Below are 72,089 nucleotides of genomic sequence, written 5' to 3'. Positions count from 1 at the left end.
CTGGTGAGTGTAGTGGCCAGGGGAGATGCGACAATTCATTCTCATCCTCATTAAACCAATCGTGGACGATGCGAGGTGTGTGAAAAAGGTCCCTGTCGTATTGGAACACAGCATGGCCAATTGGAAGAAAAATATTGTAACATGGGGTAGGCCTGACCACCCAAATGGACACAAAATCTTTGGCAGTAATGGTACCTTGCAGAGTAATCATGAGCCCGTGGAATACCACCAAATCGCTGCCCAAACCGTCCACAAACCTCCGCCATACTTGACGTCAAGTCGGCCAGAAGTTCGAAGCAGTGTTATAGAGATCTAATCCGACCAAATGACATTCTTCTGTTGCTCCAAAGCCAAGATTTTATGGCTTGTGCAGCACGTTTTCCTGGTAAAGAGATTAGCATTACCGATGAACGCTTTTGTAGTAACAGCTCGCCCTGAAATTCCCTGCTTATGGAGCCCCGTTGTGTTGTTTTGGTGCTGGCTGGGTTCGGGAGTGCAGTACTTAGTTCCGCAGTGGCCTTTTTAGATTTCGCTCTCTTATTTTTCGTCACAATCCTCTTCAATGACGATCTGTCACAATCACCGAACACACATTTTCGTCCATGTTGTGAATTAGGGAAAGATGTTTTGCCACTATCCCTGTATGAGGTCTAAATCTGCGATAGGGTACTTGTTGAAACACTACGTACTTTCCAGAATGAGATTTTCACTCTGCAGCGGAGTGTGCGCTGATATGAAACTTCCTGGCAGATTAAAACTGTGTGCCCGACCGAGACTCGAACTCGGGACATTTGCCTTTCGCGGGCAAGTGCTCTACCATCTGAGCTACCGAAGCACGACTCACGCCCGGTCTCACAGCTTTACTTCTGCCAGTATCTCGTCTCCTACCTTCCAAACTTTACAGAAGGTCTCCTGCGAACCTTGCAGAACTAGCACTCCTGAAAGAAAGGATATTGCGGAGACATGGCTTAGCCACAACCTGGGGGATGTTTCCAGAATGAGATTTTCACTCTGCAGCGGAGTGTGCGCTGATATGAAACTTCCTGGCAGATTAAAACTGTGTGTCCGACCGAGACTCGAACTCGGGACCTTTGCCTTTCGCGGGCAAGTGCTCTACCATCTGAGCTACCGAAGCACGACTCACGCCCGGTCTCACAGCTTTACTTCTTCCAGTATCTCGTCTCCTACCTTCCAAACTTTACAGAAGCTCTCCTGCGAACCTTGCAGAACTAGCACTCCTGAAAGAATGGATATTGCGGAGACATGGCTTAGCCACAACCTGGGGGATGTTTCCAGAATGAGATTTTCACTCTGCAGCGGAGTGTGCGCTGATATGAAACTTCCTGGCAGATTAAAACTGTGTGTCCGACCGAGACTCGAACTCGGGACCTTTGCCTTTCGCGGGCAAGTGCTCTACTATCTGAGCTACCGAAGCACGACTCATGCCCGTCTCACAGCTTTACTTCTTCCAGTATCTCGTCTCCTACCTTCCAAACTTTACAGAAGCTCTCCTGCGAACCTTGCAGAACTAGCACTCCTGAAAGAAAGGATATTGCGGAGACATGGCTTAGCCACAGCCTGGGGGAGCTTCTGTAAAGTTTGGAAGGTAGGAGACGAGGTACTGGCAGAAGTAAAGCTGTGAGACCGGGCGTGAGTCGTGCTTCGGTAGCTCAGATGGTAGAGCACTTGCCCGCGAAAGGCAAAAGTCCCGAGTTCGAGTCTCGGTCGGGCACACAGTTTTAATCTGCCAGGAAGTTTCACTATGTACTTTGGCTATCTTGATAACGGAAGCGTCCATCACACTTAGCTGCGACATAACACGAGGGTTGGAACTTAAATAGTGGCAACTATTTATTGACAACCGATACAAAAGAGTTTAATGTTTGCACCTGTTACTGTCCTTCAAAGTAGTCACCAGCGTTGTGTAGAACCCGTTGCCAGCGATGTGGAAGGCGTAGTATACCGTTAGCAGAGCCTGTTCCGTTGATTATGCGAATGGAGCGGTCTACTGCCTGTCAGATCTCTGGAACAGTTCTGAAGCGAATGCCACGAAGTGGTTCCTTAATCTTCGGAATCAAATCAAAGTCACAAGGACTTAAGTCCGGGGAGTATGGTGGATGGTACAGTACTTCCCAGTCCTATCGACCGAACGGAGCAGCCACAGCTTGCGCTGTATGCACCCGCGCAATGTCGTGCAAAGTGATGGGTGGGTTGTTCAGAAAGTGTCGCCGCTTCTTTCGCAAAGCTGGTCGCAGGTGATGCTCCAAACACGACAATGCATTGACGGTCTGCCGTGGAGGATCCTAATGCCTTAGGATAAAACCATCACAGCCGTACACGAGGCCGGCCGGGGTGGCCGAGAGGTTCTAGGCGCTACAGTCTGGAACCGCGAGACCGCTACGGTCGCAGGTTCGAATCCTGCCTTGGGCATGGATGTGTGTGATGTCCATAGGTTAGTTAGGTTTAAGTAGATCTAAGTTCTAGGGGACTGATGACCTCAGAAGTTAAGTCCCATAGTGCTCAGAGCCATTTGAACCATTTTCGTACACGAGAATCACCATAACTTTCACTATACTAGGGCTCTGACGCACTTTCGACTTTCGCGGCGACCCACAATGACGCCATTCGTTGGATTGGCGTTTCAGTTTTGACTCGTACAATGGGGCCCATGTCTCATCCAGTGTTACGATACTGCGTAAGAAAGCCCCTCCTTCGCGCTTATGGCGCTCCAAGTGCGTCCGAGCAGCGTCGTAACGCATCCATTTCTGCATTTCAGTCAAGTCATGCGGAACCCATCGTGATGCAATTTTTTGCCTGCCCAGGCGTTCCTTCAGGTTGCGAAACACAGTCGTATGCGCTAATCCGGTTTCGTGGGTGAGCTCACGAATCGTATCGCGTCGATCACTGTCCACTAAAGCGACAACAGAATGCATTTTTTTCAGAGACGCTAGTACGACCTGCCCGATGCATGTCTGCCATAGTTTTCTGACCTTCGTTGAAGGCTTTTACCCAACGAGCCAATGTTCTGTACGGAAATGCCTATTCCCCGAACGCCTCTTGATGACTCTATCGTGCTGTACGACCTCTGGCACATTCAATCTTGATCCAACTCCGTTGCTCCTATTTCGAAAACATAGTGACACCGTTACGTTAGACCACTCGCTCACAACTGACTGTGTTTCCCTCGATTGTGCGCACTGCGATGACGTGGGGCGGGCGAGTCCATTTGCTCGGAGGTAAGGTAGGTATGTCAACAACGTGTGCTATCAGCGACAGTAGCAGATTCCGTTGCACAGTGTCTCCACATCAGTGTTGCCACTATTTAAGTTCCTACCTACGTACATTTGCAGCTACACAGAACACTGTGCTGATGGCGGCTGATATTTGCAATGTATTGAGGACGTTGCACAGGTGCTGTTCGTGGTCAAATACAACAGCGCAACCTGCAGGCTTGGCCTGCATCGGCAGTAATGTTCAGTCATGCTTTTCTCGAGGTGTTTCCATGTTTCTGTCCAACCACTGCATCTACGACCGACGCGAGTGCCTTTTGCTAACAGCACGACACCGCCTGCAGTGGATCTCCTGCGCTCCTGATATATCGGTTAGACCCTAGACGACTGGAAGACAGTGACCTGGTCAGAGGAGTCCTGATTTGAAATTGCAAGGGCTGATGGTAGGGCTCGAGTGTGGCTCACGCCCCACGGATCATGAGCCTAAGTTGTGAAACTGGCTCTCTGAAAGTTTATGATGGCTCCATAATACTGTGGGGATGTGTTTACATGGAATGAACTGAATCCTGTGGTCCAACAGAACCAATCATTTACTGGAAATGGTTATATTCGGTACTTGTTCTCTGACAACAGCGAAATTTTTATGGATGACAATGCGCCATGTCACCAGGCCATAGTTGTTCGCGATTGGTTTGAGGATCATTCTGGCCAATTCGAGCGAATGATTTGGCCACCCAGAATGTACGGACACGAATCCCATCGAACATTTATGGGCTCGTGCACAAAATCCTGCACCGGGAACTCATTCGCAATTTTGAACGGCTATTGAGGCAACGTGGGTCAGTGTTTCTGCAGTTGACTTCAGATGACTTCTTGAGTGGATGTCCGACACAATGTTAGGAGGTCTCCCATGACTTCTGTCACCTCTGTGCTGTGAGACTGGCGTGAGGCGTCATCTGCAGTGTGTGGCTATTGGAGCGTGGAAAACTTTGCATTATTCGACGTGTCCCTCAAGGATCAGCTTTACTACCATTATCAGTTTTCCCGTGTGAAACGACTGTTTTCCCATGTTCAGCCATTGCTATCATAAATATGCGGGACTGCTGTAACCGTATGTGAACGCTAGTTGAGAATGCTGTCGGAAAGTTCAGAGTTTTTAGAAACCAAGCCTGCAATTCACAGACTTCAGATGAAACCTCTTGACCGCAAAGACTCACGATAGTTCAAGAAACTCTTGCATTTTCTATTTTCTCAATCGTATTCCACTCTCTTTCCCCTCTTATTCTGTACTACTCTTCACACTCATTTTTTCCGCTTTCCCTTCCTCTTTCTGTCCATCTTCGATTCCCTCTTTTCGCCGGCCTGGGTGACCGAGCGGTTCTAGGCACTACAGTCTAGAACCGCGCTACCGGTACTGTCACAGGTTCGAATCCTGCCTCGGGCATGGATGTGTGTGATGTCCTTAGGTTAGTTAGGTTTAAGTAGTTCTAAGTTCTAGGGGACTGATGACCTCAGAAGTTAAGTCCCATAGTGCTCAGAGCCATTTTGGTACCTCTTTTTCGCTCCTCTTACTGTTGCTCTCAGTTTTCCTTAGTGTTTCATTTTTCCTTCTTTCACTCCACCACCTTGTTAATCTATTCCTCCGTGTTGGTCTTTCTTTTAGTCTTCCATCCTTTCTTTCGCTGTCTGCCATCCGTTTTCCTGTCTCTTTCATCCTTTTTTACTCTCTCATCGTCCTTTCTTCAAGTTACCCTTCTCCCTCTAGTCTTCTTTTGCCCTTCCTCAAAATCCCGTACATAGTAAGAAAGGATGCAAAGGTTAGTAAGTTAGAAATTTTGGAAATTAAGAAAGAGATGAGTTCATTCCCACATTTATTATCGAATTGTCGTTCGCTGTTGCCTGTTCTCGTATGTCCGTTCAGGAGTAATCGAAAGTGTGGAAGAAAAACTAAGAACGGTTTTCAAATGAATGATAAAAAATAGTCAAGAACTTATCATATAAAATTAAAAGGATGGTCAGCGTTGGTCGTAATATTGATGTTTTATTAATAGCAGAATCGAATTTCGATCATATAGTGATCATCTTCGGTGCTGTACACATTAAAATCAGAGACTTGTTTAATGTGTACAGCACCGATGATGATCACTATGTGATCGAAAATCGATTCTGCTATTAATAAAACATCAATATTACGACCAACGCTGAACTTCCTTTTAATTTAACTTACATGGTCGTTGTGCACACAGCACTTCATGAAGACGCCAATCAATAACTTATCATATTTATGTTCGATTATCTAACATCATGCAGATTGGCCTCTTCATCTGGGAGAGACGACACAGCACTATTATAGTTTTCTTTTTGTAGACAGCGTCACGGTCGCCATCGAGCAGCTGAAGTCAGTTCGCATGGCGAGCGCGAGCGAAGGGCACTGTCTGCGGCAGTTACTCGCATCCAGCACACCCCCGGCGTCAATCGAGAGATTCCACCTGCCCCGGCGGAGAATGGCCAAGCACGACTTTACTCGAACGGCAGAGGGAAGCGAGCGGCGATCGCGCCGAATGAGATTTACGAGCGCCGCTGCGCGAAATGGGGCGAGCGCTCACACACACACACACACACACACACACACACACACACACACACACACAGCGATGTGAGGACAACAGGCGAACGTCTATACGACGCGCATTCACCACCGGTCGTGATCGCTCGCCTGCCTCCTGGCGAACAGGAGTCATGGGGGGAGGGGATGGGGGAGGGGGTGAGGGAAGGAGGTAGGGATGCAAAAAGGGAAGCGGCGGGACGGCTGTGCGCCTGGGGGAAATTTAATCAGACGTCCAGGGCGCAAGAAAAGGTGGGACCCGGAGCCCAGTGCCCGGCGCCCGTGTGTATATATTGAAATAGCGCGTCCGTGTTTAACACCGGCAGCGGCAGCAATTCACGTGTTTTCCGTTAGCAGGACCCCGCCTGCCTTCCTTCCTTCCGACCCGATATTGGAAACTCGGGCTCGTCTTTGTCTTTCGTCCGTGTCGCCCCGCCCCCTCGCAGCGCACTCCGGTAAGCGGCAGTAAGGGGGTGGGGGGGTTGGCAGCACTGGTTCCGATCGGCGATGCGTGTTTCCGGCGTACCTTCCCGGCGGCAGCGGAAGATGGGTGGGGGGGGGGGGGAGGTGCTTTTGTTCTAATCTGTCGTCCCTGACATAAATCGCACTGCCGCGACGAAGGGATTGTCGGGCGCGCCGATGCGCTGTTCTGATGTTTCTCTACTGTGTGAGGAGGGTTCCGGCACGCGCAGGTATTTCAATGGCGGAGCGGAATGAGTGGAAAGGGGCGGTATTGGGAGGGTGAGAACGGGCTTCGCGAAAGGCTGCAGCTGTAAACGGACCATTGTAGCAGAGACATTCACCAGAGTACCTCCGTGTGTAGAGAACTTATTCTGCTGGCACCTCGATTACAGAAGGAAACTTTCACACCTGGTTTCCTTGCTCGTGGAGTGTACAGTCCATCAGTTGCTCATTCAAGAAAGTCAGCGACAATCTCACAAAAAAAAGTTAGTGAGGGGAGTGTAGGACAGTGTGGGAAAGAGGCAGAAGGACATAAGAATTAAAGAAGAGAAGAGTAAGACTGTGTGGAGAAATGGGTAAGAATAAAATCAGAAAGGCGAACTCATGCATGCAAAGGAGAGCAGGCACGTGTAAGGCACATGGAGAGACAAAAAGCAGCGGACAAAGTGGGAAGAGATTGGAAAATGTAGGGATAATAGAGGAAGAAAGTGAATGAGTAGTACAAAGAGAGAATGAGGTAAAAGAAGCGGAAAAGGTCGAAAAATGTAAGATAAGGAGAGAGGAAAGAGGAGGTCAGCAGTGTAGGGGACAAATGGTATGTATATTAATGGCAAACCGAGATTTGTGGAGAGGACAGTGATGTTATTATAACAGTTTATGGGCTTTTTCAGCAACTTTAGGTGTAAACTGACCTTCGAAGCAGAGACATTCGCTTGAATGCCAGGACATGCATTATGGAAGGAAACGATATTAATTTGGGTTTGGAGATGTTTTTAAACTAGGGGACACGATGTTGGTATGGAGTGTGCTGTAAATCAGTGGCTCCTTCGAGATAGTAACCAAGGATCACTCTCAAAAGACAAACAAAGGATAGTAGAGTGAGAAGCAGATACGAACGGAAAGAAAGAGGAAAAGGAGAATAGTGGGAGAAGGGTAACATGAAGAGAGGACAGTGAGAGAGTAAAAACAAGGAAGAAAGACAGGAAAACGGATGGCAGATAGAGAAAGAAAGGAAGACAGATAAAAATGAAGAACAACAAGGACGAATAGGTTAATAACGGGATGGTGTGAAAGGGGAATAGAATAAGATACTAAGGAAGACAGAGAGCAACAATAAAAGAATGGAGAAGAGAGAATCAGAAATGGAGACAAAGAGGATGGGATAGAGATAAAAACATTAGTGTAAGAGAGTAGTACAGAGTAAGAGAAGACAGAGAGTGGAGCACCAGCGACAGATAAAGTAGAAAATGACTAGAGTTGGTTGATCTATCACTATTATTTGCGATTCAGGAGGTTTCATCTGAAGTCTGTGGATTGTGGGTTTCGTTTCTAAAAGCTCAAAACTTTCTGACTGTACAGTTGTGCTCACGTATTCCCACCTAGAGCTCAGACAGAGTTAAAAAAGACCCACATATCTGTAATGATAGCAGTGATAGAAGGTGGGAAAATGTCGTTTACATGGGAAAAAATGAGAGTGGTACTAAAACTGATCCTTGAGGGACACTTCGAGTAATGCAACGTATTCCGCACTCCAATCGCCACACACCGTATGCGCAGATGTGGCCTCACACCAGTCTTTCATTCTTGTATGTTAATGAGTATCATGAATTATATAAGAAGTACTTTGCAACTACTCGTGTCGTGGATGGCGTGACGCCTCCTTTGGCCTGCCCTACAGTCACTGGTAGCTACTCTGTGCTACGCTGGGAAAATCATTTTGATAAAAGCGCCGGTGACGGGATATGAGGTGCACTTATTTACACCCAGCACTCGAGGATTGGCCGACTTCGAGATAGTGAGGTGGAGGGGGAGGATGGTCAATCCCTGTATCACATCCCATTAAACTTCCCAAGAGCTAAATATCTGTTGAAACCTGTACTTCGGGAATCCACTTTCTAAAGAGATGTGAGTGTGAGAATTTCAAAACACCCATTATGGGAAGCCCAGATTGTACTTCACGGAAGATGCAGCCTAGCGCCATTTGCACGGGTAACCAGTTCGTTACTAAACATTGCCAAGAAAATGTTACTTGCATCCACAGTCCTGCAACGTTTTCAGCATGGACAGTTATTAAATATATTTATCGACGATCACGTTTTTAGCATGTCATGGCATTCTCGAGTGATAGATCACGACAAAGTACTTCAGCGCATATTCGATCAAGGTAAGTCGTCAGTGTCCCTGTGTCAACAACGTTTACATATTTCATATGCATAATACAACAGGAGTCTCCGTCATTTATACCACCTGACAAAAAAAAGCACCCAGAATGGTCTGATGTCGGATGTGAATGTAACTTCGTAAATGATTAAGAGTTGATATTAACTTTGACTGGTAGAAGTTCCACCAGAGTGCATGAGTGCTGCTCGTATCTGGCTGGCTTCTCTAGTCGTACATTATGCAAATTAGTGGGGCATTCATATGTGACAGAGGCCCAAGTTTGGACAAATGGCACTGAGCACTATGGGACTTAACATCTGAGGTCACCAGTCCCCTAGAACTTAGAACTACTTAAGCCTAACTAACCTAAGGACATCACACACATCCATGCCCCAGGCAGGATTCGAACCTACGACCGTAGCAGCAGGGCTGTTCCGGACTGAAGCGGCTAGAACCGCACGGCCACAACGATTTTGGACCACAGGAGAACGTGAGGGCAGGCATGCTCGTCATGAAGGTTCCGGCTGACCACATCTGACCACCACCATGGAGGGTCGCCACATTGTCCAAAAAACATCTGAAACTGCCTTCTGAAAACAAGTAATGCACTGCCTTCGACGTTTGCATCATCCCATACCGCTGGTCGGTGTCTAGCAGCAGTCAGGTTAGGCATTTGGCATTCGATGTGTAGGCTGCCATTAGCACTGCAACACAGACGACTGCATTTAGAGTGCACTGCAACCAGGAAGCATGGACTGCTGATATGATCATCGTTGGTGAGTATGGCAGTGACCCATGGAAGAGTTCAGTTCTTCCAGCGTCTTGGAAAGGCGCAGGCAGCGTTACTCCCGCTGTTATGTTATGGAGAGCCATGCAGTGTGACTTCAGGTCATGGCCGGTAGTGATTGATGGAAGTGAGACAGTACATTGGTGCATCAGACGTTATGCGTGCTCTAGTGTTACCTGTCCAGCAACAGTACCACGAGGCCATTTTTCGACAGAAGGGCGCTCATCCACATGTACATTGATCTATCTGTGTGATATTGAGGCACTGCCATGACCAAAAAGATCCCCATATGTATTCCGCATAGGCCATGTGTGGGAACAATTCAGACATTGTCCCAGAGCCAATTTCCAAAATATTAAATATTTGGCTCGGGGAAAAACACAACAGCTTTATGATCCCCTTTCCAATCGATTCAGTGCATGCATCCATTCCAGGAGGGTGCAACATAATACTAGTAACTTGGCTTGTCCTGCCAAATTCTTCATGAATTTGACCCAGCATTGTAATCAATGGCCAATGCCCTTGCCGTAGTGGTAACACCGGTTCCCGTCAGATCACCGAAGTTAAGCGCTGTCGGGCTGGGCTAGCTCTTGGATAGGTGACTATCCGGTCTGCCGAGCACTGTTGGCAAGTGCGATGCACTCAGCCCTTGTGAGGCAAACTGAGGAGCTGCTTGATTGAGAAGTAGAGCTATGGTCTTGAAAATTGACAAATGGCCGGGAGAGTGGTATGCTGACCACATGCCCCTCCATATCCGCATCCAGTGACGCCTGTGGGCTGAGAATGACATGGCGGCCGGTCGGCACCGTTGGGCCTTCATGGCCTGTTCGGGAGGAGTTTAGTTTTTATTGTAATCAATGAAATAACATCACATCCTCTGTCAGCCTGTGAACTTTCATTTTGCTTCATCATCTTCTTCAGGGTGGGTCACATTTTTGGCGCTACTGTAGTTCCATTTCATTGCATTTTACAGTCTGAAGAACAGACTGACTGTCTCCAATAGATATACAGGGTGAGTCACCTAACGTTACCGCTGGATATATTTCGTAAACCACATCAAATACTGACGAACCGATTCCACAGGCCGAACGTGAGGAGAGGGGCTAGTGTAATTGGTTAATACAAACCATACAAAAATGCACGGAAGTATGTTTTTTAACACAAACCTACGGTTTTTAAATGGAACCACGTTAGTTTTGTTAACACATCTGAACATATAAACAAATACGTAATCAGTGCCGTTTGTTGCATTTTAAAATGTTAATTACATCCGGAGATATTTTAATCTAAAGTTAACGCTTTGATTACCACTCCTCCGCTGTTCGATCGTGTGTATCGGAGAGCACTGCAACATACATCGCGTTTCTACAGAATTATCTGCCAACGTTGCTCGAAAATGTCCCACTGGAAACGCGTCGACGTATGTGGTATCAGCATGATGGTGCACCTGCACATTCCGCAATTAACACTAGGCTGACCCTTGACAGGATGTTCGACGGGCGTTTCATAGGACGTGGAGGACGCATAAATTGGCCAGCCCGTTCTCCTTATCTTACACCTCTGGACTTCTTTCTGTGGGGTACGTTAAAGGAGAATGTGTACCGTGATGTGCCTACAACCCCAGAGGATATGAAACAACGTATTGTGGCAGCCTGTGGCGACATTACATCAGATGTACTGCGGCGTGTACGACATTCATTACGCCGGAGATTGCAATTGTGTGCTGCAAATGATGGCCACCACATTGATCATCTATTGGCCTGACATGTCGGGACACACACTATTCCACTCCGTAATTGGAAACCACGTGTGTACATGTACCTCACCCCAATGGTAATGTACATGTGCGTCAGTGAAAAAGACCAATAAAAAGGTGTTAGCATGTGGACGTAATGTGCTGTTCCAGTCTCTTCTGTACCTAAGGACCATTACCGTTCCCTTTGGATCCCTACGTAATTTGGTGCTCTCCGATACACACGATCGAATAGCGGAGGAGTGATATTCAAGCGTCAACTTTAGGTTACAATATCTCCGGATGTAATTAACATTTTACAATGCAACAAACGGCACTGATTACGTATTTGTTTATATGTTCAGATGTGCTAACAAAACTAACGGGGTTCCATTTAAAAAAAACGTAAGTTTGTGTTAAAAAATATACTTCCGTGCATTTTTTATGGTTTCTATTAAACAATTACACTAGCCCCTCTCCTCACGTTCGGTCTATGCAATCGGTTCGTCAGTATTTGATGTGCTTAACGAAATATATCCAGCGGTAACGTTAGGTGACTCACCCTGTATGCATGCAGTGCATTTTCAACGTATGTGAGGTAGTAATCAGCATATCAAATTTGTACAAGTATTGTTTCAGTTAAGGATAAGAACACTTTGTGTTTAATATGTTTAATCCATACTTCCACACTACTTTAATAGCATGATGCATAGATGCACACTCCTGCACATGTCCCTCTGTATGAAGGTGGGGGAGCCGGAGGCACATTACGAGCTATGCTTACCCAAACAGGCAGACTTGTGAGGGCAGCAGACGTTAGGGCACTTGCAGTATCTTGCTTACGCGCCGTCACTCATCATAACAAAACGATTGATATGTGAGCGCAGATGCTGCTAACAGCTAGTTATCTACACTGATAATAAATCTGTAAAACCATCAAGTCTGTCTGTCTGCCTATGGACATGCCAATCGCCAAAACTACTAAACAGATGTTCATGGGGTTTTGCAGGTAACTTGAGTACAGCTTCGGGCACCATTGTTGTTTGTTGTTGTTGTGGTCTCCAGTCCTGAGACTGGTTTGATGCAGCTCTCCATGCTACTCTATCCTCTGCAAGCTTCATCATCTCCAAGTACCTACTGCAACCTACATCCTTCAGGATCTGCTTAGTGTATTCATCTCTTGGCCTCCCTCTACGATTTTTACCCTCCATGCTGCCCTCCAACACTAAATTGGTGATCCCTTGGTGCCTCAGAACATGTCCTACCAACCGATCCCTTCTTCTAGTCAAGTTGTGCCACAAACTCCTCTTCTCCCAAATTCTATTCAATACCTCCTCATTACTTATGCGATCTACCCATCTAATCTTCAGCATTCTTCTGTAGCACCACATTTCGAAAGCTTCTATTCTCTTATTGTCCAAACTATTTATTGTCCATGTTTCACTTCCATGCATGGCTACAATCCATACAAATACTTTCAGAAACGACTTCCTGACACTTAAATATATACTCGATGTTAACAAATTTTTCTTCTTCAGAAACGCTTCCCTTGCCATTGCCAGTCTACATTTTATATCCTCTCTACTTCGACCATCATCAGTTATTTTTCTCCCCAAATAGCAAAACTCCTTTACTACCTTAAGTGTCTCATTTCCTAATCTAATTCCCTCAGCATCACCCGACTTACTTCGACTACATTCCATTATCCTTGTTTTGCTTTTGTTGATGTTCGTCTTATATCCTCCTTTCAAGACGCTATTCATTCCATTCAACTGCCCTTCCAAGTCCTTTTCTGTCTTACATAGGCGTATTCTGCCTGTGTACATAATTCTGTATTTCAATACGCATTGCTGTATCAGTTTCTCTGGAGCCTCAGTGTACTTTGGCTAGGGTGCTTATTTCTTACGACGAGTTTTGTATAAGGGGTTTGTATAGTACGATGTCTGCATGTAGGTATGGTGATTCCTCGGAGCAGCTGCAGCCACGCCCCCGCACTCCCCCACACCCGAGGGACGTGTTAAGGTGGCCACCTCGCGACGTGCGGCGCGCAGCACGCGGCCCATTCTCCGCGCAAGCTGCCCGCATTGTCTCTGCAGATGATCTCCAGCCCGGCCGCGCTTTTGATCTTCCGTGCCGGCGGCCGCGACGACTGACTGACGAAGGCAATGGCACGCCGCCGACGGGGAACCCCCTTCCCTTTGTGCTGGTGACGCCTCGCGGGCGCCGCTCCTGTTTTGTTATCGTCGTTAGCGCCGGAGCCTCGTCGGGCGGGTGCGAGACCATCTTCTGCACAGTAAAAGGCTCTCGGCTTTTGTTCTCTCAAACGGATCCTACGGTCTCACGCCATTATCGCGTACACCTTCTCAGCGAGGAAGGCGAAACACCTCTGCACTGTGCCGCCATATTCTTACGACTACAATTTTCGTTTTCTTTCTTTCCGTCTTTTTTTTAATATATAATTCTGGGACTAGGGACCGTGTATGTTACATTACAATGGCTACTTCGTAAGTAACGTTCTTTACACTGAAATACTTAAAAAACAAATTTATTAGAGAAAATCTTAAAACTTCACGGTTTGATTATCAGTGTGTCTATGAGATATAACTATTTATAGCATACTTTGTGTCTTGAAAGGAAGATATAAGATGAACATCAACAAAAGCAAAACGAGGATAATGGAATGTAGTCGAATTAAGTCGGGTGATGCTGAGGGAATTAGATTAGGAAATGAGACACTTAAAGTAGTAAAGGAGTTTTGCTATTTGGGGAGCAAAATAGCAGATGATGGTCGAAGTAGAGAGGATATAAAATGTAGACTGGCAATGGCAACGAAAGCGTTTCTGAAGAAGAGAAATTTGTTAACATCGAGTATAGATTTAAGTGTCAGGAAGTCATTTCTGAAAGTATTTGTGTGGAGTGTAGCCATGTATGGAAGTGAAACATGGACGATAAATAGTTTGGACAAGAAGAGAATAGAAGCTTTCGAAATGTGGTGCTACAGAAGAATGCTGAAGATTAGATGGGTAGATCACATAACTAATGAGCAGGTATTGAATAGGATTGGGGAGAAGAGGAGTTTGTGGCACAACTTGACCAGAAGAAGGGATCGGTTGGTAGGACATGTTCTGAGGCATCAAGGGATCACCAATTTAGTATTGGAGGGCAGCGTGGAGGGTAAAAATCGTAGAGGGAGACCAAGAGATGAATACACTAAGCAGATTCAGAAGGATGTAGGTTGCAGTAGGTACTCGGAGATGAAGCAGCTCGCACAGGATAGAGTAGCATGGAGAGCTGCATCAAACCAGTCTCAGGACTGAAGACCACAACAACAACAGCATACTTTACTGCCGTCTGATATTGCAGGCATCTAGTGAGAGGATCTTGAAGTTATTGATCAGGGCCATAGCGTTTAAAAGCTACCGAAGTATTTTCACTCTTTGAAATTAATTATTAAACAGTTTAGGCGGCAAAGGCAGGCTTATTACTTGGTGACTGGTTTCGATCATAAGATGACCATCATCAGACCTTCATAATCATATTGATGAAAAACGGGTGTACATGGAGGAGGACCGGCTGAATGATGTTGTGACCATAGAAAATTTTAATTTTTATTATTGCTTTTGTGACCACAACATGAGTCCAGGCTCGATAGGCAAACAGCCGGCCGACATTAAGAAATAGTCCACCAGGACGTAGGGTCAAGATAAGCGACGGAGGCTGCCAAGAATGGCTTGTTGATCAAATAACTTAGTGTTTGACTTCCTGCCAGAGGAACCAGCATTAATAAAACTTGCGTAATGGAAGACGCAAACACCAGGGCAAGAGAGAGTGTCAGAAACGTGCGCAAAAGACTCGTGTGCAGCTGGAAACAAAAGTGTCGTGTGGAACCGAAGGGATTCTTGTTCAAGCCGACCAATTAGAAACGAGAGTGTTGTGTGGAACCATAGCCATTCTTGTGCAATCCAATCACTTAGAAATGAAAGGGTCGTGTGAAACAAATTAACTAATGGTTCTAATGGCTCTGAGCACTGTGTGACTTAACTTCTCAGGTCATCAGTCGCCTAGAACGTAGAACTAACTAACCTTAGGACATCACACACATTCATACCCAAGGCAGGATTCGAACCTGCGACCGTAGCGGTCACTCGGCTCCAGACTGTAGCGCCTAGAACCGCACAGCCAAACAAATTAACTCGTGTGCACCCAAGTACATGAGATACGAAATAAAAGGCCAGGCAGCGGAATAGCTAGAAGCAGAGATTCAGATGCAGATTCAGAGCCAGTGCTGGCAGTTTGGAGATTCCGCAGTGAGATACCAGCGGGGCCGAATAGGCCCATAGCAGCCGATACAGCTGATAAAAACTATGAGAAGATGGTGATAGACTCTGGTGGACACTCAGGAACTGCAGGTCAAGTAGGGTTTTTAGAGTTTCATTGGAATAGTGTTGAACAGAGGCTGTCAGTTCAAATGTCTCTAAGCACTATGGGACTTAACATCTGATGTCATCAGTCCCCTGTCAGTCTTGTCTCAATTACTTAGAAAGATTTCAGTTCTACTTGTACTTGTTTCTTACATGTACCGGCAATTAGCTTTGAAGTAGCAAGTCCGAATAAATAGACTCAATCTTGCAAGGGGGTTTATGGTCCAACACCTCACATAAGTATATGTGAGAAAAAACTTGATAGAAACTAACCAATCTATTCGGCCTATCGCAATTCTGTAAACTCTTTTCACGAAATTTACTTGCTTCAAACCAAGGAGACCCTTTCCCTCTCATCTCCGATATAAAGGCTGACAGCAATTTATAACTAACCCATTGTCGTTAACGTCCCGATTGCGCTATGCAGTTCGCACGTACTTCATTCTGGTATAGTGAGGCTGTGCCGGGACGTGACTATGACGATAATATACTGCTCCATGTACAGCCATTACCCACCTGTGAGTTTATAACAGTGGCTCCCAACCTTTCTTAGACCATTATCCCTGTGTACAATCAGACACAAGCTAGTAACCACGTCCTCACAACCCGCTCTGCCATATGTTGCCCCCTCCTCCCCCACATTATCAGTAACTTCAACTCCTAACTAAACTGTAGAATGAAAAACTTTTCTCGGAACACTTTCATTTTTAAAATGATGAATGATACTTAGTTTATGTGCGTGTGGGATGGGGGTGTTAGAATGAATGACTAAGGAATTCGTGGTGCATTGCAAGTGCTACACACACATCCTTCTCAAATAAGAAAGCTAACTACCCACGCTGAGGGTAGACACTTATTACAAAACTACTTCCACTGCATTACTCCTCTCCTTGCTTGACCTGCACGCAGAAATCCAATTTAAAGTCAACCAGGTTAGAAATGGGTGCACCATACTTATTTTTAGTAAGTCACTTTATTGTTGCACTCCGTACCTGAACTGACACAATTTGGAAACCTTCAGGGTGTTAATGCTTTGTGTTTGACAACAGCCATTAATAGTAATAATAATGTGAACAGCACTATAGTAGCCCTTATGTATTTACTGCTTTGTTGTGCTGCCAATTAATTCGTATACATGTTAATGAACCAATTTCTGGACTACTGTAGCTGCTATATACAACTTGAGGGAAGACATTTTCTTGAGATATTTAAATTTCGTTACGTATATGCCTCACTTTTATCATCAGCGATGTACAGGACAAAGCACAACATATGTGTGTAGTGGGTGAACTACCTGAGGATCCTGTAAGTACCACTCTATTATTGCTACCAATTGGGAAGAAGTATTTATTGATATCTTACATAAACAATATTAGAATCTTACAAAATTATGATAATATTAATCACCTACCCCCCCCCCCCCCCCCGCCCCAAGGAAATTTCATTTTCCCGTCAGGTGGTTATACCACGAGGTTGAGAAACACTGGTGTAGAAGGTCTGAAGATGATCACGTGATGACCAAACCCGGTCTCTTTGTAAGAAACGTGTCTTTGCGATTTAGACTGTTTTATAATCTATTTCAAATATTCTGTTTTAGTCGCTACCACCAGCAATTATTTCAAAAATGTTTAATGTTTCTCTCCAGGTAATTCTCTCCAAGATAACAATAACCTTCAGACAATACACTTAACGAATCCCTTTCCGAAATCCATCAGATTTCTTTTTGGTGTCAAGAGACCTTTCACTTTTTCAAAAGCTGCTTTACCCCTCCCCCCTCCTTATTTCTTCAACATGGCTTCCGTTTTCTATCACCAAACCTCCTAAGTACCCAAGCTTCACTTGTTCCAAGTTTTTTCCCTCCAGTCATTGTTTGACGAATGTTCCACGTTTCTCAAAAATGTTCAAATGTGTATGGAATCTTACGGGACTTAACTGCTAAGGTCATCAGTCGCTACGCTTACACACTACTTAATCTCAATTATCCTAAGGACAAACACACACACCCATGCCCGAGGGAGGACTCGTACCTCCGCCGGGACCAGCCGCTCAGTCCATAACTGCAGCGCCCAAGACCGCTCGGCTAATCCCGCGCGGCTCACGTTTCTCATTACTTTGTTCTTGCCTACATTTATCCTCATTTCATACTTTTATGACACGTTTACGAGCCTCCCCTTCATAAATTGTGGTACTTCCTGTAGTTCTGCCAACAATACATGAATATATGCATGCTTATTGTCTTCATCGTTTCTCTTCCTGCATTTGTTCCTCCCTCTTTTTCCAATGTTTTTCTTCAGTTCTTCAGCATCAATATTGAAAAGTATTTCTCCATTGTCTGCAACTCTTCCATTACTTGTCACATCTGTTTCGTCATGGGAAATCCTTTCAACCCAATTTCCTCTTGTGTGTAGTTTCTTTTCATGTAGCTCCGTGACTCATTGTTAAAGCGCCAGACCAGCGCTCTAGTATGCCTCAGGTTCGGCTCCCAGTCGATCCTAGGGCTTCTGCATGCAATTTGCCATTTATTTCATGAGTGAAAATGTTTGTTAGTGTGAAAAATGCCGAATTCCACAGTAGCACGGACTGTACGTTAAGCTGTACCTACATCCCTCCGCCCCCCTTTATCTGGCTGCATAACTCTAAGGTCAGCGGTAGACAATGTCTTACCATCGGAAACAGGACCCCGCCTAGTAAAGCACCGTGATGTTCAAACCAACCTAAAACACACGGCGCTGTAAAGGTTCTGCTATGAAAAGAAATGGAGCTCCTGGTTATCGCATGGCGGGCGAGAGCCAGGTTGATGTTCCACCCTCTTCTGGGGCGTCTCGAGTCACCTCTTCGGGTTGGAATCTCATTGACTAGAGCAGAATTGTCGGCAGTGATGCGTACTGCTTCGAACTGAGCCACGACGACCATCGAAGTCGTGTCTGGAAACCCAATGGGATAATTCAGATTTCCGTCCCATCTTGAAAACTCCTTCGTGGCGTATCGTGTTATTCCTTAATCAATTTCCAGCCTTTCCAGTCTACACCAATTACGGAATTTCACTTTTGGTTGGACTTTCCGTTCGAACTCTCGTGTGGAAAAGCTAGTTAATGGAACTGGAGGCAATACACCTTGCTCCCAATAGCAACTCAAACCTACTACTTGAAAGTCAGTGTAGCGATAGTTCTCTTCCCATCCCATCCCTTCCCCCCATCCCCCCACCCTAAACCACCACACTACTTCTCATGCTTTGTGGAGGTTTTATTCCGCTTAGCACCCGCTTCTCGTGTTACAAAAGTCATGACTGCCCTCGAGAGCTTGTTAGAGGTGCCACCGTTGTCCACATAACCTGGACGACGGCGCTGCAGAGTCTGTGCGTGTGTGTGCGAGCAGACTCTAATTGCTGAGAGATTAAATTTTTCTCTGCCAGGGACAGCGGCAGGGACGGATATTACAGGGTTTTCTGGCACAGTGCTGTCACAGCACGGAAATCTCTGTGTGAATGAGGCCACAGAAACGGTGTGTGTGTGTGTGTGCGCGCGCGAGAGGGACAGAGAGAGAGAGACGGGCTTGGTGTGGGAAGGGGTGAAGGGGAAGGGGAAAAAAAAAAAAAAAGTTGCGTGTCGGAATACGCGGCGTCATCGGAGAAGCGAGTGGCGGGCCCCGGTGACGTCACGGTGAGTGGGCCCACCGGAGCGTGCCGAGACAAGCGGCCGCGACAGGTCACGGGGTGGGAGAGGGGTAGAGATGGGGTTAATGTGTGGGGGTGGATGGAATGGGGGTGGGGGTGGGTGCAAGGCAGGGTGACTCTGGCGGTCGATGGGGGCGCGGTGCAGCGGCGCGCACCGTGACAAACGACAGCGCCAGGCGCCGTCCGCGCGCCACCGCGTGCGTTGGGTTGGCAGCACTGGCCGTCGCCCTGCCTGCGTCGCTCGGCGGGGACTCCCCTGTTTGTGTAGTCCACCTCTGCGCGAGAGACTGTAATAGTGCACTGCTCCGATTTCCTAAGGCAGAGAGAGAAAACTCGTTACGGTAGTGCATAACGGACAAGAGATGCCTAGATTCATACAACTGTTTTAGGAAAAGTATACACAGGATCTCAGCTGGGCACCTCATGTTAGTTTCGCTGTGAATGACGAAACAGTTTCGAGATTTCGCCACAAATAGCTCTGATACACTTGCCACTAGCGAGTATGAACTACACGTGTGGCTGTCTTCAAACTGATACTGGACCGCCAGGCGAAGTGGCCGTGCGGTTCTAGGCGCTTCAGTCTGGAACCGCGTGACCGCTACGGTCGTAGGTTCGAATCCTGCCTCGGGCATGGATGTGTGTGCTGTCCTTAGGTTAGTTAGGTTTAAGTAGTTCTGAGTCCTAGGGGACTGATTACCACAGATGTTAAGTCCCATAGTGCTCGGAACCAATTTTTTTTATTTTTTTTATTTTTTATTTTTTAATGCTGGACCGGCACATCTGTCTGGTGGGGCAAGATGCAAGTTCGATTTGGAAAAACTTATTTTCTGTTATATGGTGTGGGCGGAGGCGTGTGTTTGTGCGTGTGTATGCGTGGGGGGAAGAGGAGCAAGAGCCCAACCCCACCCATCACTAAGAATGCGTTTTTGCTTTGGGGGGTAGTCACAGGATTTTAAAAATTCTTGCGCACTTTGTTTCCAGACGAAATGCCACTGTCTTACAACTTAACCTTCTGCCTGACGTCCCAGAGCAAAATGAGAAAATCTAGAGTACTCCTCCTTCTAGGTCTTAGATACTGGAGATCAGCAGAAGGAATGTTAACTTTTGAAACACAAAACAGGGTGCTGATAAAGTAAACTATGTGATCAAACAGCGACGAAAAAGACCGCTCCAACTGTGTGATGAATATATATTTATGATCCATCTATCATATTCTGGTGGTAGCGGTCTTGACGCGGTGGATACACCTGTGCCCATGAGATCACCGAAGTTAAGCGCTGTCGGGCGTGGCCGGCACTAGGATGGGTGACCATCCAGCTGCCATGCGCTGTTGCCATTTTTCGGGGTGCACTCAGCCTTGTGATGCCAATTGAGGAGCTCCGGTCAAAGAATACCATCATAACGACCGGGTGAGCGGTGTGCTGACCCCACGCCCCTCCTATCTGCATCCTCAGCTGAGGATGGTCCACTTGTGGCCAGAAGACGGGGCACTTTTCTATCATATTCTAACTTGACTTCCTAACTCTTGACATCTGAAGATTTTTGTTACGCTTGGACAGAGAATGTTGGGTGGTCTACTTGTCACTGCTTCAGCTAAGTTATGGATTAAATGTGTATTCCTGAAGATGCGGCTCTAATACCATGAAACTAGCTGAATCATAAATAAATATTTACCATACAACTGAAGCGGCCTTTTTCGTCGTGATGTAATTCTACAACTTCGAATGCGCACAAAAGAAAATGTTCTGGTATCTTGTCAAAAGCATCCACACACTTATTAGTGAGCATTAATAAGGAGCTGTGCTCGAGTCACTGTACATGAAGTGTCTGAATGTCTGTAAAGGAGTGGCGTCCCGTATTTTCTCAAGAGCCGAAACCACAGATGGTATTGATATCCAATGCTGGGGTCTGCAGCGAAGTCGGCCTTCTAGCTCAGTCCAAAGACGTTCCAGGTCGGGACTTCGGGCTGGCCAATCGTTCTCAGTCACACTACGAGGTGCATTCAAGTTCTAAGGTCTCTGATTTTTTTTCTCCAGACTGGAAATAGATAGAAACATGCGCATTGTTTTAAAATGAGGCCGCATTCATTGTCAATACGTCCCAGATATGGCAGCACCGTACGGCAGATGGAATTTTACCGCCAGCGGCGAGAATGAGAACTGTTTTAAATACTGAAAATGGTGACGTTTTCCATACTTGAACAGCGTGCAATCATTCGTTTTCTGAATTTGCGTGGTGTGAAACCAATTGAAATTCAGGAGACATGTGGTGATGGAGTTATGGATGTGTCAAAAGTGCGTTCGTGGGTGCGACAGTTAAATGAAGGCAGAACATCGTGTGACAACAAACCGAAACAACCTCGGGCTCGCACAAGCCGGTCTGACGACATGATCGAGAAAGTGGAGAGAATTGTTTTGGGGCATCGCCGAATGACTGTTAAACAGATCGCCTCCAGAGTTGGCATTTCTGTGTTGAACAGATCGCCTCCAGAGTTGGCATTTCTGTGGGTTCTGTGCACACAATCCTGCATGACGACCTGAAAATGCGAAAAGTGTCATCCAGGTGAGTGCCACGAATGCTGACAGACGACCACACGGCTGCCCGTGTGGCATATTGCCGAGCAATGTTGACGCGCAACGACAGCACGAATGGGACTTTCTTTTCGTCGGTTGTGACAATGGATGAGACGTGGATGCCATTTTTCAATCCAGAAACAAAGCGCCTGTCAGCTCAATGGAAGCACACAGATTTACGTCCACCAAAAAAATTTCGGGCCAGTGCTGAAAAAATGATGGTGTCCATGTTCTGGGACAGCGAGGGCGTAATCCTTACCCATTGCGTTCCAAAGGGCAGTACGGTAACAGGTGCAACCTACGAAAATAAATGTTTTGAAGAACAAATTCCTTCCTGCACTGCAACAAAAACGTCCGGGAAGGGCTGCGCGTGTGCTATTTCACCAAGACAACGCACCCGCACATCGAGCTAACGTTACGCAACAGTTCCTTCGTGATAACAACTTTGAAGTGATTCCTCATGCTCCCTACTCACCTGACCTGGCTCCTAGTGACTTTTGGCTTTTTCCAACAATGAAAGACACTCTACGTGGCCGCACATTCACCAGCCGTGCTGCTATTGCCTCAGCGATTTTCCAGTGGTCAAAACAGAATCCTAAAGAAGCCTTCGCCGCTGCCATGGAATCATGGCGTCAGCGTTGTGAAAAATGTGTACGTCTGCAGGGCGATTACGTCGAGAAGTAACGCCAGTTTCATCGATTTCGGGTGAGTAGTTAATTAGAAAAAAAATCGGAGGCCTTAGATCTTGAATGGACCTTGTATTGTCTACACCCCACTGCTTCACAGGTGCTCCTTTATGACATGGTGCATTGTCATGCTGAAGCAATCAATCACCGTCTCCGAGCTGTTACTCTACTGCTCACAGTACACAGTGTTGCAAAATGTCTTCATGTCCTTGCGCATACTATTTTCTTAAAGTACAATAAGGCTACTACGCCCTAACCACGAAAACACCATCCTAGCATAACACCACGTTCTCCATTCTTAACTGTTGACACTATACATGACAATAGATAACCTTATCCAGGTATTTGCCAAACCCAAACTCCGCATCGCCGCAGTATATAGCGTGATTCATCACTCTAATTCACTGGTTTCTAGACGTCCACCGTCCTGTGTTGTCACTCTTTCGACCACCTCGAAGGTCGCTTAGAGCTGACTGCAGAACTGTCTGGTTTATGAGGAGCTTGACATTTTACCACATTCTTTTTAACTCTCTACGCACAGTCATTGTGGTAGATAGTCAGGAAGACAGCAGAGGACAGAAGTAGAGGCAGAAGATAACTTGGAATGCCGGACGGCGCGAAGTTAGCAGCGGATGAATGAATAGGCACAGAAAGGAGGAAAGGCAGGACAGCCCAGAGGACGTAGTGTGGATACTGTAACTTGGAGATCGGCTGCGATCGTAAACAGTTGAGAAGTAGACCGATAAATGAGTGAGCAGCGATGTGGGGAAGCGAGATCCTGGCAGTCCTACACACATGGTCTGTGGTTCAGCGTAGGCTGAACTGACACACAGCCATAGGGATCGTCTGCTCCTTCCGGTGGAAGTTGACATCTTGACGAAGCAAGCTGCTTCTACAAAACACTTGCGTGACGTTAAAGAGCCGCGGAAATCGCCGATAGTAAGAGATGTGGAAAATGTCGCAACGAACGAAAGGCGGACATCATGCAGCACAGCTATCTCAAACTTCTGCACCGCCGTGATTTAGGAGGACACATTTGGACTGATGAAAAATTAACAGCACGATTCGCCTCCCCTTAAACTGCATCTACGTAGAATCTACACTTACGGTTCTGCTGGCAGCAGAGCTAGAAGATAAAGTAGACCACGGCTTATTTCGAGTTCCAGATTTGGCTGTGGGAGAGCAGAACTTTTGAAGACATTGATGGATGAGTGATAACAGTTCCCTCAATCAGCTTATTCTTATTTGTTTACTAAAAACATTTGTCATTACAACATTATTGTTATTCCCGAAAGAGTCTAGGGGAAAATCTGTAATAGTATCATTATTTTCAGTTTTATACATGGCTTATCGTTAAATTCGTTAAAACCGTTAGAAGCCTGTCTCAGGAAAGATCAGCTTGGATTCCGTAGGAATGTTCGAACACGTGAGGCAATACTGACCCTACGATTTACCTTAGAAAATAGATTAAGGATAGGCAAACCTACGTTTCTAGCATTTGTAGACTTAGAGAAATGTTGTCTGGAATACACTCTTTCAAACGCTAAAGGTGGCAGGGGTAAAATACAGGGAGCGAAAGGCTATTTACAATTTGTACAGAAACCAGATGGCAGTTATAAGAGTCGAGGGGTATGAAAGGGAAGCAGTGGTTGGGAAGGGAGTGAGACAGGGTTGTAGCCTCTCCCCGATGTTATTCAATCTGTATATTGAGCAAGAAGTAAAGGAAACAAAAGAAAAATTCGGAGTAGGTATTAAAATCCATGGAGAAGAAATAAAAACTTTGAGGTTCGCCGATGACATTGTAATTCTGTCAGAGACAGCAAAGAACTTGGAAGAGCAGTTGAATGGAATGGACAGTGTCTTGAAGGGAGGATATAAGATGAACATCAACAAAAGCAAAACGAGGATAATGGAATGTAGTCAAATTAAGTCGGGTGATGCTGAGGGAATTAGATTAGGAAATGAGACACTTAAAGTAGTAAAGGAGTTTTGCTATTTGCGGAGTAAAATAACTGATGATGGTCGAAGTAGAGAGGATATAAAATGTAGACTAGTAATGGCAAGGAACGCGTTTCTGAAGAAGAGAAATTTGTTAACATCGAGTATAGATTTAAGTGTCAGGAAGCCGTTTCTGAAAGAATTTGTATGGAGTGTAGCCATGTACGGAAGTGAAACGTGGACGATAAATAGTTTGGACAAGAAGAGAATAAAAGCTTTCGAGATGTGGTGCTACAGAAGAATGTTGAAGATTAGGTGGGTAGATCACATAACTGATGACGAGGTATTGACTAGAATTGGGGAGAAGAGGAGTTTGTGGCACAACTTGACTAGAAAAAGGGATCGGCTGGTAGGACATGTTCTAAGGCTTCAAGGGATCAGTAATTTAGTATTGGTGGGCAGCGTGGAGGGTAAAAATCGTAGAGGGACACCAGGAGATGAATACACTGAGCAAATTCAGAAGGATGTAGGTTGCAGTAGGTACTGGGGTATGAAGAAGCTTGCACAGGATAGAGTAGCATGGAGAGCTGCATCAAACCAGTCTCTGGTTAAATTTAAGAAACAATGGGAATTGCTAAAACAAAAAATATCTGTATGACTGCATGGTTTGGCAGCGATATGTACTTACAAAATTACCGTATGTTTTCAGCTGCATCAAGTGGTTTGAAATCCTCAAGCTTTCGGCCGAGTGCTCCTCGGCCATTGTCAAGTGGTGAGAATCACTACTTGACAATGGCCAAGAAGTACTTGGCCAAAAGCTCTTGGATTTTGTATCACATGCTGTGGCTGTCTGTCTCAGAGGATTTTATTACATAGAAGTCTGATTTTCTTGTGCTATTTCTTAAAATGTATTGCGTAAAAGTTGTGATACCTTGAGCTGTTAAGTCTGTAAATATGCATATGCAAATTTTCACCATATAATTAAGTTTATAATGTGAACATGTGATTAAGATGTCTAAAAATGGTACAAACACTGGAGGCCAAATAACCTGGAAAAATGTCCTTCTGGTCTCCTGGCAAGTAGAACTCCTTCAGCTATGTGAAGGTCAGCGTCTTCACTCATTCCAGAATAAGTGAAGAAACGTGGATTCCACAGAGCATTTGATGAGGAAACACATGTAATTGCTTATCGAGATTGGCGGTGCTGTAAACGAGCTAGTTGAGGCTCGACCTCTACCCAGTATCTTACACAACAGAAATGCAAAACACCCACCTCTTCCTCAACCCACCGCATAAAGTTAGCACTTTAAAAGTGTCTCCATAATGAATGATAGAGTAATGTAAACCAGAGGAGATGAGAGGGTTTAAATATATACACACTCTCGTCATCCGAAATGCCTTCACAAAACGAGACGAAGTAAATATTCCAGAATTCGAATCGAGAACAGCTGGCAACATGAGTAACGTACAAGTAAATATCCTCGGAGTAGTGAAGCACTTAAATCACTTAGTAAAAGGAAGTCTTCTGGTCCAGACTGTATACCAGTTAGGTTTCTTTTGGAGTATGCTGATGCATTAGCTCCTTAAAAATCATATACAACCGTTCACTCGACAAGAGATCCGTACCCAAAGACTGGAAAATTGCACAGTTCACACCAATATTCAAGAAAAGTAGTAGGAGTGATCCACTAAATTACAGGCCCATATAGTTAACGTCGATAAGCAGCACGATTCTGGAACATATATTGCGTTCGAACATTATGAATTACCTCGAAGAAAATGGTCTGTTGACTCACGGTAACATGGGTTTAGAAAACATCGTTCCTCAAAAATGGTTCAAATGGCTCTGAGCACTATGGGACTCAACTGCTGAGGTCATAAGTCCCCTAGCACTTAGAACTACGTAAACCTAACTAACCTAACGACAACATACACATAAACATCGTTCCTGTGAAACACAAATATCTCTCTATTCACATGAAGTGTTGAGTGCTGTTGACATGGGATTTCAGATCGCTTTCCGGAAAGATTTTCACACTGTACCACACAAGTGGTTCGGAGTGAAATTGCGCGCTTATGGAATATCGTCTCAGTTATGTGACTGGATTTTTGATTTTCTGTCAGGGAGGTCACAGTTCGCAGTAATTGACGGAAAGTCATCAAGTAAAACAGGAGTAATTTCTGACGTTCCCCAAGGTAGTGTTATAGGCCCTTTGCTGTTCCTTATCTATATAAACGATTTGGGAGACAATCTGAGCAGCCGTCTTCGTCGTCGTTTATCGACTAATAAAGTCATCAGAAGATCAAACCAAATTGCAAAACGATTTAGAAAAGATGTCTGTGTGGTGCGAGGATTGGCAATTCATCCTAAATAACGAAAAGTGTGAGGTCATGCACATGAGTGCTAAAAGGAACACTCTAAACTTCGGTTACACGATAAATCAGTCTAATCTAAAAGCCGTAAATTCAACTAAATACCTAGGTATTACAATTGCGAACAACTTAAATTGGAAGGAACACATAGAAAATGCAGTTGGGAAGGCTAACCAAGGACTGCGCTTTATTGGCAGGACACTTGGAAAATGTAACAGGTCTACTAAGGAGGCTGCCTACACTTCGATTGTCCGTCCTGCTTTAGAATACTGCTGCGCGGTGTTGCATCCTTACCAGGTAGGACTTACGGAGTACATCGAAAAAGTTCAAAGAAAGGCGGCACGTTTTGTATTATCGCGAAATAGGGGAGAGAGTGTCACAGAAATGATACAGGATTTGGGCTGGACATCATTAAAAGAAAGGCGTTTTTGGTTGCGCCGGAATCTTTTCACGAAATTCCAATCACCAACTTTGTCCTCCGAATGCGAAAACATTTTGTTGACACCGACCAGCATAGGAAATCAGAGCTCGTACGGAAAGGTATAGGTGTTCATTCTTTCCGCGCGCTATACGAGATTGGAATGAGAGAGAATTGTGAACGTGGTTAGATGAACCCTCTGCCAGGCACTTAAATGTGATTTGCAGAGTATCCATGTACGTCTTACGACAGTGATTAGAAAGAGCAGTGTGGTGGGGAAATCCCCTCTGACATGTGGGCGTGGCCTGTCTCCGGCGTCCTGTGATGTCAACCAACAATTCCCCCCCCCCCCCCCCCCGACTTACCCCTGTGCGAGCCACTTGTCGTCACCACTTGACGAGTTGTGCCCGACTGCCCGTCGTCGGGGGTGGACTAATTCGTGAGAGTTTTTCCAGGGTGTTCGCAGTGTTCTCCCCCCCCCCTCTCCGTGACACCGCGCCTCCCCCTTTCGGCCCGGTCCGCTGTTTCACCCTCTCTCCCTGAGCGCGGCCTTCCCTCCGCTGACGTACGCGCGCCATTTCCATAATTGCCGACACGCAGTCGTGTGTTCCTCTCCTCCGCTCCAATCTCCAGCAGTCGCGCTACAGGGCCGATTTGCAACACTTGTCTCCAGCGGCTGCGATTTATTTTCGCGTCTATCTAGTGTAATTATGGTTATGCTTTTGTCGACAAAGAGTGGCCGAGCGGTTCTAGGCGCTACAGTCTGCAACTGCGCGACCGCTACGGTCGCAGGTTCGAATCCTGCCTCAGGCATGGATGCGTGTGATGTCCTTAGGGTAGTTAGGTTTAAGTGGTTCTAAGTTCTAGGGGACTGACGACCTCACAAGTTAAGTCCCATAGTTCTCAGAGCCATTTGAGCCATCTTTTGTCGAGAAAACATTGTGCAGTGCTTCAAAAATGGTTCAAATGACTCTGAGCACTATGGGACTTAACTTCTGAGGTCATCAGTCCCCTAGAACTTAGAACTATTTAAACCTAACAAACCTAAGGACATCACACACATCCATGCCCGAGACAGGATTCGAACCTGCGATCGTTGCGGTCGTGCCGTTCCAGGCTGAAGCGCCTAGAACCGCTCGGCCACCGCGGCCGGCTGCAGTGCTTCAGTGTTATCTGTCCACCGTCGTTATCCGAGGAACTTTATAAAATATCCTGCCATGCACAAGACTATGTCCCTTGCCATTTTCAACAACAATATTGGGCATTAAAATTCCGTCACCATTGGAAGATAACAAATTACGACATTTTGCAAATTTAGTGCGGTGTGTTGTTGTTGTTGTTGTTGTGGTCTTGAGTCCAGAGACTGGTTTGATGCAGTTCTGCATGCATACAGCAAAGCTGGATGCCTTCGGGAAAAATTACGGCTGTAGTTACTCGTTGCTTTCAGCAGTACCAGCAGAGCAAGACCGTTTTGGTTAATGCTACAGGGCCTGATCGGTCAATCATCCAGACTGTTGCCCCTGCAACTACTGAAAAGGCTGCTCACTCTCTTCAGCATCCACACGTTTGTCTGGCCTCTCAATAGATACCACTTCATTGTGGTTGCACCTGCAAATGTGAATTGTTAAAACAAAAATGTCAGTATGAATGCATGGTTTTGCAGCGATATGTACTCACAAAATTACAGCGTTCTTTCAGCCGCATCAAGTGATTTGAAATCCTCAAGCTTTCGGCCGAGTGCTCCTTGCCCATTGTCATGTGGAGAGAGTCACTCCTTGACAGTGGCCAAGAAGTACTTGGCCGAAAGCTCGTGGATAGAGCTATCTGTATCGCTGAGGCACGCAAGCCTCCCCACCAATGGCAAGGTCCATGGTTCACAGTGGTTTGTGAGGGGGGGGGGGGCGGCTCAGTGCGCTATAAGGGATGAATATGGGATTATATCACAGGCTGTGTGGAGGGCCTTGCCCATAATGCCCAAAACGTTCTCAATTGGGGTGAGATCCGGCGACCTCGCTGGCCAAAATGGGATCTGGAAAGCACGAGGACACGCAGTAGATACTCTCGCAGTGGTTGGATGGCCGTTATCTTGCTCAAGTTTAAGCCCAGGCTGGCTTGCCATGAAGGACAACAAAACTGGGCGTATAAAGTCATCGACGTACCGCCGTATTGTACGTGTGCAGCGGATGACGACCAAAGGGGTCGTGCTGTGAAATAAAATGACACCCCAGACGGTCACTGCCGGTTGTCGGGCCGTAGGACGGGCTGTAGTCACGTTTGTAACCCACCGCTGATGGCCGGGGCTCACTTGGAAATGGAACTCATCACCAGAGACAATTCTACTCCATTCAATGAAATCCAAGGCAGATCACGTCTTTGGAGACGCCTATCAGAACCAACCTGATCGTCGCCCGCCATATCGGCCGACAACCGGAGTGATGGTCTGGGATGCCACTTCAGAGGTAAAAATTTAGAAGCGAGCATTTTTGGTATATTATTCTACACCCAACGCTCCGACGATTCGCTATTTCTAGAAAATCTTCTATTGGGGAAAGACACATTCCTGTTCCTATGCATAGAATTAGTTTTGCTACGAGCCACTGATTATGTGAAAGATCATTTGCCAGTAAGGAGCGCAGGTACAGTAGTTGACAAATTAGTCATATGTGCGGATACAGCGTTCCTGTGTAACAGTTCAATTTTGCTGATTTGTCAAACACATCAGTACCTATGTAGCTCTTTCCTAGTCTTGGAATTTTGTGCGTAGGTCCAGTCGCACGGTTATGCTGACCGTTTGGAAATCTACCTTGTCTCGATGAGGATGTGGGGCGCTCAACTAAGCATTCATCAGCGCCCGTACACATTCCCAGTCTGTACACAGTCCAGTCTGGCCATTTTCATGAATGATTATTAAATGGCCGGCCGGAGTGGCCGTGCGGTTCTAGGCGCTACAGTCTGGAACCGCGTGACCGCTACGCTCGCAGGTTCGAATCCTGCCTCGGGCATGGATGTGTGTGATGTCCTTAGGTTAGTTAGGTTTAATTAGTTCTAAGTTCTAGGGGACTGATGACCACAGCAGTTAAGTCCCATAGTGCTCAGAACCATTTGATTATTAAATGATATGGCAACACAAACACCCAGCCCCCGGTCAGAGGAAATCCCCAAGCCTGCCGGGAATCGAACCCGGGACTCCGTGATCCAGCCACAAGACCACGCGCTGCGGACCCTTGCCTCGAGGGTAGCGGATCTGACAAACTGCCTGGACTGTTCAACGGCGGTGTTTCTGAGAAAAACAGCGTTCGAATGTCCTGCCCCATCTAAGCTAGGAACTATTCCTGTCAGAGTGGAACCATTGCTGGTTATGTATTATGGTCTCGTTAGCTTGCTAAGGCCCTCTTTCTCTTCTCTGTGACATAAGAACGGGAAGGGCTAATCCAAGGTTGTTACGAATTCGTACAAGTGTAGTTACCGGCTTCCTGCTGATTTTTTGAAAGCAGGGGGCTCTTATAAGTACTGGTTGGACCGTAGCGTAGTATTGACCTTTGTGGGAGATTGAAAGACTCCAATTACCTGTACATTCTTCCTCGGCCACTTTTTTATTAAAATAAGAAGACGGAAGACTTGTGTTCAATATAGGACCATAAACACTGGCCGCCTTCGCCAATTACTCAATTTTCATTGTAAACGTGGCCTGTATGAGCTGGCGCCCACAGAGAAGAGATTCACATACTTCTTTGTTTACTTTTAACGCAAAGTCGCTTAGTCGACACAAAAGAACGTTTTGAAATGCGAGTAGCAGTTGACAACCCAGTCACTACTCTTGCGCTAGAGAGTTTATGAGGAGCTGAAAACCGATTATGGGAACTGAAATCCGGCAGTGAGAAGCGTATTCCCAGAATAGGCGTTGTAGTGTTCGTGTAACCAGCGAGAGGTGTTGTTGGCAAGTCGATTTATGTAAAGCTGTATTTGTGAGCCCATGTGAACGTAATGTAGGGAAGGTAGGTACGCATTCCGGGCATTTATGCGAAGGTAACAGGCTGGCACCAGTTGGCGAGACGAAATGACGCTAGTAGTCTTAAGCAAAAATACGCCTTTTAGAAGCTCTTAAATGTTCGCGCACTAAAATTCATTGAGGAGACGGCTATGTTGTTCGTGAAAAGAACTCTCTAAGCTGAACCACAGAAACAGCCACATGATGTTGGTAATATTTTTCATGTAGCATCGAGGCAACAGAAAGAAGCTACTTTTTTTTAGTGGCGAGCACAATAAAAGTTGCTAAACGACCGATCTGGATGTGAAGCATACATTTTCAAGTTACAGTTCCCACTAAATTGTCTTTTTTTTCCTATACCCGTGTCTGGATTGATCTCTCTCTCTCTTTCTCTCTCTCTCTCTCTCTCTCTCTCTCTCTCTCTCTCTCTCTCTTTCTCGCGCTCGCTCTTTGTCACACTCACTCTATCTTTTTTCCAGTACTTCTCTTCCCTTAATTTTCTGTATCTTTCTGCAATTGTCTATCCTTCTATCTTCCACTTTCAGTCTTTTCCTTCGTCTGTCTCTCTCAGTTTGTCGGTACATTTGGATATGTCACTTTCACTCTCCAACTCACCCTCTCCTCCCTGTCTGTAATACATCATTTCATGTATCTCTCCTTTCCTCTTTACACCTTTCTGCTTTCTTTCTCATTATACCCAAATTCCTCTTTGCCTCTGCCTTCCTCTTCCTCCTTCCCTACTTCTCTCTCTTCCCCATCTCTGTCTCTTTCTCTCTCTCTGTCTCTCTTCCCCATCTCTCCCTCTCTCCCCCCCCCCTCACACACACACACACACACACACACACACACACACACACACACACACACACAAACACACACATGTTTTTCTCCATCTCAGTCGTGTCTCTATATTTCTTCCTCTTTACACGTCCCCCCCCCCTCCCCCAACTTCATACTTCACCTCATCTCACCCTATTATCTACAGCTTTCTCCTCTCCCTTTGTTCCACTCTTCTTGTTTCTCTAACATTCTCTTCATTCAGTCTTACCTGTCATGCCGCTGTCAACGTTTTCCTCACTGTACCTCTGTCACCCTCTTCTCTCTCTCTTTACACACACACACACACACACACACACACACACACACACACACACACACACACACACACGGTCTTTATTTAGGCGTGGCCAGTGCAGGAGGTGTCCGCAGTGATCACAAGGCCAGTATACACGCAAGGTGTTTCATCCTTCCCTCCCACCTTCTATCTATCTACCGGAGACCGGAGTTTATTTTGACAGCAAGTGCCAGGCGGGCTCGAATCAAACAAACACACGGCGCACATTTCAGGTCGTTAACGAAGCCGTGCCGTCGCCTGCACTACAGAGGCACACTGGCACTTTTTCTGTTTTCCGCGCGTCTTTCTTTTTCGGCCGGTTTAACGACCGGAGGCAGCGGTGTGTGTGTGTGTGTGTGTGTGTGTGTGTGTGTGTGTGTACGTGAGGCCGCGTCTGGCAGAAATGTGCGACCGGCGACCGTCCGGCTCACCTCTAGAAATACCGCGACGCATTCCAGCCTGGAGGCTGGAGGCTGGGGTGTGGCCGCCATAGACAAAAAACAGCGTCAGCGACTTCCAACGCCTCGTCACCTGTCCACTATTCTCACACAACCTCCAGTTTTGCTGTCAAATAACATTTATTTTGGTGAGATTCTTTTTTCACAACACACACACACACACACACACACACACACAGAGAGAGAGAGAGAGAGAGAGAGATCACAGATACTTCAAAAATTACACTCGAAAGTTGGCAATAACGTTTGATCTTTGGCAATACAAACCAAAACATTGCATCAAAGCAAGTGTTCAGTCCCTAGAGCCGTGAAAAAAACCCAAGTGGCAATTATAAGAAGAGAACGCAACCTGTAAGCAGAAGCCGGCCGGGGTGGCCGAACGGTTCTAGCCGCTACAGTCTGGAACCGCGCGACCGCTACGGTCGCAGGTTCGAATCCTGCGTCGGGCATGGATATGTGTGCTGTCCTTATGTTAGTTAGGTTTAAGTAGTTGTAAGTTCTAGGGGACTGATGACCTCAGAAGTTAAGTCCCATAGTGCTCAGAGCCGTTTTTGTAAGCAGAATTTAAAATATTACTACGTCATAGCAAAAAGCAACCACCAGAGCTGTTGTTAACCTATAGGTACATTGCCTCAAAATGTAACTACAGATTAAACAAATGTACATATTCCAGGCCACTGAAGATGCCTTGCAGAGAATAAAGATGAAACGCGTATGGCACAAAAATTGTGTTTCATTCACTTCTAGTCAGACGGTCTAACAAGTAAAAACTATCAGTATACCATAATGTCTAAAAACTATCCGTACAGTGTTTGTTAGTCACATCGGATATTTAGTCTGTTGTTAGCTGTCCAAAAGTTTACATGTGCTTTGGAAGTATTGGCGGTTATTTATTTCGTGCGAAATTGAATCAGATAACTTGTATAAGAGCAGAATAAAGTGCAGAAAAGTTTTAGAAATGTTAAATCTTGCTTTTTGTGAGTTTCCCGCGGGTAGATAAAGGGGTCTTCGAGTGCTGTAAGTGTTTCGAACATGACTGTGAAGACGCTGAATATGACGAGAATCCATGAATAACGCTGTACCGTGACAACCGATGAAATCTTGGAAAAACTTAAAGCTGATTATAAACGAAAGCCGAGTCGCAATGAGAGATGTCACTGATGACGTCACAATGTGCCGCAACTTGAATTTCGAACGAAACAGAGACGAATGTAAATTGCTCGGATATGGCTGGAAGTTAATAACTGCGTAATACGTGTCATAAAGAATTTCGAAGGCTGGCTTTACCAATACGATGTCTAAATTAAGTTTCATTCGCTCCCGTGGAATTATTCTGACAAAATCCCGGCAAGAGCACTCAGATGTTCAAATGGCTCTGAGCACTATGGGACTTAACATCTGAGGTCATCAGTCCCCTAGAACTTAGAACTACTTAAACCTAACTAACCTAAGGACATCACACACATCAATGCCCGAGGCAGGGTTCGAACCTGCGACCGTAGCAGCAGCGCTGTTCCGGATTTCAGCGTCTAGAACCGCTCGGCCACCGCGGTCGGCCACTCTGATGTGTTCTTCCATGTTGGTAGTGTGTTCCACTACGAATTTTTGCCGAAAGGTCGAATGGTAAAGAAGGAGTACTACTTTAAAAAATGCTGCGAAATGCTGCGAAACAAGTCTTGTCTTTTGCGGCGCAATAGTGAATCTTGGGTCACTTCTATGCTTCTTCGCGGGTTGTTGGCTAAAAGAATACTGTAACTTTTCCTGCTCCTAAAAATAAAGGGCCTTTATTATAGAAAGACGGATGATATTAAAAATGCATGCTAAAAGCTACCCCAAAGATTGAGTTCCAGAATGTTCATGAACTGAAAAAAAGCGCACCCGTAAGTGTATAATACCTAACTAAAACTACTGTATTTTGAGGGAGACAACATTGATGGAGACGAACAAGTAAAAAACCTTTCCAACAAAAAAATCTTGCTTTTTCGTTGGAAGCATCCATTTTTTCACATTTCTTTCCATGTCGATTCATCTGAGATCCTCGGAATCCTTATCAGTGCACTTTTCAACCCCTTTCCTCCCCCCCGCCACGCCTCACTCCTCTCCATCTGTACAATTTTCTTTTCGATTTTCCCACGTTTCATTACTAACTTCCGAATAAAGCTGTGCCTCAGACGATGTTCTTCGAAATTTATTCCTCCGACCAAAGTCTACGTCTTATACAAGTATATTTTCTTTGCAGAGGAATGCCCTCTTTGTACTAGTCTGCTTCCGATATCCTCGCTGCTTCGTCTGTCATACGTTATTTTACATTTAGTGTACAAACATTTCTTCAGTAAGTGGACTTAGTTTCATAACGGGGTGCTTAATTCCTACTGGCGACCCGCTTGGCGTAGTAATAGAAGAGGACTGTTTCTCTGGGAGGGAGGGAGGAAGGGAGGGAGGGTCGAAAGGGCAGAGAGGCGACGACACTGACGGCTCGGTCGGGACATTGGAGCCCACCCACGCGTTGCGTCCCAGCTCTCTGGCCGAGGTTAATGAAATAAATCAGAAAGACAACGCTGGCAAACGTTAAAAAGGACAAGTGGCGGGCGAGCTGGGGAGGGGCGGGCCGCGGCGATATGAATAAAAAGCGCTTCGGTGTATGGCGGCGGGCCAGCCGCGGCCGCCACAAGTCAGCGCGACGCCGCCTCCACAGCCGCCCCCACCGCCCCCGCCGCCGCTGATAGCACGGGGGCGGCGAGCGGCCGGCCGGTCCAGCGGACAGCAAATCAAATTAATTCCGGCGCGCGGCCGCCGCGCTGACACTGGTGCTGACACCGCCAATTATTACAATATCTGCTGGGGGCGGCGTCCGGGGGCGGCGGGGGTGGAGGGGCGGCGCCTGCCGGAGCAGTCATCCGTCTGAGCGGGCCACGCGCCACAGCAGGCCAGCCTGACGTCACAACATGGCGCACCTAACTGGCGACCCCATCAGGATTCCGCCCCGAGTGAGATGGGATGTCTTCATTTATTTATTTTCTGTCATTTTCTAGTTACTGCTGTTGATGTCAGTAGTTTGCACAAATTGAGTAATACATTTAATAATTCAGAAAACAGTTAAATCATGTAGATTTGCACACAAACATACAATAAGCTAAAATTTTAGATATTCCTTTGCACAATCAAAAATTCGTCTATAACATAGAAGACCTTCTTTTCAAGCTAGTTTTTAGAACATTTCTATAGGTTTTTAATGAGGTAGTTTTTGCTTTGGCAGCAGAATACTTGAAAAGTTTTACCCCAAGATGTGTAGCTATTATGAGTCTTGATTAGTTTTGTAAAGAACTGGTAAATCTTTTATTTGTGTCATGTATTGTGACAATGAAATGACTACCTTAATTGGTAGCCCTCTTGCTTTCCTTGTTTTCAGACCAGGAAACTGAGTACAAATAACAATGGGACTGTTGTGATACCCAGTTTCAAAGTGTCCTACAAAATACATTCATTTTGAAAATACCCACTACACATCTGACAGCTTTCTCCTGCCACATAAAAACTCTTTTTTCCCCCATTGGGGCTGCCCCAAAGTAATATCCAGTACGTTATGTGGCTATGAAGAAATGCGTAATAGGAGCTGAGCATCATGTTTTCAATCTCTTGTGCTCTAGGTTTATTTAACAAGTATATGACTCCTGATAATTTAGTGCATATAGAATCTGTGTGGAGGTTCCATGTTAATTTGCAGTCCAAATGTACACCATGACTCTGAACTGACATACTCCCGTTATTGGTATTGCATAAACTAAAATTATATTTTCGGTTTTATTTTGGTTACTGTTAAGTTATTGGCTGCAAACCACTCACTAGAAATTCCTAAGTTGGCTTTGCTTTGTCCGTTTGGATCCTCTATTACAGTGAGGGTGGTATCATCAGCACACACAACATATTTACACAGCACTTTTTTAGGTAGGTCATTACCCACCATAAGGGAATTCTTTAAAAGCCAAGCATTTACAAATTCTGGCTAAAGCACATATTAAGGAAAATTCGAGTTAAATTCTTCATCTGAGACCCAATTTTAAAAATAATTTTCTTTACATAATAAAAGAGAGACTTTAAAGATAAGCCCTTACACAGTACAACAGAAAAACATCTTAAGAAAACGAAGTATCTTGCAGCTGAATGCCCAAGCAACTACTGAAGAATAATTAAAGATTGCCTAAAGATAAACATTTACAGAATACGGCTGAAGGCCATTTCAAGAATTCAAAATAATTAAAGAGAAACCTTACAGACAAGGATTTACATATTAAGGTCACAAATTCTGAAACAAATGCGGCTGAACATCTAAATACGGAGCAACAAGAATTTTGAATGAAACATTGCTGAAGGCCTAATGTTAAAGTTATTATGAAGTTCGGCGGAAGGGCATATAGTAAACATAAAACAGACAATATAAATACACGGCTGAAAGAATGGCACAGTACCTGTGACCAAACCAAATGACAATCACAAATAACAAACAGCGGTGCTCGGAAGTGTTCCAAGGGTGAGCCTGGGGAGACAGCCAGCCAAGCATAACACTAAACAATCGGGTTGCAGCACGACCTACAGACGGCTGACGAACCAACCAACCGCCTAATCAATTCCCTTCCACATGACCAACAGCACGACAACCAAAGGTACCAGCAAAGACGAGGATCGCAGCAGGATTATGTCTTAATAATGGGTGTATAAATACAGTCAAGGCAGAATAAACACTCAAAGAGAAAAAGAGAACAACACCAAGCTGTCGAACTACACGCTGTGCCGGACAGCATCAACACGGCGAGGAAAACACACTGCCGCAAAACTACTCTTAACGACCAGGGCAGGTAGAACAACACCAAGCTGTCAAACTACACGCTGTGCCGGACAGCATCAACACGGCGAGGAAAACACACTGCCGCAAAACTACTCTTAACGACCAGGGCAGGTAGAACAACACCAAGCTGTTGAACTACACGCTGTGCCGGACAGCATCAACACGGCGAGGAAAACACACTGCCGCAAAACTACTCTTAACGACCAGGGCAGGTAGAACAACACCAAACTGTTGAACTACACGCTGTGCCGGACAGCATCAACACGGCGAGGAAAACACACTGCCGCAAAACTACTCTTAACGACCAGGGCAGGTAGAACAACACCAAACTGTCGAACTACACGCTGTGCCGGACAGCATCAACACGGTGAGGAAAACACACTGCCGCAAAACTACTCTTAACGACCAGCGCAGGTAACTGGAACGTTAACGGCCACAAGCCAGACGGTACGCTGGTGCACTTGATTAATAAATTATCATCATCTCAAAGGGTAAACACCATACAGGGAGACGGCCGCAAAATTTTGCCGACTCCAACACACCATCACGTTGCTGCTTGCGGGGACAGCCCAGGATGCAACAACCAGCAATCAATGAACAGACGTCACAACGGTTGAGCTTTCATGACAGGTTCACTGATTAATCAACTGCTGTCTGCAGGTGCGGTGGGCGACGAACTTTGCAGCTCTCGCAGCTAGAGCCCCACAACTCCGACCGCGTGTGCACCCCGCCAGCGACCCCGACCTGATCAGACGCGGAATGAGACTTCCTCGCTGCTCCACCCAGCGAGGTGGCGCAGTGGTTAGCACACTGGACTCGCATTCGGGAGGACGACGGTTCAATCCTGCATTCGGCCATCCTGATTTAGGTTTTCCGTGATTTCCCTACATCACCCCAGGCAAATGCTGGGATGCTTCCTTTGAAAGGGGATGGCTGACTTCCTTCCCCATCCTTCCCTAATCCCATGAGACCGATGACCTCGCTGTTTGGTCTCTTCCCCCGAACAACCCAACCCCTCGTTGCTCCACAGCAACCGACCAACTGCCCCCCCCCCCCCCACACACACACACAGGCACGCACACCATGACACGGAAATATAACTGGCACACCAAAGAAGTTATGAGAGTACCAGTATCGATAAACGCTGCTGCTGCCACTGACGGAGGCAAGTGAGCAACTCGTTCAGATAGTAACTGAGGGAGGAATAAGACCCCACTCGATGGTGACAAAATGCCCAAAAGGAAAAACTGCATTAGCGCGAGCCGACCACGGCTCAACCGCATTGTCAGTATATATAAACCTACCGACGTTTCGGTCCCTGTTGCAAGGTACCTTCTTCAGGCTGTTCTCGTTACTGCTGAATGAGAAAACTTTCTTTCTTACATACCTGGAGAAATGGCTGTTATCTACTTCTGATAGGCTGTTTAGGTTGAAGGGGCCGGCGCTAGAAAGCAAGAAAAAAACACCACGTCGCAGCTGCCGCCTGTTTTTTCATTCGGACATTTCCACCAATCACAAGCAGTAATGCAAACAACAATCAAAACGTTGGGTTTCCACCAATGAAAATAAATAACAAAAACAGCAATGAAGACTTCCAACTTCCCTCCCCTTCATCCTAAACAGCCTATCAGATTTAGATAAAAGCGGTATCTCCAGGTATACTTCAAACAAAGTTTTCTCATTCAGCAATAAATAAAAACACCCTGAAGAAGGTACCTTGCAACAGGGACCGAAACGTTGGTAGTTTTATCACAAACCCAGAAAAATTTTATTGAATGTGAGGTGCCGGCTGGGGTGGCCGAGCGGTTCTTGGCGCTACAGTCTGGAACCGCGCGACCACTACGGTCGCTGGTTCGAATCCTGCCTCGGGCATGGATGTGTGTGATGTCCTTAGGTTAGTTAGGTGTGAATAGTTCTTTCTAGGGGACTGATGACCTCAGATAACTCCCATAGTGCTCAGAGCCATTTTTTTTGTTATTTCTGTACAGTCATCGGGACACCTCACTGAAAGTGTTTCCAATAGATTTCAAGTCGTGATAAGGCCAAAGGTTGGACGTACGTCATATGTCCAGAAATACTATCCGTATACTTTGATCAGACAGTGTACTTCGGTTCGCTACAGTGTCTCGGAGTGGCACTAAGGGAACGACACCTCAGCGCTTACTGCAATTTTCCATTCCCTCACTTTGTCGCAGCCAGCCCGTTAATAACTCCGGGACATAATCCGTGCGGCTAAGAGGGTCTTAATGGCCGTGTGAGGAATAACTTAATTACTCCCCTCTCCCCTCTCTCTCTCTCTCCGGCTCCGCGCCCTCCTTGGCCCCTACCCCCACCACTGCTCTCCCCTCGGCCATTTCACGCATCTAATTTCTTTTTATTTCCTCCCGCCGGCTGGCGCCAGCAGTCCTCGACTTGGGGAACGAGTGCGTCTTTAAGGCGCCGCGGGCAAATTCTCGGCTAAGCCCGCCGCCAGCCGCCAGCCGTTAAGCGAGTTATTCTTCCTGGGGTGACTGCCGGAGCGTGCTGCTGGTTTTTGCGTCTGAAACCAGCCGTGTGTACTCGCTGCCTGTGTCGCTAACACCCCCTGCCAGCCGCCCTACCGCCCCCACCGCCCCCGCAGCAATTGTAACAGCGACGTCCCTGTTGTCTGCCCTCCAAACCCCACTTCGCAGAAGAAGAACGGTTCCTATTGTGTGCCCGAAGTAATCCGTCCAGCGGAAGGGTGCGAGCCGTTTCTAAGGAGCAGTATTGCGAAATTCTCTCAACAGTAAAAGCGTCGCGCAGAAAAATAAAGTGACTCCACAGTTTTCTTTCACACACCAAGATGAACGATGGCATTATATCACCAGTGTTTGTAGATATTTTCTTTTCCATAACGGTACCAGCTGGTGAAGACGAGTTTTACACGAATTCGATAGTGTCAGTCGTGTTGTTTGGTTAAAGAAGTAAAGTTCTTAGATTTAGTACATGCCTACTTCGACTAAAGTTCAAGAAACATAATGCTGAAAGTTACGCTAGGATGATGGAGTGATGCAAAGACAGATGCCACGTGAGCGGTATGGTGACAAATCCCACTGGACTTTCCACAGGGTTCAATCGCCGGTCCATTATTCTTATGGCTCTTTGTTAATGATTTACATTTTATTTGAATCACGACAGCAAAAAAATGCAAGTATTTATGACACAAAAATTATGTAAATATGACTTTAAAAAATGGCTCTGAGCACTATGGGACATAACAAATCGTTCAATGGCTCTGAGCACCATGGGACTTAACTGCTGAGGTCATCAGTCCCCTAGAACTTAGAACTACTTAAACCTAACTAACCTAAGGATATCACATACATCCATGCCCGAGGCAGGATTCGAAACTGCGACCGTAGCGGTCGCGCGGTTCCAGACTGAAGCGCCTAGAACCGCTCGGCCACAAAGGCCTGCATGACTTCAACGAATATAATATTAGTTTATACAGGATGTATCATAAATAATGGCGTAAACGCATACAGTTGAAAGTACACGATACTAGAAGCAAAAAAAGTATCAGTAAACATAGGGTCGAAAATGCATACCTTAAGAGCTAAGAGCTATTTTTCATCTTCGATACCGTGAAACAAATCTTTTCTACTGCAAGTTCTTTGCTTTCCATATTTTGGGAAGTGTTAGTATGGACCAGAACAAGAAGAAAAAGTCCAGTAAATATGTACTCTAACATGCATTCTTTAAGAACTATAAGCACGTGCTCATCTTTGCTACTTTGAAACACATCTCTTCTAATGATGAAGTGATCGTAACTTTCAACGTATGCGTTTTAGAGCACATGTACAGTACAAAGTAGCATTCAGTGCCGAAAATGTTCTCTCCAAAGCCGGCCGGTGTGGCCGTGCGGTTCTAGGCACTTTAGTCTGGAACCGCGTGACCGCTACGGTCGCAGGTTCGAATCCTGCCTCGGGCATGGATGTGTGTGATGTCCTTAGGTTAGTTAGGTTTAAGTAGTTCTAAGTTCTAGGGGACTGATGACCACAGATGTTAAGTCCCATAGTGCTCAGAGCCATTTGTTCTCTCCAAACTCACGAGAAAAACCCCGCAACTTTGTGCTGGTGGAGCACTTTACCTTCGGTATGTTGAACCAGACTCCGTTTGTATTCAAACTGAATAGTGTGACCACGTGTGCGATGTTTATTACATTAGAAGACACCCTTGCTAACTTCGACAGCTTTTTGCCGATCCTTGCGCAGAAACGTCTTACTTCAGCGACGCGACTAGTGGGTAACGCTGCCTGTCTGCTACGATCCTGATAAATAAAGCTCTGTGGTAATTCTTGTTTTTGTTTGTCACAATATCACTTGAAACATTTGCACGAGAGCAACATTTTCATGGTTTCATTATTGTGTCGCTAGATACGTCAAATATATATGTATTTCTGGCAGAAAGTCGTCGAAGTGTTATCTAGATCGAAGAGCCAAAGAAACCGCTACAAATGCCTAATATCGTGTAGGGGCACCGAGTGCCACAACACCACGTGGCATGGACTCGACTAATGTCTGAAGTATTGCTGGAGGGAACTGACACCATGAATCCTGCAGGGCTGTCCATAAATCCGTAAGAGAACGATGGGGTGGAGATCTCTTCTGAACAGCACGTTGCAATCAATCCCAGATGCGCTCAATAATGTTCATTTCTGACAGCGGAAGTGTTTAAACTGAGTTCCTGGAGCCACACACTAGCAATTGTGGACGTGCGAGTTGTCACATTGTCCTGCTGGAATTGTCCAAGTCCGTCGGAATGCACAATGGATATGCATGGATGCGGGTGATCACACAGGATGCTTACGTAGTTGTCACCTGTCAGAGTCGTATCTAGACGTATCAGGGGACTCATATCACTCCAACAGCACACGCCCCACACCATTACAGAGACTCCACCAGCCAAAACAATCCCCTGCTGACACGCAGGGTCACGTATTCGTGAGTTTGTCTCCATAACCGTACACGTCCATCTGCTCGATACAATTTTAAATGAGACACTTCCGACCGGGCAACATGTTTCCAGTCATCAGCAGTCCAATGTAGGTGTTGAAGGATCCAGGATAGGCGTATAGCTCTGTGTCGTGCAGTCATCAAGGATAGACGAGTGGGCCTTCGGCTCCGAAAGCCCATATCCATGATGTTTCGTTGAATGGTTCGCACACTGACACTTGTTGATGGCCCAGCATTGAAATCTGCGTCAGTTTGCGGAAGGGCTGCACTTCTGTCACGTTGACCAATTGTCTTTAGTCGTCGTTGCTCCCGTTCTTGCAGGATCTTTTTCCGGCCGCAGCGATGTCGTAGAGTTGATGTTTTACCGGATTCCTGATATTCACGGTACACAAGTGAAATGGTCGTACGGGAAAGTCCTCACATCATCGCTACCTCGGAGATGCTGTGTCCCATCGCTCGTGCGCCGACTACAACACCACGTTCAAACTCACTCAAATCTTAATAACCTGCCATTGTAGCAGCAGTAACCTATCTAACAACTGCCCAAGACACTTGTTGTCTTAGATACGCGTGGCAGACCGCAGCGCCGAATGGTGCCTGTTTACATATCTCTGTATTTGAATACGCATGACTATACCAGTTTCTTTGGCGCTTCTGTGTATTATGACGGACGTTGGCCGAAATACGACCTACTGCTAACAAAACTTGCAAATATCGTTTTATTTGCACTATAAAAATACGTTTTTCTGCACTACAGTACTTGGATTCATGCACAAACTATTGTAAAGTTCACCCTAAAATTCAGGAAAAAAATATGGCTTGTGTGTAAATGCTGTCTCTATTGATTATCCACCATAGAGCCTAGAGTTGGCTGCCTCTGATATTCGTCTCTTCGCTGACATGAACCGCTGACTATGGTACAGACAACGAGCAGCAACCAGTGCAGAGAATTTGCTGAAAGCACTGGCGGCTGCCTTCTATGACGGGGGTATTGGAAAATTGGAACAACGATACGACAAGAATCTGGGTGGCGGCGACATACAGAATTAGCTGGAAAAGGTAGCTAAATTTGGCAAATAAAACATTTTTTTTATTTTCACTGCGTTTTCTGTTTCTCGACAGATCAGACATTGAAAAAAAAATAGCCCTCGTGCACAACATTTGTTCTGCAAAAATCGTTCCGTTTAGCGACGCGCCTGGCCGACGCACTGTCTAGGAGCTTAGCGGGAACTTACGTCGCATTTAAGCGCGTGGCAGTGGGTGCTTACTATTTCGCCTGCCACGTTTTAATATCCGGGGATTACGCTGCATTACTGCCGAAATTTTTCCTCCGCCGAAAACTCTCTCGCCGTGAGGTAAAGCACCGCGCCGGTCTCGGAAGCCGTCTTATATTTCGCCGGCCCTCCACGGGCGGTCTTATAATTTTTTACTAAAAATTAAATTTTGGTGACGTACACCGTTTAATTAAGGGAACCGGGCTAGCGGCGCGGATTTTCCTGCGCAAGGAAGGAATTCTCCGCGGAAAATATCTGCCTCCCTGCCCAGTCCCTTGACTGTTACGGCTTCGGGCGTACTTAAAAGGGCAGGCGGCAATAGGAACATATGTTCTCAATAACCCCCGTGCAATCCCAGTTTTTACTTCCCCTTTACGCGCATAATATACACATCCCTCCTTGTGCCCCCTGCAACTCTTTCTTTTCTGCACTTTCTCTCTCTGTCTTTCCTCTCTCCATCCTATTTTCCTCTCTCTTTAAATGTTGGTCCTCCACCGCTGGACTCCTCCTTAATCGGTACGTATGCTTCCGGGCCGGCCGCATTATCAGTATATCCAACTTTACAGCTCGTAATATCCCTCCTTTCCCGAGCGCAAAGCTTAACATAATCTCTAGTGCAGCGTAACAAAAAATAGAAAAAGAGGGTAACAGGAAAAAATCTGAAAGAGTGTCCTCGCGGCGGAAATGTGCTATAAAAGAAAATCCCGCCCACACCAAGGTATATCTCCTCGGCCGGTGTGTGTGTGTGTGTGTGTGTGTGTGTGTGTGTGTGTAAGCTTGCAGCTGTTGCACGCCTCCTATGTGTCTGCGTGTGTGTGTGTGTGGGCACTACCTTACGTCCTGCGGTACGGAAAGAAATTAAAGAAAGGGGTCAGACACAGCCTCTGCTAGTGCGTCTGTGTCGGACGATATTTCACTTAGAACGTAGCCGCGGTCGGTGTAATTAAAACCAATTAATTCCATAGGGCTTGTTAAAGCCCACCTCTGCTCCATGTGTCTGTGAGAGACCCCTTTCCCGAAGCTAATTTCTCTAGATCTCGCGCACATCGTAGCAGCGGTTTCTGCGGGCGCGGTACCACGAAAGGAAAGGATTTTATATCACGGCTGGTACTTTGTCGCGAAAAGGACTAGGATCGCGCGATCAGCGGGTGCTTTATCCTGCCGCAAAACCCACACAGATCGGTAGTGCCGGACACCTCACCGATAAATTTTTGATAAATGGATTAAATATTGTCGAAAACGTAATCTGGAAAAATTATAAAAAAAAGTCTGGTACGATTTCTAATCCGTTTAGTTTCGATTAATTTTATTGTAAGACAGGTGGCCAAATTTTTGGGACGTTGAAATCAGTAGCTTAACCGTTGCGTGCAAATTTCCATTATATGGCGTCCAATGGAATAGTATAATAGTATTCTGCGATAACTCCTCACGCAACGTATACAGGGTGTTACAAAAAGGTACGGCCAAACTTTCAGGAAACATTCCTCACACACAAATAAAAAAAAGATGTTATGGGGACATGTGTCCGGTTCAAATGGTTCAAATGGCTCTGAGCACTATGGGACTTAACAGCTATGGTCATCAGTCCCCTATAATTTAGGACTACTTAAACCTAACTAACCTAAGGAAATCACACAACACCCAGTCATCACGAGGCAGAGAAATTCCCTGACCCCGCCGGGAATCGAACCCGGGAACCCGGGCGTGGGGAGCGAGAACGCTACCGCACGACCACGAGCTGCGGACGCATGTGTCCGGAAACGCTTAATTTCCATGTTAGAGCTCATTTTAGTTTCGGCAGTATGTACTGTACTTCCTCGATTCACCGCCAGTTGGCCCAAGTGAAGGAAGATAATGTTGACTTCGGTGCTTGTGTTGACATGCGATTCATTGCTCTACAGTACTAGCATCAAGCACATCAGTACGTAGCATCAACAGGTTAGTGTTCATCACGAACGTGGTTTTGCAGTCAGTGCAATGTTTACAAATGCGGAGTTGGCAGATGCCCATTTGATGTATGGATTAGCACGGGGCAATAGCCGTGGCGCGGTACGTTTGTATCGAGACAGATTTCCAGGACGAAGGTGTCCCGACAGGAAGACGTTCGAAGCAATTGACCGGCGTCTTAGGGAGCACGGAACATTCCAGCCTATGACTCGAGACTGGGGAAGACCTAGAACAACGAGGAAACCTGCAATGGACGAGGCAATTCTTCGTGCAGTTGACGATAACCTTGATGTCAGCGTCAGAGAAGTTGCTGCTGTACAAGGTAACGCTGACCACGTCACTGTATGGAGAGTGCTACGGGAGAGCCAGTTGTTTCCGTACCATGTACAGCGTGTGCAGGCACTATCAGCAGCTGATTGGCCTCCACGGGTACACTTCTGAGAATGGTTCATCCAAGAATGTGTCAATCCTCATTTCAGTGCAGATGTTCTCTTTACGGATGAGGCTTCATTCCAACGTGATCAAATTGTAAATTTTCACAATCAACATGTGTGGGCTGACAAGAATCCGCACGCAATTGTGCAATCACGTCATCAACACAGATTTTCTGTGAACGTTTGGGCAGGCATTGTTGGTGATGTCTTGATTGGGCCCCATGTTCTTCCACCTACGCTCAATGGAGCACGTTATCATGATTTCATACGGGATACTCTACCTGTGCTGCTAGAACAAGTGCGACACAACATGTGGTTCATGCGCGATGGAGCTCCTGCACATTTCAGTCGAAGTGTTCGTACGCTTCTCAACAACAGATTCGGTGACCGATGGATTGGTAGAGGCGAACCAATTCCATGGCCTCCACGCTCTCCTGACCTCAACCCTCTTGGCTTTCATTTATGGGGGCATTTGAAAGCTCTTGTCTACGCAACCCCGGTATTAAATGTAGAGACTCTTCGTGCTCGTATTGTGGACGGATGTGATACAATACGCCATTCTCCAGGGCTGCATCAGCGCATCAGGGATTCCATGCGACGGAGGGTGGATGCATGTATCCTCGCTAACGGAGGACATATTGAACATTTCCTGTAACAGAGTGTTTGAAGTCACGCTGGTACGTTCTTTTGCTGTGATTTGAAGAGAAGTAATAAAATGAGCTCTAACATGGAAAGTAAGCGTTTCCGGACACATGTCCACATAACATATTTTCTTTCTTTGTGTGTGAGGAATGTTTCCTGAAAGTTTGGCTGTACCTTTTTGTAACACCCTGTATAAAACGAATATACGAGAGTTGGAACTTCAATAGTGGCAACTGTTTATTTACAGCTCGTACAAAATAGATACGTGTTTCAAAGTAGTCACCAGCATTGTGTATAACCCGTTGCCAACGATGTGGAAGTCGTAGGATTCTCTTAGCAGTGCCGGTTGTGCTCACAGTTCGAGCGGCGAGGTCTGTTTCCCGACGAATTTGTAGCAGTTCTGAAGCGAATACCGTGAAGTGTTTCCTTCAGTTTAGAAATCAAGTTGAACTCACGAGGGCTTAAGTCAGGGGAGTGCAGTAGGTGGTATAGCACTTAGCAGCCCCATCAGTCAAACAAATCAGTAACAGCTTGCACTGTACGTGTTTGAGCATTGCCCTGCAAAATGGTCAGCTCCTGCAGAAAGCGTCTTCACTTCTGTTTTTATTCTGTTCATTTTTGGAACACAACGTAGGACCAGCTAGAGACATAATTATGTAAACAATGTGTCATGCACGTACAAAATTTCACTGGCACTGTTGGAGACGTTCCTGATTTACTCTAGTATGTGACGTCCTTTTCAATCCCAGTACAACCCGATGTGGCGTGGCATGTGTTTCTTACTCCACAAGAGCCGTTTGCGGATGTGTACAGTTGTCATTACAGTCTCACCGCTATTAGCTGAAAGGTACAAGTACGTGTAGAAGACGAAAAAGCCAACATTCATTTTTGTACGTTAGATGTATATACTATCGTTAATTAATGATACCAGATACTTCTCACTTTTCTCTTGGGGAAATTAGACCCGAAGCGCCAACTTTAATGCCGAGAATTTGGCTTCCGCTCCGCGACAAAGTGTTAATAAACGGCGCCTCTGGGGCGTAATGTTTCTGCTTCTACACTTTCTCCGCTTTCCGGACAAGAGAACGCGAGGCACGGACACAAACACGCCCAAAAAAAAAGGCAAACAAGGGTATTTTTCATGGCCCCGGCGTTATATACGAAACCTGGCCTGCGGTAGAAGGTGGGCGCGCGCGCGTGAGTGTGTGTGAGGGGGTGTGTTCGTGCGGTGCGCCGGACTTAAATCATCCCCGCAACGACGGAGGTGGCGGCGAAGGTGCGAGCCTGGAAAGACCAGGGGGTGTTAAGGGGGTGGGAGGGGGCGGGGGCGCTGTAAAACTGCGACGCCCAGCACGTGCTGGCCGGGGGGCGAGAAAAATGTGTAATATATTCACGAGGTGAGATTAACTTTAATAAACACGTGATATTCCGCGAGGGGGGGTGGGGGATGGGGGTGGCTGTTGCTTTTGCGGTGGTGAGAAATTGCGGCGCCGGCGGCGGGTTGCTCGTTACACGTTGTGCACCGCGGAGCGCGGGGGCTGGAGGTACGGTGCGGGGGTGGCTTCTGAGGGGGTGAGGCAGGAAGGCAGGCTGCTGCCAGAAAGGGTTGCCACGGCGAAGGGGTGGTAAAATACACCGTCGCTTAAAAAATGTCTTCATCCGAAACAAAAGCACGGTAGCAGGTATGTGTGACGTCACCATAGCTGGAGACTATGCTTCTCGCATTTCCGGTATATAACTCTTCACCTTTTTCTTTCCAGGGAGAGATCATTTTCGCCTGTTCTTATTACCACTTTTTGTACAGGTTAGCGTGAGAAAAACAGGTAGGAGTTGTCATCAACGTCTCGTTTCTGAAGCTCTAACGGCAGCCGTGTTTGCAAACCGGCTGTTAGGAGGTTCGTTTCGTATATTAAACTAACAACTAATACTTTTAATGCGCAAACGTGGTTCGACCTGTGGCATCATCATTGGTCATGCTTTTATTCTGTTCTTCTGTAGAATGTTAGGATTGTTGGATCTTTATAACGTTATGATGCAAACTTAACTCCAGCCGAATATGCCTCGGGCGGCCTGACGGCACCGACCGACCACCGTGTCATCCTTACCGAAGGCGTCACTGGATGCTGATATGGAGGGGCATGTGGTTCGTACACTGCTCTCCCGGCTGCATGTCATTTACGAGACCGGAGCCGATACTTCTCAGTCAAGTAGCTCCTCAGTTTGCCTCACAAGAGCTGAGTGCACCCTGCTTGCCAACAGCGCTAGGCAGGCTGGACGGTTAGCCATACAAGTGCTAGCCAAGCCCGACTGCGCTTAACTTCGGTGATCCGACGGGAACCTGTTTTACCACTGCGGCAAGGCCGTTGGCACTTTACGACATAGCTCGATGACATTTTTTCCTGGTTCTTGTCGTCATCCTCTTTCTCCTCTCTTGCTGAGGTAGGCACAGAACCACACACGCCACATCTGTTTAATAAACGGCACTTGCATGTTACAACCGTCGAAGTGTACAAAATTTGATGTTAATGTTCCTGCTGTGCTCTTGGTGTTTCCTGGTGTGTGTTAAAAGAAGTACTACAATTTTAAGCCTATTTCTGCAAGCGAAGAACGTGTAAATAAGGGCAAGAACTACGCACGACGAACACTGTAATCGTGTGGTGTCTCTGTGTTGACCGCTGCACTGCACAGGGAGCCAAGCTCTGCCCGAAGAGTGAGGTGTGCGCTGGTCTAGGCAAACAGTGCATCTTTTCAACAATGATTTACAAATCTTGTTGCCAATCTTCTAGAAGTACAGGTTCTTTTTGGATTTGTTGCTTCAAATGCTCAAGGTCACGAATTTTCACGGAGTTAAACACTCCTTTTTGGTACACCTGCGACTGTAAAATCGATGGGTGAGATATCTAGCGATGGCGGAGGACATTCTTTAGCGCCCCGTCTGCCAATTCATTCATCAAAGTTTTCACGTAGAAAGTTCCCCATCGCACCCACCTCACATTTAGTTGTAAGTTGGCACAGTGGATAGGCCTTGAAAAACTGAACACAGATCAATCGAGAAAACAGGAAGAAGTTGTGTGGAACTACGAAAAAATAAGCAAAATATAGAAACTGAGTAGTTCATGCGCAAAATAGGCAACATCAAGGATAGTGTGACCTCAGGAGCGCCGTGGTCACGTGGTTAGCGTGAGCAGCTGTCGAGCGAGAGGTCCTTCGTTCAGGTCTTCCCTCGAGTGAAAAGTTAATTTCCTTATTTTCGCAAAGTTATTATCTGTCCGTTCGTTCATTGGCGTCTCTGTTCACTGTAATAAGTTCGGTGTCTGTGTTTTGCGACCGCACCGCAAAACCGTGCGATTAGTAGACGAAAGGACGTGCCTCTCCAATGGGAATCGAAAACATTTGATCGCAAGGTCACAGGTCAACCGATTCCTCCACAGGAAAACACGACTGATATATTCTATACTGGTGACGGCATGTGCGTCACATGACAGGAATATGTTGTCGACCCACCTAACTTGTACACTTGGCTAATGGGCAAAAAGGTTCTTCTACCTTGCCCGATTTAGGTTTCCTTGTGAATGTGATAATCCACTCCGAAAAAAGTGATGAAAACATAAGAGTTTGTCACATAAACTGCAACAAATGAATCCAACAGTTTCACAGTCGCGCAGTTTCCCCTGTGCTCTGTGAAAACATATGTTTTGTTTCGATGTTTGTTTAGGTGTAGCGTCCCCATACTACGGCGCAATTACCTCGCATCGGACGGACGGACGGACAGATAATAATTGTCTGAAAATAAAAAATTAAACTTTTCACTCGAGGGAAGACTTGAACCAAGGATCTCTCGTTACGCAACTGTTCACGCTAACTACGGGACCACGGCACTCCTGAGCTCACAGTATCCTTGATGTTGCCTATCTTGTGCATGGGCTACTCAGTTTGTATATTTTGCTTATTTTTTTCATAGTACCACACAACTTGTTCCTATTTCTTGGATTGATCTGTGTTCAGTTTTTCAAGGCCTATCCACTGTGCCAACTTATAACTAAATCTGAGGGGTGGGTGCGATGGGGAGGTTCCCTTGTCAGAATAACTGCATAATGTTGGGTGCTCCATCTTGTTGCGATATCGGTTTTACATAAAGTGGCTGCAGATGTTGAAAAAGTATACTACACACATCAAAAAAAGTTTTGCATCACCCCGGTTCCCAGAACTCCTGAGATAGACGTTTACCGTGGAAATTGTATCTCAGTCTCTTTGACTGTTCAGAGGTGTCGCCGGCCGCGGTGGTCTAGCGGTTCTAGGCGCGCAGTCCGGAACCGCGCGGCTGCTACGGTCGCAGGTTCGAATCCTGCCTCGGGCATGGATGTGTGTGATGTCCTTAGGTTAGTTAGGTTTAAGTAGTTCTAAGTTCTAGGGGACTGATGACCACAGTAGTTAAGTCCCATAGTGCTCAGAGCCATTTGAACCATTTTTCAGAGGTGTCACCTAACCCGCCCAAAGATGTAAACAAGCATGCATGAACAGTACCTATTACACGGAGGGGGTCCGACAGCCGATCAGTTCCAATCATTCCACCAGGAAGGAAGTACGCGGCTCGTGTTGTCTGTAGTTCAACCATGCCTAGACGGTCAATACCGCGGTTCGGTCTCGTCCGCATTGTCACTTTGTGCCAGGAAGGGCTCTCAACAAGGGAAGTGTCCAGGCGTCTCGGAGTGACCTAAAGCGATGTTGTTCGGACATGGATGAGATTCAGAGAGACAGGAACTATCGATGACATGCCTCACTCAGACCACCCAAGCGCTATACTGCAGTGGATGACCGCTACGTACGGATTATGGCTCGGACGAACCTCGACAGCCACCATGCTGCGTAACGCTTTTCGTGCAGCCACAGGACGTCGTGTTACGACTCAAACTGTGAGCAATAGGCTGCATGATGTCCACTCCCGACTGCATGGCGACCATGACACCATACAGCGCGGTACAGATGGGCCCAACAACATGCCGAATGGACCGCTCAGGATTGGCATCACGCTCTCTTCGCCGTTGACTGTCGCGTATGCTTTCAACCAGAAAATCGTCGAAGAGGGGTTCGGAGGCAAACCGGTAAGGCTGAACGCCTTAGACACACTGTCCAGCGATTGCAGCAAGGTGGAGGTTCCCTGCTGTTTTGGGATGGCATTATGTGGGCCGCCGTACGCCGCTGGTGGTCATGGAAGGCGCTGTAACGGCTGTGCGATATGTGAATGCCGTCCCCCGACCGATAGTGCAACCGTATCGGCAGCATACTGGCGAGGCATTCGTCTTCATGGACCACGATTCGCGCCTCCATTGTGCACATCTTGTGAATGACTTCCTTCAGGATAACGACATCGCTCGACTAGAGTGGCCAGCATGTTCTCCAGACATGAACCCTACCGACCATGCCTGGGAGAGGTTGAAAAGGGCTCTTTATGGACGACATGATCCATCAATCACTCTGAGGAATCTACGCCGAATGGCCGTTGTTGATTGGGACAATCTGGACCAACAGCGCCTTGATCAACTTGTAGATAGTATGCCACGACCAATACAGCCATGCATCAATGCAAGAGGACGTGCTACTGGATATTAGAGGTGGTTCAAATGGCTCTGAGCACTATGGGACTCAACTGCTGAGGTCATTAGTCCCCTAGAACTTAGAACTAGTTAAACCTAACTAACCTAAGGACATCACACACATCCATGCCCGAGGCAGGATTCGAACCTGCGACCGTAGCGGTCTCGCGGTTCCAGACTGCAACGCCTAGAACCGCACGGCCACTTCGGCCGGCGGATATTAGAGGTACCGGTGTGTACAGCAATCTGGACCACCACCTCTGAAGGTCTCACTGTATAGTGGTACAACATGCAATGTGTGGTTTCACTGAGCAATTAAAAGGGAGAAAAGATGTTAATCTTGATCCCTATTCCAATTTTCTTTACAGGTTCCGGAACTCTCGGAACCGAGGTTATGCAAAACATTTTTTGAAGTGTGTATTTTTCAGTTATAACTTCTTGAAGCATGTCCAGGTGATTTTAGAAAATTGAGAGTAATGTCGAAAGAATAGGCACTACTAACTAAGCGCTGGAGATCCCCGCCCATACACTGATGCCAAGAGTTTGACCGTGTCTCGATCTGCACATGGGGGTTCGTAAAACATCAGTGAACCCAGCTGTGTCTGTTCACTCTGCCATTCACGTTAAAAGCTGCTTCGTTGTTCCAAACAATATCTTTCGTAAAACATAGTATCGGTTACTTGTTGGATTGTGTACAATCATTAATTAAGGATAACGTATACATGAATATCAAGAGCTCAGATGGAAACACAGTTCTAAGCATAGAAGGGAAAGCAGAAAGGTGGAAGCAGTATATAGAGGGACTATACAAAGGCGATGTACTTGAGGGCAATGTTATAGAAAGGGAAGATGAAGTAGATGAAGATGAAATGGGAGATACGATACTGCGTGAAGAGTTTGACAGAGCACTGAAAGACCTGAGTCGAAACAAGGCCCCGGGAGTAGACAACATTCCATTATAACTACTGACGGCCTTGGGAGAGCCAGTCATAACAGAACTCTACCATCTGGTGAGCAAAATGTGTGAGACAGGCGAAATACCCTCAGACTTCAAGAAGAATATAATAATTCCAATCCCAAAGAGAGCAGGCGTTGACAAATGTGAAAATTACCGAACTATCAATTTAATAAGTCACGGCTGCAAAATAGTAACGCGAATTCTTTACAGACGAATGGTAAAACTGGTAGAAGCCGACCTCGGGGAAGATCAGTTTCGATTCCGTAGAAATATGGGAAGACGTGGGGCAATACTGACCCTACGACTTATCTTAGAAGCTTGATTAAGAAAAGGCAAACCTACATTTCTAGCATTTGTTGACTTAGAGAAAGTTTTTGACAATGTTGACTGGAATACCCTCTTTCAAATTCTAAAGGTGGCAGGGGTAAAATACAGGGAGCGAAAGGCTATTTACAATTTGTACAGAAACCAGATGGCAGTTATAAGAGTCGAGGGACATGAAAGGGAAGCAGTGGTTGGGAAGGGAGTGAGACAGGGTTGTAGCCTCTCCCCGATGTTGTTCAATCTGTATATTGAGCAAGTAGTAAAAGAAACTAAAGAAAACTTCGGAGTAGGAATTATAATCCATGGAGAAGAAATAAAAAATCCACGGAGAAGAAATAAAAACTTTGAGGTTCGCCGATGACATTGTAATTCTGTCAGAGACAGTAAAGGACTTGGAAGAGCAGTTGAACAGAATGGACAGTGTCTTGAAAGGAGGATATAAGATGAACATCAACAAAAGCAAAACGAGGATAATGGAATGCAGTCGAATTGAATGAGGTGATGCTGAGGGAATTAGATTAGGAAATGATACACTTAAAGTGGTAAATGAGTTTTGGTAATTGGGGCGCAAAATAACTGAGGATGGTCGAAGCAGAGAGGATGTAAGATGTAGACTGACAGCGGCAAGAAAGCGTTTCTGAAGAAGAGAAATTTGTTAACATCGAGTATAGATTTCAGTGTCAGGAAGTCGTTTCTGAAAGTATTTGTATGGAGTGTAGCCTTGTATGGAAGTGAAACATGGACGATAAATAGTTTGGGTGATAAGAGAATAGAAGCTTTGGAAATGTGGTGCTACAGAAGAGTGCTGAAGATTAGATGGGTGGATCACATAACTAATGAGGAGGTATTGAATAGAATTGGGGAGAACAGAAATTTGTGGCACAAGATGACTAGAAGAAGGGATCGGTTGGTAGGACATGTTCTGAGGCATCAAGGGATCACCAATTTAGTATTGGAGGGCAGCTTGGAGAGTAAAAATCGTAGAGGGAGACCAAGAGATAGGTATGCTAAGCAGATTCAGAAGGGTATAGGTTGCAGTAGGTACTGGGAAAAGAAGCAGCTTGCAAAGGATAGAGTAGAATAGAGAGTTGCATCAAAGCAGTCTCTGTGCTGAAGACCACGACAACAACGACTACTACTAACACCATTGCCATTTCGAATTCTCCTAGTAATACCGAAATGTGGCTACTTTGACGACAACGATTTCGTCCGTGCCAGGAACCTACCGCACTAACTCCACCGGGGGAAAATGTCGTGTCTCTCCTGGGGAATCTTCACATCGTTGTGAAGAGTAAGTTAAACGCACAGCGAAAAAAATCCACAAGCCGATCGGTATTCGGTTCTGCGGCGCGTTTGTTTGCAGGTACGCTCTTCAGCACTGGACCACAAGGCGACGACTTTTGTTTCCGTGCGTTCGTGAACTCTGCGGGTGAGGAAGTGAGGGCGGCAGTATCTCAGAGCGGCAGTTCCGTTTGCGGGGCCGCCGGCATTGTTAGGACCCCTCCCCCCCCCCTCTCCCCAGGGAGACGCACCGCCGCTAACTTGTCGACCGAGCCGGTAATTGGTACGCATGGCCCTGGCCGCACCTCGGGGAGTCCGAGGCGAGGCGGCGCGTACGTCTTGGCGCACCTATAGCCAAGTTCCAGACTCCGTAATGCCCCCAGCGCGGCCGGCTCTGGCCGGAGAAACACCCCGCTGGCCACCAGTAGCGGGCTACTCCACGTAACAGCCAACTGAGCAGTTACTCGGACAAGTAACTTCTTGCGTGGCCCAAGAAAATGTTTGGACACGTGTGCTGTCCTCGTAGAGCACTGGCTGAAGAAAAAAAAGTGAAGCACTAAGGGAACGGAATGAAACTCCACAGGTTGAGAGGGTTGTTGTTGTTGTGGTCTTCAGTCCACAGACTGGTTTGATGCAGCTCTCCATTCTACTCTGTCCTGTGCAAGCTTCTTCATCTCCCAGTACCTACTGCAATCTACATCCTTCTGAATCTGTTTAGTGTATTCATCTCTTGGTCTCCTTCTAGGATTTTTACCGTCCACGCTGCCCTCCAATACTAAATTGGTGCTCCCTTGATGCCTCAGAACATGTCCTACCAACCGATCCCTTCTTCTAGTCAAGTTGTGCCACAAACTCCTCTTCTCCCCAATTCTATTCAATACCTCCTCATATGTGAGCTTCCCCTCTAATCTTCAACATTCTTCTGTAGCACCACATTTCGAAAGTTTCTATTCTCTTCTTGTCTAAACTATATATCGTCCACGTTTCACATCCATACATGGCTAGACTCCATACAAATACTTTCAGAAACGACTTTCTGGCACTTAAATCTGTACTCGATGTTAATAAATTTCTCTTCTTCAGAAATGCTTTCCTTGCCATTGCCAGTCTATATTTTATATCCTCTCTACTTCGACCATCATTAGTTATTTTGCTCCCCAAATAGCAATTCTCATTTACTACTTTAAGTCTCTCATTTCCTAATCTAATTCCCTCAGCATCACCCGATTTAATTCGGCTACATTTCATTATTCTCGTTTTGTTTTTGTTGATGTTCATTTTATATCTTCCTTTGAAGACGATGTTCATTCAGTTCAGCTGCTCTTGCAGGTCATTTGCTGTCTCTGACAGAATTACAATGTCATCGGCGAACCTCAAAGTTTAATTTCTTCTACATGGATTTTAATTCCTACTCGGAATTTTTCTTTTGTTTCCTTTACTGCTTGCTCAATATACAGATTGAATAACATCGGGGATAGGCTACAACCCTGTCTCACTCCCTTCCCAACCACTGCCTTCCTTTCGTGCCCCTCAACTCTTACAACTGCCATCTGGTTTTTGTACAAATTGTAAATAGCCTTTCGCTCCCCGTATTTTACCCCTGCCACCTTCAGAATTTGAAAGAGAGTATTCCAGTCAACATTGTCAAAAGCTTTCTCTAAGTCTACAAATGCTAGAAACGTAGGTTTGCCTTTCCTTAATCTTTCTTCTAAGATAAGTCGTAAGGTCAGTATTGCCTCACGTGTTCCAACATTTCTACGGAATCCAAACTGATCTTCCCCGAGGTCGGCTTCTACCAGTTTTTCCATTCGTCTGTAAAGAATTAGTGTTAGTATTTTGCAGCAGTTGAGATGGCATTTGATGTTATTTCAATAACAACAATCCGCCTCCGTTGCTGAGAGTCAGCTCAGCAGAATTCCATGCCAGCGGCCAGGGAGTTTTACTCTGTTCGAGGACTGGGTGTCGTGTTGTCTTCATCATCTTCCGACCCTAAAAAGACTTCCACCAGGCGACCAGCCTACCGACGGGAGTCCTTAGCCACACGACATTTCATTTCATTTCAATGACCATACAACGATTCATACGAGGGTTGGAGCTTTAATAGTGGCAGCTATTCATTTACAGCTCGTACAAAATAGGTACGTGTTTCAAAGTTTTACTGACCTTCAAAGTAGTCACCAGCATTGTGTATAACCCATTGCCAGCGATGTGGAAGTCGTAGGATACTCTTAGCAGTGCCAGTTGTGTTGACAGTTCGAGCGGCACAAATTTGTAGCACTTGTGAAGCGAATGCCGTGAGGTGTTTGTTTCAGTTTAGAAATCGAGTTGAACTCACGAGGGCGTAAGTCAGGTGAGTTCAGTAGGTGGTATAGCACTTAGCAGCCCCATCAGTCAAACAAATCAGTAACAACTTGCACTGTACGTGCTTGAGCATTGTCCTTCAAAATGATGGTCAGGTCCTGCAGAAAGTGTCATCACTTCTGTCTCTAAGCTGTTCGTTTTTGGAACACAACCTACGACCAACTCCTCGTTGTCCTGGAACCTCTTGTCACGTAATACCTCCTTCAGTGCACCAAACAAATGCAAATCACTAGGTGCTAAATGAGGACTGTAAGGGGGATGAGGCACTACTTCCCAGCCCATTTTGTCGACGGTTCCACGGGTTAGTTGAGCGATACGAGGACGCGCGCTGTCTTGCTGGAGGACGACACCTCTCCTCTGGGATCCACGACGTCTCTCTCTCTCTCTCTCTCTCTCTATCTCTCATGGCTGGCTTCGCATTGTTTAAAAGCAAATCCGAGTATTGACTGTTCATTGCACGCTGCTCTTCGAGGTAAAAAAAAACAGGACCTTCAGCATTCTAAAACACTGTTAACATGACTTTTCCTGCTGATGCTTGGGTTTTGAAGTTTTTCTTGATTCTTTCCTTGTGTATCCATGTCAACTCTTTTGGGACCCATCTTGCACTTTTTTTGCAGTACTTCAGATTGTTACAGATATTGTTATGAACTGTACCAGTACTAACTTGAAGCCGGCCGCTGTGGCCGAGCGGTTCTAGGCGCTTCGGTGTGGAAGCGCGCTATGGCTGTGGTCGCAGGTTCGAATCCTGCCTCGGGCATGGATGTGTGTGATGTCCTTAGGTTGTGTTGGTTTAAGTAGTTCTAAGTCTAGGGGACTGATGACCTCAGATGTTAAGTCCCATAGTCCTTTGATCCATTATGAACTAACTTCAACCTTATCAATTATCGTTACCAGAGTCACACAGCGGTCTGCACGAACAATGTTATCAATTCGACTTTCAAGTGACTGAGTTGAAATTGCAAATGGGCGGCTACAACGTGGTGTTCGTCACTCACTGAGTCGCGACCACACTTTTCGGTACTGTGAAGAATAGCGTGCTCCTGTCGGCTCCTAGCCGCTCCATGTTCGTGCCTCTGTGGCGCTGCGGTGCGCATGCGCGGATCTGAGGCAGATTGTTTTTGATTGGCTGGCTCGAGGACAACTTACAAAAAAGTTTCGGTTCGCTAGGACCGTTTAGCATCGCTTCCGAAATGCTTACAGAATAATGTTGGGGCTCTACTTGGGAAACAAGACCGTTCGGTGCGCTCGCGTACCGAACCGATCGGCAAAATAGCTGAAAGATACAGAATATGGCCCCAGGCTGCGAACTTAGCGGCAGCCTCTCCAGAAATACTGCAGTTGTTTGTGAGTGCGTGTGAGTTTGTGCGAGGATGCGTGTGCGTCACCCTCTCTCTCCCCCCCCCCTCTCTCTCTCTCTCTCCCCCCGTCTCCCGCTCTCCCCGTCTTTGTCTCTCTCCCCCTCTCTCCGTCTCTCCCCCTCTCCCCATTTCTCCCCCTCTCCCCGTCTCCCTCTCCCTCCCTGTCTCTCTCTCTCTATCCCCATCGCGCTCTCTCTCTCTCTCTCTCTCCGTCTCTCTCTCCCTCTCTCTCTCTCTCTCTCTCTCTCCCTCTCCCTCTCCCCATCTCTCTCTCCCCCTCTCCCCATCTCGCTCTCTCTCTCGCTCGCTCTCTCTCTCTCTCACTCTCTCCCCATCTCTCTCTCTCTCCCCCCCCCTCTCCCCGTCTCTCTCTCTCTCTCTCCCCCCCCGTCTCTCTCACTCTCTCTCTCTCTCCCCCCGTCTCTCTCTCTCTCTCTCCCCCCGTCTCTCTCTCTCTCTCTCTCCCTGTCTCTCTCTCTCTCTCTCTCTCTCCCCTTCTCTCTCTCTCTCCCCCCTCTCTCTCCCCGTCTCTCTCTATCTCTCTCCCCCTCTCCCCATCTCTCTCTCTCTCCCCCCCTCTCCCCATCTCTCTCTCTCTCCCCCCCTCTCCCCATTCTCTCTCCCTCTCCCTTTCTCTCTCTCCCTCTCCCTCTCCCCATTCTCTCTCTCTCTCTCTCCCTCTCTCCCCGTCTCTCTCTCTCTCTCTCTCTGTCTCTCTCTCTCTCTCTCTCTCTCTCTCCCCGCCTCTCCTTCACTCCCCGCCTCTCTCTCTCTCCCCGTCTCTCTCTCTCCACCCGTCTCTCTCGCTCTCCCCGTCTCTCTCTCGCTCTCCCCGTCTCTCTCTCCCTCTCCCCGTGTCTCTCTCCCTCTCCCCGTCTCTCTCTCGCTCTCCCCGTCTCTCTCTCTCTCTCTCTCTCTCTCTCTCTCTCTCTCTCTCTCTCTCTGTGTGTGTGTGTCTGTGTGAGTGTGTGTGTGTGTGTGTGTGTGTGTGTGTGAGCAGCACGTGGCCCCGGCAGCGAGGCGTGGCTTCGGGCTTTGAGCGCGTCACGGCTGGGGTCCCCTGAGCTGAGCCGTGCAACTGCGTCGCTCCGCCGCTGCTGTTGGCCGGCGACCAAGAACAGACGGGCGCCAGCCAGCCAGCCAGCCTCAGCCGCCCCACAACACGCGACACCACGCTGCACGCGCCGTCGCCTGTCCCCTACTCGTCTTTTTCCGTCGCCGCGGAAGATTCGTCTTTTCGCCACGCTTCTCCCTCCGCGGCCCGGGCGCCAACACTTTTTTTTCTTTTTTAAAAAAGTAGCTGTAATCGTTTGAGACGCGCTACTTCAGACTGTCTCGATCACTCTGCAGCAGCAGGTCTTCCGTGGGCTGGACTACCTCACTGCAGCAGCAGGTCTTCCGTGGGCTGGACTACCTCGTCGCAGTCAACATTCAGTGCGACCCTGAGGGGTGGCGCTTTGCATCGAGCGTTGGTGGCGCCCGATAGCTGCTCGGATGTCTTTCGTCCGCAGCTCGTGGTCTCGACGTCGCGTTCTCGCTTCCCGAGCACGCGGTCCTGGGTTCGATTCCCGGCGGGGTCAGGGATTTTCACCTGCCTCGAGCTGACAGGGTGTTTGTGTTGTCCTCATCATTTCACCATCATTCATAAAAGTGGGGAGAGTGGGCTGAGAAAAGGTTGGGAATTCGTATGGGTGCCCCACAAACCAAACATCATCATCATCATCAGATGGCTTTCATAGGATTTACTTCAGGCGAATTTGGTCGCCGAGACATCAACGTGAGTCACGACGCTGCTTCTCAGATTACTGTGCACGGTTCTAGTTCCGAGACACGGGCAGTTGTACTGGTGAAAGATCACATCGCCGTCTGGGAAGACATCAAGCATTAAAGGATGCTGGTCGTTCGGAGCCGTCAGCGTGTCTTCGATTACTACCACAGATCCCATACAAGCGCAGGAGAGTGTCTCCCGCAGCATAATACTGCTGCCGGCCTTTGTGGCCGAGCGGTTCTAGGCGCTATAGTCTGGAACCGCGCGACCGCTACGATCGCAGGTCCGAATCCTGCCACGGGCATGGATGTGTGTGATGTCCTTAGTTAGATTTAAGTAGTTCTAAGTCTAGGGGACTGATGACCAGAAATGTTAAGTCCCATAGTGCTCAGAGCCATTTGAACCAAGGTAATACTGCTTTCACCAGCCCGCGCCCTTGGCGAGCTGCACGTTTCGAGCCGCATTTCACCTCGACGACGTTCGCGGAGACGACCATCGACCAAGCGTAACAAAATCGAGATACACCCAAAGAATCGACGCGATTTCATTGACACTCGATCCTGATGGTCCCGTGCCCACTGTAATTGTAATTAACGATGCCGCTGGGTCAACATGTCAACACGTAGGGGAGCTCTACATTCAACAACGTACGATGAACGGTGCACTCCTAAATACTTGTTCGTGCATCAGCATTGTTCTCTTTCCTCAGAGATGCTTCGGATCACCATCTATCCTACTACACTACTGGCTTTTAAAATTGCTACACCAAAAAAAATGGTTCAAATGACTCTAAACAACATCGGACATATCTTCTGAGGTCATCAGTCCCCTAGAACTTAGAACTACTTAAACCTAACTAACCTAAGGACATCACATACATCCATGCCCGAGGCAGGAATCGAACCTGCGACCGTAGCATTCGCGCGGTTCCAGACTGAAGCGATGCTGTGATATGCAAACGATTAGCTTTTCAGAGCATTCACTCAAGATTGGCGCCGGTGGCGACACCTACAACGTGCTGACATGAGGAAAGTTTCCATCCGATTTCTCATACGCAAACAGCAGTTGACCGGCGTTGCCTGGTGAAACGTTGTTGTGATGCCTCGTGTAAGGAGAAGAAATGCGTACCGTCACGATTCCGACTTTGATAAAGGTAAGATTGTAGCCTATCGTGATTGCGGTTTATCGTATCGCAACATTGCTGCTCGCGTTGGTCGAGATACAATGACTGTTACCAGAATATGGAATGGGTGGGTCCAGGAGGGTAATACGGAACGCCGTGCTGGATCCCAACTGCCTCTTATCTCTAGCAGTCGAGATGACACGCATCTTATCCGCACGGCTGTAACGGATCGTGCAGCCACGTCTCGATCCCCGAGTCAACAGATGGGGACGTTTGCAAGGCAAAAACTATCTGCACGAACAGTTCGACGACGTCTGGAGCAGCACGGACTATCAGCTCAGAGACCACGGCTGCAGTTACCCTTGACGCTGCATCACAGACTGGAGCGCCTGCGATGTACTCGACGACGAACCTCGGTGTACTAATGGCAAAACGTCATGAATCCAGGTTCTGTTTACAGCATTATGATGATCGCGTCCGTGTTTGGCGACATCGCGGTGAACGCACATTGGAAGCGTGTATTCGTCATCGCCATACTGGCGTATCACCCGGCGTGATGGTATGGGGTGCCATCGGTTACACGTCTCGGTCACCTCTTGTCCGCATTCCGGCACTTTGAACAGTGGACGTTACATTTCAGATGTGTTACGACCCGTGGCTCTACCCTTCATTCGATCCCTGCGAAACCCTACATTTCAGCAGGATAATGCACGACCGCATGTTGCAGGTCCTGTTCGGGCCTTTCTGGATACAGAAAAAGTTCGACTGCTGCCCTGGCCAGCACATTCTCCAGATCTCTCACCAACGAGCAACTGGCTCGTCACAATACGCCAGTCACTACTCTTGATGAACTGTAGTATCGTGATGAAGCAGCATGGGCAGCCGTACCTGTACACGCCATCCAACCTCGAACCTCACGTTCAGTGAAGAGTTGTGGATGTCGTACCATTTAGCAGCTCTTTCAGTATATGCTCAAGACGCAGCACGTGAACATCCGGCGAGCTTCGTCGTTGTCGTGACACGCGTTCCCAGACGCTTCGTGATCATAATCTGCCTCTTGTCGAAGTCGCTTAATGGATTTCCCCATTGCAGCCCATATCTTCGCTAGGGTGAGCCACCATCCTTGTCTGCTCCACTTACATACTTTTGTTACCGCGTCACATACCTCGGTCGCTTTCTAGCTTCTCGAGCACGTGGTCCCGGCTTCGATTCCCGGCGGGGTCAGGGATTTTCACCTGCCTCGAGATGACTGGGTGTTTGGGCTGCCCTCATCATTTCATCATCATTCATGAAAGTGGCGATATTGGACTGAGCAAGGTTGGCAATTTGTACGGGTGATGATAACCGCGCAGATGAGCACCCTATAAACCGATAATAATAATAATAATCATCATCATCATCTTCACCACGTACCCGCAGCGCCACCAGGCGGCATCCAACGTCGCTGTTGGCAGTGGTCATAATACACTACTGGCCATTAAAATTGCTGCACCAAAAAACAATGCAGATGAGAAACGGGTATTAATTGGACAAATATATTATACTAGAACTGACATGTGATTACATTTTCACGCAGTTTGGGTGCATAGATCCTGGGAAATCAGTACGCAGAACAACCACCTCTTGGCGTAACACGCCTGGGTATTGAGTCAAACAGAGATTGGATGACGTGTACAGGTACAGCTGCCCGTGCAGTTTCAACACGATACCACAGTTCATCAAGAGTAGTGCAACCATCATGATGCTGTAAACAGGACCTGGATTCATCCGAAAAAATGACGTTTTGCCATTCGTGCACCAAGGTTCGTCGTTGAGTACACCATCGCAGGCGCTCCTGTCTGTGATGCAGCGTCAAGGGTAACCGCAGCCGTGGTCTCCGTGCTGATAGTCCGTGCTGCTGCAAGCGTCGTCGAACTGTTCGTGCAGATAGTTGCAGATAGGGATCGGGACGTGGCTGCACGATCCGTTACAGCCATGCGCATAAGATGCCTGTCATCTCGACCGCTAGTGATACGAGGCCGTTGGGACCCAGCACGGCGTTCCGTATTACCCTCCCGAACCTACCGATTCCATATTCTGGTAACAGTCATTGGATCTCGACCAACGCGAGCAGCAATGTCGCGATACCATAAACCGCAATCGCGATAGGCTACAATCCGACCTTTATCAAAGTCGGAAACGTGATGGTACGCATTTCTCCTCCTTACACGAGGCATCACAACAACGTTTCACCAGGCAACGCCGGTCAACTGCTGTTTGTGTATGAGAAATCGGTTGGAAACTTTCCTCAAGTCAGTACGTTGTAGGTGTCGCGACCGGCGCCAACCTTGTGTGAATGCTCTGAAAAGCTGATCATTTGCATATCACAGCATCTTCTTCCGGTCGGTTCAATTTCGCGTCTGTAGCACGTCATCTTTGTGGTGTAGCTATTTTAATGGCCAGGAGTGTATTTTCGCACATCAGTGTATGTAAGCCACGGAAACGAGCAGATGGACACAATGAGTCACGGGTTATCGCATGGCAGGTGCGCTGTGATGCAGCAGCTAGCCACAAATAGTTACGATAGTGGCCGAAAGGTGTTTGCTTCTGACGGACTATGAAATAATCAACTAGTTAAAACTGTATATTTGGGAAACAAAAGTGTATCTTTTGTGATTATTGTTACTTTCATTAAGTATTGCAGATTTATTCAGTTATTAGTGTGAATGACGGTGTGAATGCGAAGCAATAAATAAATGAATATTGTTACGACTATTAACTGAATATGTTACCGTGAAAACTGTGTACTGAGGGAGTGACTAATACTCCGGGGAAATTGTAAGTGCAATTAGCCAGTTAATGGGACTCATACAGCAATATGTATTTTACGATAATTCCGTTATTTTAAGAGGGACTTACATTGATGTGTGTGGATTTTATGCATTTGTTCTTTGATAAATTGCTGATAAATGCTAAGTTGCGACTGGAATGCGTGGTATAATATTAATTTTGGATTGGTGAAGCCAGAGGACAGAACGTTCGCGCGTTTTTTGTGTGGGCTAAGAGAATTGTTTTGTGACGTTTGGTCTCAGTTCGCATCTCAGTCGTAATCATGATCGGACATGGGTATAAAGACCTCTGAATAGACGACAAAATTTTACGAAAATAATGTTCAGATTTGACCTTTACAAAGGACAGCTCCGCGAATGCATTGCCTTTTTATACCTTGTGTATTTGATACTGCCGCCACGCTTAGATATACAGGGTGCTCCATTGATAGTGACCGGGCCAAATATCTCATGAAATAGGCGTCAAACGAAAAAACTACAAAGAACGAATCTCGTCTAGCTTGAAGGGGGAAACCAGATGGCGCTATGTTTGGCCCGCTAGATGGCGCTGTCGTAGGTCAAACGGATATCAACTGCGTCTTTTAAAAATAAGAACCCCCATTTTTTATTACAAGTATAGTAAGTAAATAAATATGAATGTTTCATTTGGACCACTTTGATCGCTTTGTGATACATGGCGCTGTAACAGTCACAAACATATGGCTCACAATTTTGGACGAACAGATGGTAACAGGTAGGTTTTTTAAATTAAAATACAGAACGTAGGTACGGTTGAATATTTTATTTCGGTTGTTCCACTGTGATACATGTACCTTTGTGAACTTATCATTTCTGAGAACGCATGCTGTTACAGCGTGATTACCTGCAAATACCACATTAATGCAATAAATGCTCAAAGTGATGTCCGTCAACCTCAATGCATTTGGCAATACGTGTAACGACATTCCTCTCAACAGCGATTAGTTCGCCTTCCGTAATGTTCGCACATGCATTGACAATGCACTGACGCATGTTGTCAGGCGTTGTCGGTGGATCACGATAGCAAATATCCTTCAACATTCCCCACAGAAAGAAATCCGGGGACGTCAGATCTGGTGAACGTGCGGGCCACGATATGATGCTTCGACGACTAATCCAGCTGTCATGAAATATGCTATTCAGTACCGCTTCAACCGCACGCGAGCTATGTGCCGGACACCCATCATGTTGGAAGTACATCGCCATTCTGTCATGCAGTGAAACATCTTGTAGTAACATCGGTAGAACATTACGTAGGAAATCAGCATACATGGCACCATTTAGATTGCCATCGATAAAATGGAGGCCAATTTTCCTTCCTCCCATAAAGCCGCACCATACATTAACCCAACAAGGTCGCTGATGTTCCACTTGTCGCAGCCATCGTGGATTTTCCGTTACCCAATAGTGCATATTATGACGGTTTACGTTATCGCTGTTGATGAATGACGCTTCGTCGCTTAATAGAAGCCGTGCAAAAAATCTGTCATCGTCCCGTAATTTCTCTTGTGCCCAGTGTCAGAACTGTACACGACGTTCAAAGTCGTCGCCATGCAATCCCTGGTGCACAGAAATACGGTACGGGTGCAATCGATGTTCCCGATTCTCGCGCAACTTGTCTGCTACTGATGTGCGGGTTAACCGCAACAATAGCTAAAACACCTACTCGAGCATCATCATTTGTTGCAGGTCATGGTTGGTTCCTTAAATAACGCAACTATCTGGCGAACGGTCCAGACACTTGGATGATGTCGTCCCGTATACCGAGCAACGTACATAGCACACGCCCGTCGGCCATTTTGATCACAATAGCCATACATCAACTCGATATCAGCCTTTTCAAAAATTGGTAAACGGTCCATTTTAACATGAAGCAAATATCGTCCGCACTGGCGGAATGTTACGTGATACCACGCACTTAAACGTTTGTGACTATTACAGCGCCATCTGTCACAAAGCGAAAAAAGTGGTCCAACTAAAACATTCATACTTCTTTACGTACTACACGAATATGTAATAAAAATGGGGGTTCCTATTTTAAAAAAAACGCAGTTAATATCCGTTTGACGTATGGCAGCGCCATCTGGCGGGCCAACCATTGCGCCAACTGGTTCCCCCTTCAAGGTTGACGAGTTTCGTTCTTTGTAGGTTTTTCGTTTGATGATTTCGTGAGATATTTGACCCGGTCACTATCAATCGACCACCCTGTATATATCGCTATTCCCCAATTTTTGTCACCTCAGTGTATACACACCAGCCATTTCTATATACAAAATCGAGACTCGAACTCAGACATAGAGGAAGAGTCATTGCGCAATTACTGCAAATTACTCGTACGAGTGAAACTGCGGAAAGGCTCTGAGCACTATGGAACTTATCTTCTAAGGTCATCAGTCCCCTAGAACTTAGAACTACTTAAACCTAACTAACCTAAGCACATAACACACATCCATGCCCGAGGCAGGATTCGAACCTGCGACCGTAGCGGTAGCGCGGTTTCAGACTGTAGCGCCTAGAACCACTCGGTCACCCCGGCCTGCGAAACTGCCGAAAGTTGGTTCCGTTCCTGTTGTGCGTGTATCTGAAGAAGATAAACAAAGGAAAAACGAAAGCAGAGAAAAATTCAGGTCGCAGCCGTGTCTGGGGAGGACGATAAGTCACTCTTTCCCCACCCGCGTTCCACAAGGCTCCGTGCCGGGACCGCGCTTCTTAGCGGCAGTAGGTGACGAAAATAATAGGGCAGGTGATGGATTTGGGAGTCCCGCGACCACGCCTCGCCGGCGGCAATTAGCGCCCGCGACCGGCGGTAAATCTGGCGGGTAATTTGGCCGCGCCTCCTGACAGGTTGGCAGCGCTGATTGGGGAGGCCAGGCCCGCTGAACGGACGACTCAGGTCGTAGATACTCGCCTAGGCCCGGAAAAAGAAGGGCCGCCGGTGTGGCACGGAAAAAGAAGTGCGTCGCGGCTCCTTCTTTTTCCTCTCCTCTACGTTTCTTTGCGTCTGATTTATCTTTTGTTTGCGCTTAGTCAGCCTCGGTGTAAAAAAACTGTGCCGCGGTAAATTCACGTCTGGCGAGCCTCCGTGTCGTAAATAGACCGCGATGGAATTCGGGACGAGTCTCACGTGTGAATTCAGGTAAATTATGCGGGATCAAGGACCGCGCGACGCTGTTTTCTACACGCCTTGCTTACAGCTTTCCACGAGCAGATTTGTGGTACAGGTGTGTGTCCGTGTCCAATTTGTCCAAACGCAGTAAGCCAGTCCCTTCCCGAGGACAATAATTCACGGCAGTTTACATTTCCTTCGTGTTGTCCGCATGTAACTTATTATCTTATGCGGCAAGTTTTGTTTAAAAATGCGTGTAACATTACCATGAGGAATAATGAGTATTATTTCAAGAGGTGACATCGGTAAACGGGTCGTTTGTGGAAGCAGCCTGACTATGCAACAGTATCAACAATTTCTACAGTGGCTGCAGCTTGCCATCTGTAACACAAACCATCTGCTTCTCTGTCTTTTCAAAGATCTCTACCTTCATCTTGCTTTTAATTCTGTCTTTCGCAACGCCACCAATTCATCTACTGGTTCTTATTCTCGTCTAAGCGTATGGGACTAACTTCATCGCTGCCTCTCACCCAATCCGTATCACACACGCACACACACAAATTTTCTTTTTCTCTCCTCCTCACAGTCCGTTTCTCTTTCCGTGTCTTGCTTTCTCCCTCATTCTCTACCTCTCTCGTTTTATTTCTGACTGCCTGTCTCATTGCCACTCCCTTTTTCAGCTTCATTGTTCCTCTCTCTCTCTCTCTCTCTCTCTCTCTCTCTCTCTTGTCATTTTCCTCGCTGCCTATCTCATTTTTATTCCCCCTCTCTCCTTTTCGTTCGTCCTTTTCCCCTCACTATCTCTCTGTGTCTCATTTCTCTCTCTCTCTCTCTGTCTGTGTCTCTTTTTGTCTTTCATTGTTTCCCACTCACTCTCTTACTGTTTTCCTTTCATAATCTCTACCTTTCCCATTCTTGCCATTTTCTATCCCGAATCTATCTGTCATTCATTCTTCCTTTTATAGATTTCATGTACCAGGTGATCAAAAAGTCAGTGAATAAATCACGGAATAATGTAGATATAGAGGTACAAATTGACACACATGCTTGGAATGAAATGGTGTTTTATTAGAACCAAAAAAATACAAACGTTCAAAAAATTTCCGACAGATGGCGTTTCATCTGATCAGAATAGCAATAATTAGCATAACAAAGTAAGACAAAGCAAAGATGATCATCTTTACAGGAAATGCTCAATATGTCCACCATCACTCCTCAACACTAGCTCTAGTCGAGGAATAATGTTGTGAACAGCACTGTAAAGCATGTCCGGAGTTATGGTGAGGCATTGGCGTCGGATGTCTTTCAGCATCCCTAGAGATGTCGGTCACTAGAGATGTCGGTCGATCACGATACACTTGCGACTTCAGGTAACCCCAAAGCCAATGATCGCACGGACTGAGGTCTGGGGACCTGGGAGGCCAAGCATGACGAAAGTGGCGGCTGAGCACACGATCATCACCAAACGACGCGCGCAAGAGATCTTTCACGCGTCTAGCAATACTTTGTTTTTTTTTTTTTTTTTTTGGTTCTAATAACATCCCATGTCATTCCAAGCATGTATGTCAATTTTTACCTCTCTCTCTACACTATTCCGTGTTTTATTTTCAAATTTATACTGACTTTTTGATCACCCGGCATATACATCACACGTTAACACATTGTTTCTCATCACAAGGTAATCTTGTTACTTGGCAAACACACTGCACACAAAGAACACTTTGGAGCGTCTGTTGCGTTAAGTTACTGCTCACTATAGCTCACAGTTGTCACATGTAACCTCATTAAACCACTTCCTGTCATCTCTAGAATATACGAAGATAACACTTCTCTTCGTCGGCCAGCAACTATGTCAAAGCAACACAATGAAGCACCGCTCATTTTTCTTATGTAGGGCACCAAAGATATGCCCTCATATTTTGCTGCTCCTTTTGTCCAACCCACTTCTTTTAAAGAGTCACATCTGCGTCACATAAAGATTAACCTTCACGTAAAAACTAAGGTCATTTGCCGTCATTCTCACATTGTACCTTGGATTTAATTGCGATATCGTGGCCCACCATCAGGAGAAGGGAATTACTAAGCATGATTTCCTGTATATTCCGTCACTTATCTCAATAGAAAGCTTGAACCGTTCGAACAAAGAAAACGATTTCGGCTTCGATACCCGTACTTCCCAGCAGAAATGGGGCAACGAGGTAATGATCTCCACGTCGACGATATGCTTAACTCTAACCTTGCGGCATTTCAAAAGAGCACGTTCGATCTGAGACCATATTTTAACACTGGGGCCAAATTTAAAAAAGAATTCCTGGGCGTATATGTGCATTTCGTAAAGACACGGAATTTCACCCTCTCACAGACCACATTCTCGAGTACTTCTCATCGGTCTGGGACCCTTACCAAGTAGAATTAGTAGAAAAGACAGAGAAGATCCAACGAAGAGTGGCACGTTTCTTCACGTGAATGTTGACTAGGTGCGAGAGTGTTACGGAGATGCTTAACGAAGTCCAGTTACAGACGGTACAAGAGAGACGTCATGCATCGCGAGAAGATGTTCCGTTGAAACTGTAAGAGCGTTCGTTACATGAAAAGTCACGTGACGTGTTACTTCCTCCGACATGCGTCCCGTGAAGTGAGTACGACTGGAAATTAGCCGGAATTAGAGTTGTAACGTATTACTATGTTTACGACATTGCTCATCGAACCATATACGTTATCTCGCATTTCTAGCTGCTTCTCTCACACAAATAATGATAAAAATTCTGAATTTCAGGGTCGCCACCAGCCAAAGCCCTTCCTAAACATTTAGAGAAAAACGGAGCTGGAAAATTATTAGTTTAATTACTTTAATAGTTTAATTACAAGTATGAAAATTTCTTTAAGTAGACAGATAAGTAGCACTCCATGTCGTGCATGAAGCAACTTGATTAATTCATGAGTGGAAATCGGAGTAAGTGGGTAAGATCAACACAAGAGAATTTATCTTTCACGTAGATTGTTTATTGTATCTAAGTATTTGGTTGCACACCCTAACTACACATAACTGGTGCCTGACTCAAAATATTTAAGTAAGAATTATGTGAGAATGAAACAGCACAATTTAACTACAGCAAGAAGAAACACAGCAAACGGGGGTGGGATACAACGATTCTATCATCTTCTTTGCATTTATACCATAAAAATATCTCAGTGAGATTCGAATTACGATTCCACGCATGCACTATTCTGGACAGAGGTTTAACCAATGCACGAGGTTGTGCGATAACTATTGAACATACTAACTGCGTCTGCTGCTTGCAAACAGCCGAACTAGAGCCCGTGGTGCATTCCGAATCGAACTGTTGTGCTGCTTTGTAGAAAGCGCACGAAAGAACAGATACTCTTGCAGAAATTACAGCTCATTAAACGAGCAAACTGTTAAAGCCTATTGCGGTGCCGTGGTGGACCAGAAGGGTCATTGATTACCAAACACGTGGCACAAAATCGACACGCAAAGACATAAGAAATTTCCACAAAATATAAGATTAAAAATCATTAAAAACAAGGAACTCGCTTCACATGCTTCAGTTAAGCTGAAGTTCGTTATGTTTATCTGCTGAAATACGTAAGAAGTCCTAAGTCAACCTGATTCCTATCACCTGAAACCCCCCCTTAAGAGTTACGATCCGTACTCACCAAGCGTTCACCGAAGAGTGCCGCTTTCTCTATCGAGGTTACCTAGCTCCCCGTGCAGCGGAAGCTACCACAGGCGTAGCCCTCCGTCACCAACATCACACACAATAACAGCCTTCGACTAAGATGGGTAAACCTCTCTGTCCAGGTATTGCAGACCTAAGTTGGTCATCCTGTGCTCTCCTTCGAACGAGAAGCAACATCGCCTGCTCCCAGCAGACGATGACCGACTCCGCGTTTCCCACAAAACAAAACCGAAACCCCACGTTAAAACACACATATAACAGTCAATAGGCCTTATTTGAGTGCTCAGTCTTTCTGGAAGAGTTCATGAATTGAGATTAAGTCAGGTAGTAAAGTGAGTAAGTTGTACCGAACTCGACAAGCGTCTTACGAAAGGACTTCACAGAGACGTTTCAGAGTACATTCGGTGGTTTACCTACATAAGTTGTTCGGAAGCACCGTTAACGAGTGCAGAGGCAAATGAGGGGGGGGGGGGGGCGAAGTGGGGGGGGGGAGGGATGGTAGTGGTGGGGATTTCAGAAGTACTACGAACTGTTATTGGGTGATTTTATCTTCGCAGGAACGATACGTGATGGGATATATAGGGTGGCGCACGAAATGTGTTACCAATTGTTTATATCACAATTTACGACGCACATTAGATATCCCGCTGGGATCTCTACAGCAGTACCAGCAGAGCTTGGAAAAACAAATGAATTACGAAATGACGTGTAATTCA

This window comes from Schistocerca serialis, chromosome 12 (genome assembly GCF_023864345.2).
Source record: "Schistocerca serialis cubense isolate TAMUIC-IGC-003099 chromosome 12, iqSchSeri2.2, whole genome shotgun sequence".
In the NCBI taxonomy this organism is placed as follows: Eukaryota; Metazoa; Arthropoda; class Insecta; order Orthoptera; family Acrididae; genus Schistocerca; species Schistocerca serialis.
This window is presented reverse-complemented; position numbering follows the sequence as displayed.